Source organism: Enoplosus armatus, chromosome 3 (assembly GCF_043641665.1).
Source record: "Enoplosus armatus isolate fEnoArm2 chromosome 3, fEnoArm2.hap1, whole genome shotgun sequence".
Lineage (NCBI taxonomy): Eukaryota > Metazoa > Chordata > Actinopteri > Centrarchiformes > Enoplosidae > Enoplosus > Enoplosus armatus.
The window spans coordinates 13,350,612-13,422,111 of record NC_092182.1 but is presented as its reverse complement, the minus strand read 5'-3'; the positions used below and the strand labels follow the sequence as shown (position 1 = coordinate 13,422,111).

The 71,500-nt window shown below is 40.7% G+C and overlaps 6 protein-coding genes across 6 annotated transcripts; 1 reads left to right on the top strand and 5 right to left on the bottom strand.

The window, feature by feature from the left end:
- Positions 1 to 17,118: 17,118 nt before the first annotated feature.
- Positions 17,119 to 24,088, top strand: oxtra (oxytocin receptor a). Its single transcript, XM_070901923.1, has 2 exons — positions 17,119 to 18,046; positions 23,835 to 24,088. The coding sequence occupies exons 1-2, from the start codon at positions 17,119 to 17,121 to the stop codon at positions 24,086 to 24,088; spliced, it is 1,182 nt and encodes a 393-aa protein (XP_070758024.1).
- Positions 24,089 to 27,293: 3,205 nt separating this feature from the next.
- Positions 27,294 to 29,223, bottom strand: cav3 (caveolin 3). Its single transcript, XM_070903247.1, has 2 exons — positions 29,055 to 29,223; positions 27,294 to 27,683 (listed from the first exon to the last, which is right to left on the bottom strand). The coding sequence occupies exons 1-2, from the start codon at positions 29,169 to 29,171 to the stop codon at positions 27,342 to 27,344; spliced, it is 459 nt and encodes a 152-aa protein (XP_070759348.1). The 5' UTR covers positions 29,172 to 29,223; the 3' UTR covers positions 27,294 to 27,341.
- Positions 29,224 to 32,584: 3,361 nt separating this feature from the next.
- LOC139283112 (caveolin-2-like) lies at positions 32,585 to 34,036 on the bottom strand. The gene is made up of 3 exons (XM_070903069.1): positions 33,836 to 34,036; positions 32,945 to 33,132; positions 32,585 to 32,744 (listed from the first exon to the last, which is right to left on the bottom strand). The coding sequence occupies exons 1-3, from the start codon at positions 34,034 to 34,036 to the stop codon at positions 32,585 to 32,587; spliced, it is 549 nt and encodes a 182-aa protein (XP_070759170.1).
- A 4,846-nt stretch (positions 34,037 to 38,882) lies between these two features.
- gpr61l (G protein-coupled receptor 61-like) lies at positions 38,883 to 40,175 on the bottom strand. Its single transcript, XM_070903370.1, has one exon. The coding sequence runs from the start codon at positions 40,173 to 40,175 to the stop codon at positions 38,883 to 38,885; it is 1,293 nt and encodes a 430-aa protein (XP_070759471.1).
- A 2,698-nt stretch (positions 40,176 to 42,873) lies between these two features.
- On the bottom strand, positions 42,874 to 47,359 carry parp3 (poly (ADP-ribose) polymerase family, member 3). Its single transcript, XM_070902417.1, has 11 exons — positions 47,218 to 47,359; positions 46,745 to 46,947; positions 46,507 to 46,632; positions 45,996 to 46,175; positions 45,755 to 45,893; positions 45,105 to 45,328; positions 44,860 to 45,015; positions 44,663 to 44,749; positions 44,404 to 44,581; positions 44,173 to 44,316; positions 42,874 to 43,887 (listed from the first exon to the last, which is right to left on the bottom strand). The coding sequence occupies exons 2-11, from the start codon at positions 46,928 to 46,930 to the stop codon at positions 43,712 to 43,714; spliced, it is 1,596 nt and encodes a 531-aa protein (XP_070758518.1). The 5' UTR covers positions 46,931 to 46,947; positions 47,218 to 47,359; the 3' UTR covers positions 42,874 to 43,711.
- A 2,971-nt stretch (positions 47,360 to 50,330) lies between these two features.
- grm2a (glutamate receptor, metabotropic 2a) lies at positions 50,331 to 68,512 on the bottom strand. Its single transcript, XM_070901924.1, has 5 exons — positions 67,985 to 68,512; positions 57,496 to 58,333; positions 54,888 to 55,951; positions 50,897 to 51,074; positions 50,331 to 50,404 (listed from the first exon to the last, which is right to left on the bottom strand). The coding sequence occupies exons 1-5, from the start codon at positions 68,510 to 68,512 to the stop codon at positions 50,331 to 50,333; spliced, it is 2,682 nt and encodes an 893-aa protein (XP_070758025.1).
- Between the last annotated feature and the right edge of the window lie 2,988 nt (positions 68,513 to 71,500).

The window sequence follows — 71,500 nt, the reverse complement described above, 5'->3', positions numbered from 1 at the left end:
GGGGCAGTTTCTTGTCCGACTTCCTGCTCTGTGATATGACAAGGAGCCTCTGAACTGAGAGACTCAGTGTGAATAGAAAAGAGCCGGCAGGTACACAGTTTGTAATACAATGCAGGAAACCCTTCAGTAACTAAACGTCCTGCCTGTATGAAGCAATGAATACTAACAAGATTAATTATAGGAGGACAGTTGTTTGTTAAAGCGATTAAATCTGATCACTGGGGAGGGAAAAATCCTGAAAACCTCTATCATTTATTTTTGTTTGTACGCAGCTCTCTGTTCGTGTAATCCTGTTCTTACTAAAGACCCCAGGGTCCATCCTGCCACTCATTCCTCTGTCCTCAGTAAATTTCACCCTGTGACATGAAGATCTGCACAACCTTCTCCATCTGCAAGCCAAGAAACATCGTTTCTTTTTTATTCACAGCTGTTACAATTCAATTTATCCATTTGTGTCAGTTGAAACTTTGCCAAAGAACAGAGTCCTGAGCCCTGAAGGGCTGTTTGACAGATTTTGTCAGTTTCTGAAAATGGAATATGTTTTCAAACAGAAAGTTGGGAAGGTTTCATGAATGCAGACTGTAAAAAGGCTAAAAATAATTCCATTCGGGAGCAGGACGCTCAGAAAATAATGATTTTCAATCCTGCTATCTGCTCTCCACACCGGATAGTATCTCGACCTCGGTAGGACTAATTAGGACCCCACATTACACCACATCCCTGGTGGCAATTCCAAACCCAGTCTGCAAGTCAAACATATACACAAAACAGTGTGGCCACTTTGCACCTCACACTGATTTTTTAGGGGAATTCCTCTGTAATAGCAACACTGTCGAGTTAATTGCGCTGTCTGCAGAGATGCAGTGCATCTTTTGGTGTCACAAATGGTTGATTTCTGTCTCAGATATTATCCCGAGATCACTTGAGTTCCTTTCTATCCATCACTCAGATTATTTTACTAAATTGAAAAGATGCACTCTCCCTTTTAGAATTCATGCGTAGTCGGACTGGTCATCTGGAGCACTGGGAGTTTTCCTGGTGGGCCACTTGACAATTGGGGCTGATACAATACAAAATATAGGCTATTATTTTTAAATAACCTTAGTCCCTGCTTAAATAAAAATTTAAATAGTGGAGTGGAGCAAGATGGATAAACGAAAAGATTAAAAATGTAAAGGTGGTGCTGAGAAGCTGAGAGAGAAAAGGCTGAGGTCTCTTGAGGATGATGCAGCCATATGTTTTAAAATAACAAGTTATTCATACCTTACCTGTCAATCATCTCAGCCTAATAAGGCCAAAGGCACTGGCAACAGAGAGGAAAGAGAGCAGCCCTATGAGCCCAGCAACACCAGTTCAACTGTTCGTCAAGGTTTTGCAACTGAAGCGGTGAGACAGAGGACAATAGGGATACGATAAGCATGGTTTGGGTTTGGCTGGCTGTTTAGCTATATCAGGTGCCTTTTGCTGAAACATGTTCAACTTTTCCCACAGTCGATGCACTCATGTCACTTTTCGTGAACTGACCAATCACAGCCTGGATGGGGCGGGACATTAAAAAAAGGTTGCGGTGTATCGGATGAATATCACGTCATATTTCAAAACTCAAATATGCTTTGAAAGCTTGGAATCTAATAAAAAAAGGTTTTGAAGGCTTGCAGAATGTTTTGATAGGCTGAAAAAAAATCCCTGCAAACATTTATTTTGTATTTGAGTTTTTCTTCTTCACAACTGCAGCACTATTTTTACAGTGTTCCTCTCTTCTTCTTTGTCACTGTTCTCTCTGTGTATTCACTTTGTTTTTCAGGTTTGAAACCTTGAAAAAATGGTGATCTGAAAACTGGTGCGCACATGTTTTGGAAAAACGTTTTGAAACGTTGAAACTGAGTTTCGAAAAGGCAAATCTTGATCTTGAAACCTTTGCACTCAGTTTACAACACTGACTTGAGATCTGTCCACAATGTTGTCTTGCAGCTCTGGCCCGAAACTCCAAAACAGACAATCTGAAAAAAAAAAGCCAGGATCCTGGAGGCGGGGGCTTTTGCCCTTAACCTATTGTGTGCTCTCTGCTGAAGTACAGTCCAATCACAAGCTGTATTTACCAGGTTAGGTGGGATTGACAAACTGCTCTGCCAATGACTGACCTGCACACAGCAGCGCCTGTGGTAGGCATGGACGTTGAATAAAATCTGCAGTAGATAACCAATTAACTTAGTTATCTAGCTAATGTATCTTAACAAAGCTACTTTAACTTCAAAAACCATCCATACCTGCCACAGGCACCGCACTGCACTTTCTTTCAGCCTATCAAAACATTGTGCAAGCCTTCAAAACTTAGTTTCAATCTTATTTTATTAGATTTAAAGCTTTCAAACACTGAGTTCCAAGCTTCTTCTTTTTTCAGTTTCGAAATATGACTTGATATTCATCCCATGGGCGAGCTACAGCAAACTTTCTAAATGTTAAACTCATTGTTATGCATGAATAGTTATGATCATTGACAAAGATTTAATGAGGGAACAACACCTACAAAAATGATGAATGTTGGTTGTGTATTTCTTAAACTGCTGTTTGTCCAATTGGAACTCATATTATACTAGTGGTTTAAAGTATATATTAAGTTATATGAATAAACTAACATTATATAATTAATATATCAATATTATACCGATATTGTACTATTATATTAACATTATACTTTTTATTTGATATCATAATATTATACTAATATACTCATTTATACTAATGACTCATCCAGGTTGAGGATATCTGCAGTGGACAGATGTAGACTGAGCCAGAGGACAGTGACCTGCTTATAGATGGCATACTCACCACTCTTTTCACTAACACACTTCTTCCTGTATTATTTCTGTTACTGGTCTGATGCATCCAGAGATTCTTGCCACCTTGCTGCCAGTGCCATTGTGCCAATATGTGCTCCTTCTGGCCGGCAACATGTTCCCCTTGTTCTATTTAACACCTATTCTACTAAAGTTATTGTCATAAATAGTCAGTGATCTTGTTCACATAAAGTGCGCCGTGGGTAGTGTCAGTCAAAAAGTCCAGGGCCATTTTTCATTCCTAGTCCGTCCCTGGATTTACATGCAGAGGCGCGCATGCTAGTGATCATTGTTTAAATGCTTAGGATGGATGTTATCAGCCCTCCTTTGCACAGTCTAACAGGCCCGGCACCACTGAGATGCAGTAATGGACTAGCTTAGAAATGAGCCCTCCTCATCCATTACAGCTGGCTAGGGTGGAGCATCATGACCTTACTGTCTTCAGGAAAATGAATGACCAGTTATGACTTAAAGGTCCTTGTAATCATATGAGGAAGTAACATATCTGTTTTTATTTCTTTTATTATTCTTGTCTTGTTTGGAATATATAGTGGACAACCTACAGAAAGCTCCAATGTCACTTTGGCTTCTGTTGTTTTTTCTTGTTGTTGTTGTTTTTTTTGTCTTGTTTATCTACATTTGGGCAAGAATGAGTTGATAAGTAGCAACAGATGTCAGAATTTCACACGTCATTGATGTTGAGTTGTATTTTGTGATTCCATACTTGATGAATAGCATCAATAATTGATGTGGCACCAGGTTCAAGTTGTTCTCATTGAGTCATTTCTTTACACAACGGTGGGATTTCAATGTAATTGTCATATTGCATGAAAGTACACATATATTGAACTAAATACGCGATGTAATTCAGGTTCATTAAGTGATGACTTTGTTAACTTGAATTCCCCCTTTCACTTTACTGTGTGCTTTTCAGGCCATCAGAGCTTTCTGCATTTCTTTCAAATGTGTTGAGCCATTTAAACATTCATCTTGGATCAGTTTTGTAGAAGTACGTTTTGATAGAATGTCAAAACATGTTTGAGTATTACTTTTCAGTGCACAAACTTGAGGGAGAAATATTTTCCACTTATTATATTGGCAGCAGACTTCAGTTTCTTGTCGTCACTTTGAGGAATGACTTCAGAACTGAACAAAAGCTGTTTATGTAAAAAAAAGTTATGTGAATACTCTGCTATTATTCTCTATTGTTCTCTATTTGAACATCACCTAGCCGGATGATGTTTTTCCATTTATATCCCTGATGATGTGTATCACTTGTATGTCTTGCCAGGATTATACATTTTTCAACATATCTGAAGGCTGCATTTCAGAGACATTATTACAGTTTTCCTGGAATTAATTATCATGCAATTCAATAATGTGTAATCTTATTTGAGGCATACTTCAGTGACTTGATTTAACTTACAAGCAACAAATCAGATAAAAAATCAAGATGTTTTATGAAATCATTAGGAAGAAATCTACTTTGTGGTTTCCCACAGGGCTTCTTCACTAACATAATTAGCTGAAAAATATGGAGACCATCTGATGATAGCAGTTGAGATCACACCTCTGCAATAAACCAGGCCCAAAATGCATTAAGGTTAAGATGGGAAAACACTGCTCCAATCAAACTCTGTCAGAACTTTTCCTCATATGACCACTAATGCTGATAAATACAGTGAGTTGCACTGCTCTAAATGACAGTGATTGAAATCTCTGTCTTGATCAATGTGTTCATTGCCATCTGTGATGTCTTCCTTTCGACTGTGTCTAAATTAGTTGGACTCATTGGCAATAATTTTAATCAGTCCAGTGATGCATGTTCATTTCAGCAGCGGGTGACATCGAACATTGTTTGTAATGATACTTAGCATGGATAAGACCGGAAATTATCAAACAAATAAAATCAAACCCGGTTACAGCTCTGTGTTCCACGGGGCTGGCAGAAGCAGGAGACATCCATCAGTCAGCATGAGAAAACCAAGCAGTGCTGCTTTGGAGCTTGACATACTTGATTCAACAGAGACCTTGAAGAGGTTGAATACTGTATGATGCTTGTTTCCCATTCAGTGAGGGATTTGGCAGCAAGTTTATTCAAAATGAAAGTCACAACGTTTGGGCAATGGTGTTTTCTTGCTGAGTAGAGAATAGCTGATGCATTGCTCATCACCTGACGACCTGGACGTCCTGGACACCAATGGGGCTTCTATCACCATCTGGACATGGTGCTAGAAGCTCCATTATTATCATCATTATTAATTAGGCCAAACATCTGGCACCATGCCCAAATGTCAACTCCTTGAAGGGCCTCAAGATACTTTAACAGGAACAGGAACAGGTACATAACATCAACCAGTGCTACTTACCACAGAATGTATAAGCAAAGCTAGTTTGCAACACCAGTTAGGGTTAGGGTTAGGGACTTCATGGGACACGCATATACAAATACACACAGCTCAGCAGGCAAACACAAAACAAAACAACACTTTCATCTGGCTTTTTAATCCAAGGTGTTTCTGGCATGGTTGATTGTGCCAAGTGCTTTAATGCATTCACACTTTCTTTGATCCATTGCTTGAGAAGCTACAAAGCAGAGAAACAATTCTACAAGCGCCAAGGTTAAAACATAGAAGAGGATGTGAACTGAAGTACTGATGTACTGAATCCGCTCCCGAGCATCTTGTTCTTTGTGCTAATGGTTATAAGGGATTTGAACACAAGTTTCTCATGACAGCTATTTGTGTGAGAAATAGCAGGAAGTGGAGATATCAATCAGAATATTGAGAGACTAACTGACTTTGCTCTGAATGGATATATATTCCCCATCAAAGTATCCACCAACTAACCTTGACAGTCACGCACCATCAAATCAATTAATTGTCTCCTTGTAAACAGCAAGTGGCATCAATCACTAAATTCAAGGTCGAAAGTGGATCACCACTTTTGTGATGTCAAAGTCCTTGAGACTGAGTGTCTAAGAGTTCAACATAGACCTGATCAGGAAGTGGATGCAGAAACAGCTAAAGCTGTGCCTGACTACTAGATGGAAAGCCCACAGAGTTGCAAGGACTTCAGTAAGACTGAAGAGAGAAGCTCAACAATTGACAGTACACTAAACACCTCCCCTGTCCAATCATAGCTTAGCAACCGTAACTAGGCATGACAGGCATGTCAAGCTTTGGATTTCTCCACATGTTAAAGGCTGCAGTAAGAGCGGTAAATCTGCCCCTGTTATTACGAGCATACGTCCTGAGTGAGAACGGATGGCTTCATGGACAGTCACTAATACGGGCAGGGTTTGGCAAAAGGTTGATTGCTGCTGAGTGCACAAATGGCCATAAATTATCAAAAGAGTGAAGAATGTCCATTTGAACGTGCAAGAGCAAGCTGAGCGGTGGATTCAGCTCTGAAGTAGTTCTCAGAAGAAGCCACTCAAGTAAAGACGTAATTGACATTTACATCCGTCTATTAATAAACCAACAAATAGTACAGATCCAGGTTTCCTTTTCTCTTTGTTGCAGATAAAAAAGAATACATTCCCAAATCATTTCACCAAGATCGGGAATACAACTGATGAAGTTTAACATTTCAAAATGATCCTAAGCAACATTTTAGTTATTCTCCTGCAAATTAATGAATTAACCACATACATAATTTGAGAGAGAGAGAGCTCACAGGTTTTTGGTTTGGAGGTATGAAGATTTTGGTGTGGTGTGTTTTGGTTCTTAAAGACGGCCATGTTATTGAGCATACACACTGAATTATGACAATATATTTTTCTAAAAAACAACTATCAGCCTGTTATGCCTCATTAGTGGACTGGCTTTTCTACTGATATTTGAGTTGGAATTGGTTTGAGCCCATTTATGCTTTATATTTTCTCATCTACATTAGAAGATAATGTGGTGAAAATGGTGAGAAATTCATCACAGACACAAAGGACCCTTGGCTATTTGCACTAAATGGAAAACTTGACTCTAATGCAGAGTGAGCATAATCCTCAGTCTTCCTCTTAATGGGGTGATAGAGGACTGACTAATAAGCTAAGTTTCACTTGCTAAGAGGATTATGTTTTGTTTCAACTAAATAGGATTATTGACTCCATATTCTTTGGTGTTGGGTTGGACCATGAGCAGAAATTCACTTTCATGATTGTCACCCCCTGTCTTACAATAACTTCATTATGCTCAGACGACTGTTGAAGCATGGAGTTGGAAACCTGGATGAATAGTTGGGGCAGAAACAAACTCTTTGTAGGACAGTTACATAACCATCAACATAAATCCAATACAAGTAAAACCCTCTTATTTCCTGCTAACTCTCAAGTCAATAGACCACTGGATTTGAGGAGTTGAGAAGTATTTGTGAATGCACTTCATTTTATTGTGACCTCTTTGAATAGGGTAATACGGTACACAGTATGTACTGGACTATAATCCTCCTGGTCTCTTATCTGGCATGTTTCAACAGTTTGAGACTGCTGTCAGATATCAATTTAAAAAAAGTTTGAGAAAGGTAAGATGTCCATATATAGCTGTGTAAACCAAATGTATAGTTAGAGCTACACTAATCATATTGTTCATATCAACAATGGATAAAATGTGCAGGCAGACGAAGTTATCGACTAGCTGCTGGACAAAGTGAAGTATTTAGCAGCTAAACAGACAGATATTTTTCTCAGGAGTTGATGGAAACCAAACCTTTATAGGTGATAAAATGTCGTGTTCAGAGCTTGTTCCACCGCCCCAAAGTGGCCAAAATCAATTAATGCTGCTTTAATAGTTGCAGTATTTACTTCTGAAAATGATTATCAAATGATTCTACTATAACAAAGTCGGGGGGCTATGATATGTAGCTATGAAAGAGTTTATATTCATGTTAATTGTTTTTGACATTCACAATTATTCTTGACTGATTATTTTTTATTTCATCTTTATTTCATCATATGATTTTATCCAGTTTATTTTATTAAATATAGCACATACGTCAGCAGACATACAGCTTGCAGCAATAATGGACAACAAACCCCACACCACACCATACAATTTCTGACATACAAAAACATATAAAATCTCACCTCACTATGTTCAACGGTGATGTGTACTGCAAAGGAAAATAATTTGGGATGACATTGTTTTGTTTCTGAGCCGACAGACTTTTCTGCACACTTTTACTGCAGACAGTAAAAGATATGTCTTACATGGAAGGGAGTAGTTCTTTGCAAAACAACAGTGCTATTTGTGTGTGGGTGTTTAAGCTGCAGAGACCTGACTCATTTCATAGAATTGTTGTTGTAGCAGTACAGTCTGTACCAATACATACCTGTAGGTACAAAGAAACAAGATGTGAAGTTAGGGAATAAGGGGGTGACAACCTGGGAACTTAATAGATGATTAAGTTTAAGTTTAAAAGTGTTTTTAATTACCGGTTTTTATAACACGAACAATTACACTGTAAATTGGGAAGAATTACGCTGTACATTGCGGGCTGTAATCTGAAGCATTACAGAAAATGATTAGAGAAATTGCAAGTTAAACATCCAAAGGGTCCCTGTGGTGAGAACACACGAGCTAACAGAGCACAGACCCCAGCTGACCCTGTCAACTTGTAACCAGGACGAGGTTGAAGATTTCCCTCGGGGCAGTGTGGTTTTATGGTGCTGTATGTAACTTACTTGTTGCATGTGTGTTGTCATATGGATTTACTTGCTTTGATGCTTTGTTATACATTTACCACTGTATTTCTGTATTGATTTTGGTGTTCAAACCGTAATGAAAATGTTCAGGAGAGGTGGGTGTAAATTATTATTCAAGGTACGAATGAGCTTGAACCTTTCAGATTCACCATTGTTGGAGAAAGTAGCACAAACACTTCACTTAAAGACTTTAAAAATGCGCAGGCACATTCTTCAGACGTGCGCACGCCGAGTTTACTGATGGTAACTTTCTAATGGGTTTTTAAAATCACTGTGACTTAGTGGCTGGCGGTGGAATTAATCTGACACGAATTACATATGAAATGAGAGCCACAGGCATACTGCTGGACAGATATAAGAGCCAAGCCATACATATATTTTTCAGGTGTATGTAATGGTACCATAGATTCAAAAACCCCGGAGCTCACCTCCCACAGCAACACACACACACAGGATAACCAACAGTCCAGTGGCCAGCAGCTAACTGGTGTATTTGGAGGTAATGATCTGAGAGAGGGGAGCTACTGGTATTTCAAAGAGCTCTGACTATCCTCCCTCACGTACAGCTCTGTGCCGTGTCTGCTTGTCTTGATAAAAAATTTCAGTCCAATAAGCGAGTATCCCTTATCATTCTGTGTCTGAGGTAGTATGATAACTTTAAAAGCAACACTTGCTTTAATCCATGCTCACACACCTTGTTCAGTTTTCAAGCACATCACAGTGGTCCATTTCTAAGGCTTTTTAATGTAGTACAGATGACAGTTTTTTCAAGTCCTGCACACAAAAAATTAGCTTTCAACCATATATTCATACGTTATCATAGAACCCAAGTCATCATGTTACTTTCTGCCATTATCAATATACAGCAAGTGATTCAGGAATTTAGCATAAATAGAACATGTGTTAGAGCGTTAATAGCCAATAAGCTTCTTTCTCACCCACTCCTATTTGGTGCTTTTTTTTAATGTGAATTCAATGTCTCTGCTAACATTCGGTGTTACCCCCTTTCTTTTGTGGAATATGTTCCATTCACCCAAAAGCCTTTTTCTCCTCTTTCTCCACCTTTTCCCCCATAAATTTAGATGACTGTGTTAAGACTATGATGCAAATTGAAATTATGGTCAGATTTGTACCTGCTACAGTGTGTCACATGATTACAGCAACAGTGCCACGATAACAAGCTTACTGGGGGGAACATTTTGCTTTCTTCTAAATAAATATTTTTTTCATGTCTAAAGCTCATGCAGTAATATTTGTTAGGAGCAGTTTCACATCTGTGTCCGGTATTCATTTTGTTCGCTTAGTGCATGCTGGCTGCTTCGGCACACAGTATATGTGCAGTAAAAGCTGGTTTTGCTTTATCACAAAAGCACCATGGTGCACTGAAACATGAGCAAGGAAACAATTTTTGAGGCATGCATGTTTACTGGTGGCGTAGCAGGTGCATGTGTGGGGTCACAGTGTATGAGAGGCGTAAGTCTGACTGTGTTCCTTGCTCCACAAGAGACTATAAACAATGCCACATTGAGGCTCTGATATATTGTCAGTGTGCTCACCTCTCTACCTGATCTAACTGATGTTCTTGGCTGTGGTGCTTATTCTGCTGTTTTAAATTTCCAAACAAACCGTCCTTCTTTCTCTCTCTCTCTCTCTGCTCTTATGTCCTTGAATTTCTATTTGTTTCAATTCACAAATGGTTGTGTTCTGTTAATTGATGTGTCTTTTATGATCCTTCTTTGCTGCACTGGATTGATATAGCACCAAATGCTTGGCCACGTAGGGGGAAACGTATAAAATGTGTAGTGTGAGGTTTGATTATCACATGATTTGATTGAAAACATCTAATAAAATCAATACAAAATTATCAAATCATGTAAAAAATAAATGCAGAATAAGATTCAGAATGATAAAACAACAGCTGTAAACATCCAGAGCGAATAAGTATACATTAATCTGGACTGTGGGATAGGATTGTTGAAGTCATAGTCCAGAATTAAGTGTATGAGGCTGAGAGTACAGTCTTACAGTCGTGCTAGCGGCTCTGTGAGGCTGTACACAGCTGTGCTTCAAGCTAAATGTTTACACATCTTAGTTTAGGGTGTGAGCATGTTAACATTTGCTAATTAACACAAAGTACAGCTGAGGCTGATGGAGAATGCCATTAGTTTTTGGTATTGGTTATAAACCAAAGTGTTGGACAAATGAAAATGTTGATCTGATGATGGTATTGGATGAAAAGTCAGTGGATCACCAAAGTGATTTCCCCCCCGGGGATCAATAAAGTATTTAGACAAGATGTTACACTAAAAGTAGAAAGTGTCAACTTGCTGGTGGCGCTAAAGTCAAAGTCAAAGTCGGTAGGATACGCAATCTGGGAACCTTGAATGTTTATGCAAAATTTCATCTCAATCCATCCGGTAATTGTTGAGATATTTCAGTCTGGACCAAAGTGGTGGGCGGACTGACAGGCCTACATTGTCATCCCTAGAGCCACACTGCTGGCATGTCCAAATATACTTAGGTAACATTAGACAACTCATCTTGGTAGTTGTGGTAAAAAAGTAGCACTTCTATCTCTACAATTTGTTGATTTATCTAGTCACTACTATGCATTTGATGTTGTGTTCATATAATGGGAAGGAAAGTATGAAGGATGAAGTGCTATTCATACTAACGACAGCCCTGATTTATCACAGCAATAAAAGCAACAGGAAGACAAATATAGTTTACTGGTCATAAAGTATGATAAGCCTAATGTCCCTGCTTTCATAAACTAAGGCATTGTGAATGTGGAAAATCAAATTATGTCTATCTGGCTTCACCGCAGTAATGAAAAGTGATTCACAATAACACATCTCTACTCACTGTGTTCTACCAAGTTTCCAGTCTTCACCCCTTTGTGGCACGAGTCATCTGTAGCCATCCATCTATTATGAGGTTGTTGTTGTTTTTTCTCAGCAAACAGACCAAATCTGATTTATGGGTTGCTGCACAGCCTCAAACAATGTGTTTTCTGTCCTACAAACATGAAGCGGGCATTAGGTAAGGGGTTATTGTTGAGTTGTTTGCTTTATGTCCATTCAAGATCCACTGCCACTTCCTGTAAATGCCCTTCAGAGTGGGCAAACCCAAATATAAGCAACCTCTCCAGACGCACCACAGGAGGCCTTATCCTGTTATTGTTTTGGAAGCAGATGTCTTAGATCCTGACTTTTAAAAAAAGCCCAAAGGCAGAAACGCAGGAAGCTCCTGTAATGAAGCAGGGCGTTCTCTGAGAAGTGAGGCCCACCTGAAGAACCCTGCATGCGATATTGTCTAACACGTTTGCAACCCCATGCTTGAGTGAGATATGTCTCGAGCTGGTGCGATGTATGACTTAACTTCACTTGTTTACACTCAATCTTACAGGCGTCTGAAACATGTGCCTGTAAATCACCGACACCCTCTCCTCCATGAAGCTAATGGCTCACCGTAGCAGCGTCCCTCTGCACCCTACCCTGTGTTGGTCTACTTTTTACACGCACCTCATGACACAAGATCACGCAGAGGGAAATGGTGGGCTGAGAACCTCATGTACTGAGTGATTACATAAGCAGCAGGAGCCAAAAGTATTAGCGTGCAGATCCTTTGTATCTTACTTCATCAGGGGCTTGGGCCTGAACCTTGTCTCTAATTAGATCTGTCAACTCAAAGCCCAGTATCTGTGGGAATGGCACAGAGAACTGCTGAGCAACTGGAATCAGTCGGGGGGTTGGTGGGATAGATATGCTGCACAGGTTTCCATGGCTGGAGCAGTACGGGAAAAATATTAATTTATTTCTATAATACTGGATGTGATCACCAGCACAGCACAGTTTACTGTCTGTCCAATGTCCACAACCATCAGTTCATTTAACAGTTCATTTAGTTTCTACAGCAGCTGCCCCAGTGCCATATCAGCTGTATGACTGGGCAATAAACATCTGTCGACACACAATAACCTAAAAAACTCTCTCTAAAACTTGGACGTATGCCGAGTAGATATTAGTTGCCAGCAAGAGGAGGTCTTCCATCATGTCTTTTGTATTTTAGAATAAGATCAGATAAGACTTTATTGATCCCGGAGGGGAAATTCACATCTTACAGCAGCACAGGGGCAGGCCAAGAGGTTATAAAACAGATAAAGAGCTATCTAAATGAAATAAATAAAGAATAAAATAAGAAATGAAGAAATGAGAGACATTTTAAAAAGCTATATTATAACTATATAACTATATAAGCGAATTATGCAAATATTTGTGCAAAAAAAAAGTCGAGTGCCGCAAGTATATAGGTATAGGTATGAATAATAAGCACATTACACATAATAATATAACAATACAGTGTATAATACGAAAATATAAAAGCACAATAATAGCAACATGGTACTAATATAGTATAGTTTTATCGTGATATAAGTAATATAATGCAATGATGGTTTCTAGCCAAATTTCTGCCTTCGTTCAATATTTTGATAGCAGTGACAGAAAGGAAATGTAGAGAGAGAGAACAACAGGCAGCAAAGGTCCTCAGCTGGAATCAAACCAGGGTTACTGTGATCATATGGTGTCCACCTGAGACCACTAGACCATAGCTAACCCTCCAAATTGTTGTTTTTTTTATGTTCACTGGAGTCACTTTAAGTTATAACATTGCATATGTGCAGACTTAATTCACCATCTTCTCCCTCACCACTCTGAGCTGGGCCTGACGTCCTTTAAATCCCTTCAAGATTTTCCTCCGGCGACGTCATTAATATCAGGAGAAGAGCATCATTTTTTCCATCTGTAATCTCACTTGCTTTTACTCTGTTTCCATGATAGTTTATGCTCACCGCAAGGAACCTGGACTTCTCTCAGCCTTGTCATCTTAATTTGCTTGTCTCTGCTGCAAAGAGGAAGCTCTCCTCCATGTCTTCTCTACTTTAGCATTCAGGTCTTCTAGGCTCTCTAATGCCGCAGCTTTCTATCCTTTTAATCCATCAGTAGAAACTTCAAACCAGACCTCATGCTGTTCACCTGGATTCACAAAGCCTCACGTGCACTCATATCCATCAGCAGCACTTCATTTGGACTATGTAACCTTTTTCCTGACCCCATTATAGAATCTATAAACCACACCCTAATCTGACACTATACCTGTGTCCAATTTCAGAAGCTGGATCTTTTGCCCTCAAAAGTTGACAGATTGGTAAATACCCAGATCAGTTTAGGTTTACAGTACAACGTGTGCTATTTCACTTAAACACATGATGGAAAATTGGCAAATTGTTCCAGGTGAATCTTTTCTGTAGGGACCCTGATTAACAACATAACCAGGCTGTCAACAAGAGCAAATGGTTATGTTTGACCTCCATTAACTACATCCTGCTGTAGCTTCTTACTAGTGTACTAGTTTACTAGTGTCGGGCCTCCTGAGCTCCTGAGAACAACCTGGTAAATATGATGAGGTCCCCTGATATTTCCGGACTTTACAAGTTGATGACGAACACCTGAATGTTCCATTAAACAATTTAGCAGCAAGCTGTGGATCCTCAGGGCTGCAAAATAAACACAGGTTGTGCATATTTCTCAGCTGCATTTGGAGAAATCTTTGACATGGGACAGTTATGATATTTAGTCTAGACTTTGGAGGATCCAGCTACTGAAACAGGGACACAGCTTTTTTCTTCCAATAACCCCAAACCTAAGCCTAAATCTGCTCTTACCGTGAAACTTCAGAAGATGCTTTACTGTCACACTTGAGTCACCTGACAGGAAGAAGAGTATCAACAGACTCTAGAACTAACTTTAAAACTTTAACCACTGTACATCTTCCTCTGGCAAAACCCCCTCTTTTCTTTTTCACAATCATAAAACCATGGAAAACACATCGCTTCATTGCACATCTACCACTTCCATGAAATGAGCACTCATCAGTCCACTAATTACTTTCTTCTGAGCTGTAGAAATCGTCTATCTGCACCAAACTTTTCCAATTTTCAGCACTGACTTTGTTACATTGGGACAATTGCACTTGCTCTTTTGTTATTGTTGTTTTCAGACTATATCCAGTTTCATCACTCACATTCTGGCTCATTTCATGTGGCTCACCAAAAACAATGTGGTTAGTGAGGCCATTAAATATTTTCATTCCAAATTCACACGTCACATCATTAGATTTAATGTACCATTATTCTTCTTTTTCCTCTTCCTTTTCAATTTCCAGTCAGCGGCTAAATCATCTTCAGCCTTCGTACTGCTTTGAAATTCCTGTGGATCTGCCATTTTCCAAAACCCAAAGCCACAAAAAAGGGGGAACAAGTCTCTGGCGCAGACAGGACCAGAGGCTTTTTCCCACAGGGTTTGCGACTGAGTGTTGCTGGAAATTTAAAGAGCCACACAGTAGCAGACAAATCCCACTTTTCAGTACTTTTAATTCTGTTTGCATTGGTGTAACTGTGTTTGATAAATCATGTAATCCAGCATTTTCCTGATTTTTAAAGGTGAGTCAGTGTTTAGCAGTAGTCCTTACTAATGGTCATCATCTACCAAGTGTTTGGCTTCACATATTTTATGATCTCTGTAGCACAGGGCAATAAAACAGAATTTAGGAGCAGAATGACAGACGATTGGTATTTTACATGGAGATGAATACAAATTCTCTGTCTCGTCTATTTGTTATACCTGTACTTCCCATCTGTCCAGTTTCGTTCATTCACTGAGGAATTTCTGCATTATGCTTTCTACATTCATGTATCCTGTTTTTTTCATGTTGTTTTTGAGTAATGCACTTCACCATCTCCATCATTAATAAAATAATACTAATCACCATTATCGTTTTAGTCCCCATGTTACAATGCAGCGTTGCACTTGGCAACACAAATGGGAAGAAGGAGGAAGTGTGTGTTGAGAGGAATCACTGGAATGTAGCACATGGACATCGACATAAGCATCACACAACATTGCCAGTAAAACCTCAACTGTATATGTTGTTTTTTCTCATGTGTATGACGGTAACAGGTGATCAGTCTCTCTTGTTGTCCTTATGACCGTCAGCACAGTATAATGTATAAACAGAATCATAACACTCAGATGCTTTCTCTCTTGTGTCAACTGTAAAATAAAATGTTTTTCCTGTCATCCTGAATACATCAACAAGGTTTCCCCAAAGGTTAAAGCAACCGAGTCATGAATCCAGTCTAACATGCCTTTTGATGTGGACGATAAAAAACACGTTGACAGCATCTAGTGTGATTTTCAGTGCAGAGCTTTCTCCGGTCTTAGTGCCTCTCCTGAAAAAGCTTATGGCTGAAATATTGTATGTGCCAGAAAACTCATCCTCCCATTCATAATCTGTAGATTGGAGGGTGTTGCCTTGATGATGTCACACTATTAAGCCCATTAAATCATGGTTTATAAAAAGATGGAAAATGTATCTTTGATCTGCCCTCTTATAGATACAAACTGGGTATTTTCTTGTTCTTTTTGGGTTCTAACATTGACCATGCAAAAAGAAAAAACTAGTTTGCATGTGTTTTCTAATTTAATTGTTTTAACTCTCAGAGGTTTGGGGTGTTATGAGCATTTGTTCTTTAAATAGCTGTTTATTCATCAACCACTTGTTCAAACCAAACTGAAGTTTAAGTCTCCAGCAAAATATCTCATTTGCTCCCCAGATTTGAGCACAATATGAAAATGTCTTATATTGACATGGATGCTTTCTCATCACAGTCTTCACTGTGCAGAGCCACTGCTCTCTCTCCAACACCAGCGTGGACAGCTTTGTAATTCCACACCGAGTCAAACAGTATCGGACAGCAAACATCTCTCAGATGGGCTTGGTTATAAAAAAAAAATAAGATCCCTGATTCACAGCAGATCTGTCGGTTCATGCTCTGAAGAGCTCCGAGCTGCAGAGCAGGACAGGGAGGGTTCTGATGAATGACTCACATCGCCACCTAGTGGTTGTGACCGGTAAGACTATTTACTGTTATTACTGAACCGGGGACAGATATAACAGGGGCTATTGTGCTGTAGTGCTGGCCATTCCGATTCTTACCAGAGATGATGATGGAGCTTTCCTTTTCTGCAGCACTTTTTTCTCGTAATATTTTAATATCCGGAGTTTCATTTTGAGTTTTAAAGTATTGTTTTCCTGCTCGATCATAAACCTACTATTTTTTGGATTTATTCAGACTATGATTTTGGTTTTGGATAATTACCTTTAACCAGTGAGGTGTACTACTCTCGTATTTTAGGCCCTAGGTTTTTCTGTTTTGAAGATTCTTGAGTTTACTTTTCTTTTGGGCGCCCAATTCTACGTCAAATATTTCACATGATTTAGATCAGCGGAAATATTTGTTCTTCTCCTCGTCTTCAGTTTTTAGAAATCATGGGTGATTGAGGTTCAATCCTTGTTTATCACTTCAGAAGCATGTTTTGAGCCTCATCATACCTCACCCTTCCTCGTGTCACCTGTGAGGACGCGAGGAAGACTTTGTCACTTAAAGCCCTTCAGGTGACTGCTTCAGCCATTGCATGACTGCACAACTCTGACGCATCTGCAGAGGACAAGACTGCGGCAATGGAAAGTGTTTCAAATGAAAGTGACTTTTGGCAACTGAACGAATCCTGGCGGAACTCGAGCCTCGCCAACGGGACCGGTTGGTTGAATCAGACGAACCCTCTGAAGCGGAACGAGGAGGTGGCGAAGGTGGAGGTGACTGTGCTCGCACTGGTGCTGTTTCTGGCGCTGACGGGGAACCTGTGCGTCCTGTTGGCCATCCACACCACCAAGCACAGCCAGTCCCGCATGTATTACTTCATGAAGCACCTGAGCGTCGCCGATCTAGTTGTGGCGATATTTCAAGTTCTCCCTCAACTCATCTGGGACATTACATTCCGGTTCTACGGGCCGGACATTCTGTGCAGGTTGGTGAAATACCTCCAGGTCGTTGGGATGTTCGCCTCCACTTACATGTTAGTTTTGATGTCCGTAGACAGGTGTTTGGCCATCTGTCAGCCTCTCCGCTCTTTGCACAGGAGGAAAGACCGCTTCTATGTCATATTTTCCTGGGTGCTGAGCCTGCTCTTCAGTATCCCGCAGATGTTCATTTTCTCCCTGAGAGAGGTGGGCTCGGCCGGATCAGGAGTGTATGACTGCTGGGGCGACTTCGTGAAGCCATGGGGAGCCAAGGCTTATATCACATGGATCAGCCTCACCATATATATCATTCCAGTGGCGATACTGAGCATCTGCTATGGGCTGATAAGTTTCAAAATATGGCAAAACTTTAAACTGAAAACCAGGCGGGAGCAGTGTATAAGCCTGACGCCCAAAACCTCCAAAGGCAACACGCTGGCGCGCGTGAGCAGCGTTAAGCTCATCTCCAAGGCGAAGATAACCACCGTGAAAATGACTTTTGTGATCGTCGTGGCTTATATCGTCTGTTGGACCCCCTTTTTCTCTGTCCAGATGTGGTCCGCGTGGGATCCAGAAGCGCCCCGTGAGGGTAGGTTGAATTTTAAAGTTAAAGCTGATGTACTTAAAGTGTCAATGCATATGAGACATTTTGAAACACACTACTGATCTTTTCCATCATTGTGCACATTTGTCTGGACAGTATTGCCCAGTGCAAATCAATGGACATTTCTAACTGTCCATTCATCGTCGTTCTGGCTGTGCGCACCAGTGCTCTTTACGCACGACAATGCCAGCGCTTATTTATCCAGTTGGAGCAAACTGAGACAAAAAAAGCAATTTTGAGATGTGTTTATTCTGGTTTACTCATTCAGGTGGCTCAGGCACTTGAATTTTATGGCTGACTCATGGAGAACCGGGTTCTGCTGTTTTAGTATCAGGGTAAATAACGCAGCCAAGGTGGGGTGCGGATGACAGAGAGTTTACAGTGGCAGCGCGATCATCGTGCAGGAGGTTTGACACCAGGACAAAACGACAACAAAAAGTATTTCATCTGTCTGCTAAAAACATAAATGCTTGGTATTGCACATGTGACATTTGAATCCATGTGGTATTATAATAATACACCATAATACGCTCATACACAATAATATAATGCACACAAAGTGTGATAAGGCATTTGAAATGCAAAAGCCGCATGCAGGATTTTCCAAGTTTCCTCTGACCCTCCTCAAGCTGCAGAGACAGACTGACGGCTAATCATTAATCAAATTAGTGTGCGCCGCACAGCTTGTATTAGTGCCTGTGGGGCACGTTGGAGTGCGCCGTTGACATTCAACCACAATAGGCCACTAAGCAACCATCTACTGTATGTGTATACTTATCGATCTGCTGGGCCACACCCATATAACAGCAGAAGATTTAATGTGCCAATTTGACTCCACAATGTGTTTACACGTCTGTGCCCCTTCCACTATTTCATTGCATTTAGGTAGAACTAAATGAAAGACACTTAAGTAATAGCCTTGTGAAAAGCCTAGATGTGTTTAATTTGAAAGGGGCTGTAATTTGTTTGTTGTACTGGGAAACTGAAAGGTGAATCTTATTAGAACTATTAATTTGAAGACTTTGTAGAATAATATATCTGCATCTCCTCCGCAATGAAAAGAAACAATTACCCCAAAGATGATACAAAACTTGTTTTCCAAGCTGTGTCCATCCCTAACTTTACTGTTTCTGGTATTTCCTCTGACAAAAAAAAAAGTAAAAAGAGAAACATTTTCAACAAAAACAGACTTAAACAGAAGACACTGTACACTTGCTAAAAACAAGACAATAATGTCAGGCAGTTTCTGGTGGAGTAGAGAGTCAACAGACGTGTTTCAGATCTTGGTTCTTTTCTTTCTTCTGTGGGTTTGTGTGTAAGTTTCCAGATGACTGGCTGTGTGTCGTTGTCATCCTCCTTAAACTGCATTGTTCACACCAGCTATTTACACTTTGGAGCTAAACTGTTGCACAATACACTTAGCTGTCATCCAATTCTTCAACGCTGAGGAGGCATATTGCTCGATGCACTGATGAAATCTCACAACGATATTCAAAGTTACACGAGCCAGAAAAGAGCAACAAAAGTGCTCCAGCCCTTGAATGGAAAAGACAGTGATTAAGTAATTTTCTGCTACTGGATCAGTGCAGGGGGGGAAGGCTGATGGCTGATTTACTCCACGTGAACAGCACTCAGAAAGGCCAGAATTGGCAGTGACACGTGCCAGTGTTTGTGTACAAAAGATAGGCTGGAGTGTCACCTGTGTGTGTGTGTGTGCAGATAAAATGTCCATTAGAGTCACACTCAGCCAAGTGACCACGCAGCTGAGAACAGAAAGCCCTCACTGAAGGAAGAACCTCTACATTGCAAAGATTTGTTGCAAACATTCATGATGTAAACGAACCATAAACAGTTTCACGAAACGTTATGTTAATAGGTGAGCTTTTGTAGTTAATTGTTGTTAATGAAGTCAATATGGAAGAGATACCAAGTTGTAATGTTGTGTTTAGAATTTTAGCTTTGTGCCGACTGAATCACAGAATCACAGTATCTTTAAAACTGTGAGGAGCACATACAGTAAAACTAATTATTAATGTGTAAACATTCTGTATGAGGTAACCTGCAGACGTAACAGCAAATATTTAGATAGCAGCATATCTCAAACACAGATTGTGATATTACATGGGTCATTCCATATAATCACTTTTATTATTTTACCATGGCATATATCCATATCATTAAACAAACAAAACAAGACTAGAGTCATGAAAATTGATTTTCACTAATAATCTCTCCACAGTGCAGAAAAAAAAGTCTATTATTGCAGCATGTGAGTGATTAAAACCATCGTGGAAAATGATGACCATGGTTTCCTCTGAGATTCATCTAATAAAGACATCTTTGTGTTCCATTTTCACCATCAATCAAGCTGACGCTTCAACATTAATGGAGGTTTACTACTTAAAGGTTGCTGTCCATCTTTAAAAGGCCACTATTAGCAGAAACAGGATGTAAAAGCTGCAGTCTATATGCAGACTCATGTAGCGTTTCTCTACCGTGGACCATTACTGAAGTAATCATGTCTTCTGTCAATGAATGATTCAGAAATCCTTTAAGACAGTCAACAACCAAATGCACAAGTTCATATTCTGACATTTTAGTTATTGCTTCTTTGCTTTGTTGTTGAGTGTTAGAGGAGAAGCGAGCCTGGCTCTCTCTCCAGAGATATTTCTAGATTTGTTCAGAATATTTCCAGTAACTTCCTTGAAACTCCACCTGTCTCCTGGGCAAGAAATAGTCCAGTACATAGCCCCTCGTAAAATGGCAAGTTCTCGTTTTTACACTACATTTTGTACTGATTAAACAAACGAAATGTGACGTGTTAATTAGCGAGCTTTAGAGGTGCTCGTATGCAGCTTTCGTCACCTTTGAACAGACCCCGGCTAGCTGTTTCCAGTCTTCATGCTAAGCAAAGCCATCGATTGCTGGCTGTATGCTTCATATTTACCGTACAGATGTGAGAGTGTCATCAATCTTCTTATCTTAATTCTCATCAAGAAAGCGAATATGAGTATGAGTATGAGCTTTAGCCCAAATTGGACCAGTGGTGTAGCACACACACCCTTTTGGTGTATGAATGTCCTCATGAAGCCAATCAGAACAAAAGAAAGAGCCAAATTGCATCATCCCTCAAAGAAAGCCATTGCAATATTAGATTTATTCCATTTTGTGACGTGGATCTACTGTGAAGGAGCCAGGACCTTTCACAGATAGGAAGTTTAGCACCCCATTAGGCCTATCAGTACAATTTTTGGAAATGTCAGAAGACGGTAAAATGCCCCATTCCTCGAAGCTTTGTCAGAGTGACATCAGTGGCGTCTGTGATTTCACATTGAACAGCCAGACAAATTTCATTATGAAGGGGACAAAAACACCTGAGGGTTAAACCCTGAGTCACACACACACACACAATCTCCCCCCAAAAAAATCTGTGAACACAAACATCTGCCCCTGCTGAGCCCGGTGCCCTCAGACGCTGACTCACACTCTGCTTCCTATTGATTTGCACTAAGTGCTTGATGGACACAAAGCCCAGTGTTCAACCTCCAAGTGTTAACTTTTTCTTAATAAAGGTCAGTTCCTTTATAGTGTCTTTACAAGCAGGGAGAAAAGAAAGGCAGTGTCATATACAGAAAGACCCCTCAAAGCAATTTTGCTTATGAATATAATTTCATGTAAAATTAAATTACTTCGGATGCTTGTTTACCTCCAGGGAGCAAGAATCAGCATTAAGAGTTCTCATTAATTAATTGCTGCTCTGTATCAGCTCTGACAGCCAGACAGATGTACCACCCAGGGGAGGATTATTCTGCCTTTTCATCTGCTGTGTCATTTATCCTTCTCTTGTGAGCTAATTCAGTAAAGACTTTTTTCGCAATAGTTCCCCTGATTATTCAAATTAGATCCAGGCTCTGCTGTCATCCACCCTGATAAGAATGCTTGATAACCACCAGTTGGTCTTTTGCACTTTAATGAAGTGTATTCTTCCATCCATGTCAGCAGCAGTATAGTCTAGAGCGAGTTGATGCATGGTTGATGCAAGGTTTGTTGTACAACTGTGTCATATCAGCTGGTAAATTAAAGGTCCCATATTGTAGAAAGTGAGATCTCCGTGTCTTTTTTGATTATAAAGCAGGTCTAGGTGTTATATAAATACTGTGAAAGTATCAAAACGCTCAGTCCACAGAGAAATGCACACAATCCGTATTCAGAAACTGTGCCGTTAAACCAGCCGCCAGGACTTCCGTAAGGTTGTGATGTCACAACAATACAGTCATCGCACTCAGCTACGCCCCCAGCAGGTCATCTGCTCAGGCACAGCACAGCCACCAAGTACAGGTACACTCATCCACCCGCTCAGTCAGTCTGAGTTATTCGACCGCTCTGCTCAGGTCTACTCTTCAAGTCTTTGGAGATTGTTCAGTTTGTCTAAAACGGCTTGTTTCAGGCAGAGGGTGAACTGAGGGGCTGCATAAAGGGCCAGTATAAGATAATTAAGGACTTTTTTGAACTGTGAATCATGCAAAGTGAAGTCCCAGAATAGAAATATAGAGCTGAAATTAGCATAATATGGGACTTTTAACTATTTTTTTGCTTGCCTTTTTGTAGAACATTATATAAATTTTTTCAGCATTTGCTAAATTTTTCTGCCATTTTCATAAGTACATCTAAAAGATTACAACACAGCACTCACTCTAAAAGTAGATTATAAAACCCATGAACCGGTAGAAGGGTAATTGAATGATCTACACTCAGTTAAATTGATGTTTTAGTCTCATGAATCAAACCCTTAATGGCTGATGATCAATTCTTATTAATCATGCGTGTGACTTTCGTGCCCTTCCAGAGACCATTTACGCTGAACAATTTTCGTTAGAGCTCAGCGACTGTCATTAGAGACAACATGAGAATAGCAGGGAGCGCAGACAGGCTGAGAAAAAGATTAGCAATCAGCTAGAAGAGGTTAAATACAGGATACAAGCCAATTACATGAATCCGAAACTCATTTACCAAATGTCAGTCGGATGGCGGAGTTGGCGTAGTGTAAATGTCATGTAACGTGCCGCTGCAGGTTACTTGTGTGAGGAATATTTCCACCGCTTCTGTTCTATCCTTGAAAGTGTTCTTCGCAGGAATTTGCTTTGTTTTAGAAAATCAGTACTTTCTTGCTTGTTTGAAGGTCACTATTTTAAATATTTTTTGTCTTTTTCTCACTCTTGCGCTGCAAGTATTATGAAACTCTCTCTGCTTCCTCTAGGATCTCTGATTTCAAGGCCTGAAAATCCCTCTAATTATAATCATACAGTTCTAACTGTATGATTCAACCTTGTAATTGAACTAATTCTACATTGGCAGAAAGACTATACGAGTCTACTGCCATACTAGCTGCTCTGTGAGGCTGTACTGCTAACTAGCATGCTGAGCTAACGTCAGCAATGACAATGCTAACATGCTGGTACTTAAAACAGGTCAACATGTCAACTATCTTACTATCTGTACCAAAAATCACTGCAATTCATCTAATAGTCTGAGATATTTCAGTCTGGATCAAAGTGGGGGGGACGACTGATGCACAAACATATACATAAATTATGTTTATCCTTTTTGTCACTGCACCTTATAAGAGTGGCAGTAGATAAACATTCAGCCGGCCACTAATACCTTTATTTATTTGAATCAAAACTTTCACACAGAAAACTAAGCTGCTGGTTCACTTTTGTAATCACAGCACAGTAACTCTCCTCTCTCTCTCTCTCTCTCTCTCTCTCTGCAGCCATGCCCTTCATCATCTCCATGCTGCTGGCCAGCCTCAACAGCTGCTGCAACCCCTGGATCTACATGTGCTTCGCCGGACATCTGTTCCAGGATCTTAGGCAGAACTTTCTGTGCTGTTCCGCTCACTACCTCAAGTCATCCCAGTGCCGCTGTGAGCGTGACTTTGACTCCAGTCACAAGAGCAACTCCTCAACCTTTGTCATCAAGAGCACGAGCAGTCAGAGGAGCATCACACAGACTTCCACCACATAAGCAGCCGCCCTCCTGTCCCTTTCTCCGGCTGCCCACCCTGCCTTTCAGCACAAGCCCATAAAACATCCAGCAGTTCAGCTCCTTCAGATACCTCTCGCCCTGACGCTTGCTGTTCAAGCCCAGAAGGGAAACAACAACAAGTCTTAATTATTCTATTTACAGAACTTTACAGTGTTAAGTGGAAAAGGAATTGTGAAATAGAAAAATGTACAGAATATTATTAAGGGTGTGATATTTTGTGTTAAGAGATAATCATGGACCAAGCTGAACAATCACCTGAATCTTTCAGTTTTTTTGTTTTTACCTTTTTCTTGTTTTATATGTACAGTATATATACATATATATATATATATGTATATATACATATTTGCAGTGCAGAGAAAGTAAAAGCAAAGAGAATATTTGAATTGTTTTTTAAGCAACCTTGGCCAACCACATTATTGATTCAGTTGTTGCCACCAGCAAAGCTTACGGATCCTGTTTGTCTGCATTATGATGAAATTGCTCACCTGCTGTAAATATTGTGTACGATGTTGTTCACTTTGTTACATTTGCAATGGATTTGCCTACATGTGAACTGTTACTTGAGATATTGTTAGATGTGAGATGTCATGGCTGTCACTGGTGAAAAAAAGAAGCTTAAAAAATAAATAAAGAACGAAAGCAGCAAAAATTGCACTGACAACTTTATTATTTACTCCTAGCTGATCCTCATTAGAGCTCCCTCTGCCTCCTGAAATGTCCGAACAAATAATTGGCACCGTTGCTGGAAATGTTCTAGAGGGATGTTTGTCCACGCTGAATCAATGGTTCCTGCAAAACTGAGTTCCTGCAACTTTTTGGCAGCACATTGAAACTCTGAACATCCTGTTCACCTCAGCCCCAAAATGCATTATTGAGTTGAGACCTGGAGACTGCAGATCACTAGAGTGAACTAAAGTGACTTGTGTCTCTGGAGGTCTCTCAAGGCAAGAATTGCTGTGTGACATAGTGCATGTACCATAGCATTCTTTGTTGCAAAGCTAATTAAGTCTGAGGCCATTGTGTTGTCATTTTGGTTTATATTCATTGTAAGTGTTTCAAGTATATGAGCCGTCTAGAATGTGAATCATTGGTTATTTTGATTACAGTGCTTCAATTATCATTCACCAATGATGAGGAGAGAACTGGATAAAAACAAAAGCTGTACAATAAAAACAATACAATCCAATATCTCTGCATTGAAAACTACCTTTGTGAAGTTTATAATGTTCAATTTTAGTCGAGACACTGGAAGACGTGTGTTGATTCAGCTTTCAACTCTATTATTCAGCTCATCCTGATATTTTGTCTCTCTCCCACTTTACATTGTATTTACAATATAATGTAACAAAGTGCAACATCACAAACTACAGAGTTATCATTACAAGCTTTGCAGGAGTATTCAACTGCATTGTACTGCTACGGTGTTGCTTTGATATTAATATTGTGTGCATTGCAGGATTAATTAATGAAGTGTCAAAATTACTGCGTCTGTGTACTATATATTTTTTATTTTTATGGCTACTTTAGGGGGAGTTCCCTTGTAGCCTCGATAATGTGACCTTTCATAAGACAATCTTGCGCCATTATATCAGGAAAAGATGCCAATAAGTGTGGAGGGCAGTTTATGTGTATAGAATGTCTGTAATTATACCAGTTTAATTAATCGTTTGCATAAGGCAAACAAGTCACTGAACACATAAATAAAATCATGAGATCTGTATTTGTGGAGAATCTGTTGTATTTTGGTTCCAAACATATTTATGTATTCTACATGTTCACTGTCTCTGTATAGTTTGGCTAATAAATCACCCTTGCTTGTTAATTACACTGGCTAATACAGGTCATTAATCAAAATAATGTTTCAACACAGTTCGGTGTTTCTGCTCATACCAACTCTAACTGTGCATTTTCTAGCACAACAAAGAATTAATCGGCCAGAAAGAAACACACTGAGGTCATGAACAAAGAAGCGTTTGGTGACACTGAATCATCAATAAAGAGATGCATATGATATAAGATACACATCAGCAACCTGTGAAGGGTCCTCCAGGCTGACTGAAGTTATCAAAAATATCACTGAAACACAGTTAAGATGTATGGTGAATCTCACAAATGTGTTTCTTAAGCCTCTCAGAATGATTTAAAATAACACCCATAATGTACTTTCAATCAAATACTAAACCAGTGGTGCAATATACTCGTTGTAAGGACAACTTCATCAATTGCAAAATGTCTTTAAATGACTTTCAGTCCACGTATAATTTGTCTTTCTACACTGCAGGTGAACAACAGCAGCAAAGGTACTTCTGCATAATCAGTAGCCAATCAGTCAATAACACAGTGGAATATTGAGAGGTCTCATTGAGAAGTTTTTACTTTACTCCATCAGTAGTTAGGTCCATACTTGTTTACACACACTTGACCGAAATATGCAAACAAGTAGGTTTAATATTCCACTCATCATGCTTTGATGAAAGGAAGTCGATTATCTGCATGGCTGGTTCCAAACATATTTCTTACATCTGCAAGTCTCCAAAAAGTCTGTAGGGGTCATCAGATAGGAGGGGAACATATCAAAATACATTTTTTGAACACATAAACAAAAGACAAAATGATTATGCAGAGAAAACATTTTCCATTCATTTGTTTTGTTAGAGCTTTTCTAATAAGGGTTACATATTTGATTGTCAAATTCAAATCAATCTCACGTTAAACAATACCAGACACAGCAACATACAGCTTCAATATAACTTTTAAAAATGGCCAAATGTAATACATAATGCATACAGGCAGTATTGTCCACAGGTGCAGCAGTTTTTGGGGAGTTCATTTCATTTGTTGTGAATGAGTAGCTATTGTCTGAGCTTTTTGTGATACAAATAAATGAGGGCAGACAGATCCTCCTCACGGCAGGCGGCCCCTCTTCGTCCTCAGTGAGGAGCACTGAGCCCTCCAGGAGTGCCAGAGCTGTCACGGAACCACGCTGTCTGCTGCAGCTGTCACAGAGCTTCTGGTGGCAAAAGGCACACCAGGCATGTCAGGACTCAGAGCTGAAAGCTTGAGGGTGGGAGGGTGGGGAACAGCATGTTATGAACGGAGGAGGAGGAGGAGGAGGAGTATGAGGAGGAGGAGTATCAAGGAGTAAGCAAGATGGCAGGACTAATCTTCTGGTGTATAAAAAGATACCGCACTTCATCCGATCATATTACAAACATTACTGTGGAAGTTCTTAGACTTCTTTGCGCAGTGCAACGCGCACGCTGCTGAAGATCTTGCCCAGGGCTTCGAAGAAGGGATCACAGAAGGTCTGGATGCAGAGTGAGTAGATGCGGCTGATGCACTGCGACTCAATCAGGCAGCTCTTGATGCAGGGAACCACAGCCCAGATGTGGCAGAAGGAGATGCACGCGAACAGGAAGCCCCAGAGCAGAGCAACAGGGATGCCGAAGACAGCAGACAAGATGCGGTAACACCAGTACTTGGTCACAGTAAAGGTGGTGTAGCTGAGCTTCCACACCCCATCCAGGCTGTGTGTACCGTCAGGCTCTGCAATGACATCCTCAAACTCCACCTAACGGGAAATTTAAAAGAGGCTTTCATTAATACACATCCCTGAGTGCATGCCGCTTTTATCCATCTGCCTCCACCAGCCCTCTGTGGGCTCCAAGTAATATGCACATGCCAATGTTAAGTGTAAAGATTATGCTTGTGCAAGCTGCAGCGTGTTAGGGTCAGATTTATGCAGAGAAACCAATTATCTGTTGCACTTCATAGAATTAATAAAAAAAACTTAATGTAGTGGCATACAGGAAAAGTTATGGAGTGGCTTTTAATACTGTGACCAAATCATTCTGAAAGCTCTATTCCAACACCGAAGTTCACCTCATGAAAAATGCATGACAGCAACTGTACGATGGTCCAATTCGTTTTAAGTTTTCAGTATGTGCCACCTGGTCTTTTGGACACTGCTGCATTCTGAGCTGAGACGTGTTAATTAACTTTTCTGAAATCATGGCAGGCAGATGCACAGCACATCTAAAATCGCGTTCTTTTCTTCCAGACCATCAGATACGATCAGTATGGGAAGTAACAAGTCGCTGTTCGTTTCCCTGCAGAGGTGGCAGCCTGAGATCATCCTCTGAATGAATGGCTGGACATGCACTGTTTTATATTGTCTCTGCAAAGGTCTGGCCTCTTTCAGCTCTTAGATGGATTGCAAAAGACACAACCAGTGTTCTTTAGAAACAACTGATGGATACCCATATGTTCCAAAGCTGGTTAATCTGATTAGTCAGAGGATCAGATGCCCTGACTCATTAGGGATACTGTTTCAATAGATATTACAGATCCACTTTATTTTAATGAAAAGGCTAAGAAAAAACAAGAATTGGAAATGTTAGCAGAAAACGACTGCATGGATTAGAAATGTAAATGCTTATTTATCGCTTACTGTAACTCATAGAGCAGACTATTACTGAGGTCAAACAATTCAGTTTAAAAATACATGATCTTTATCTTGATGAAAGCAGTCATGATGTAAATCATTCCAAACTGAGCCATGCAGACACTAAACATATGCTCTGCTCATAACTCAGGATTTACCATCTTCAGCTTCATGTTTACATGAACTCCTTCCAGTCAAACAAAATATAATCTAAATGTATATTCAGTCCTTATGGAGAATATTTTGTGGTAATAGCTTGGCAACAATGGCAGGATAAACAGTAGTCAACCCCAGTGTATCAGTTTCACATCCTTCTACCCCATTCCCAAAATAAACGTTATGTTCTGCTCTGGCAACAGGAATAGTTCTTGGTCTATTTAAGGATTTTCCAGACAGTATAATAACCTGTTCTCCTGTCTTTGTTCCTACTAACACCTTTATTCATGCCAAGATCTTAATCCTCTCTCTGACAGGGTGCTGTCTCCATGCTGCACAAACCTTCACCACGTCCTCATTGATCTGCTTGGGGTCTCTGTTGATTAGATCAATCTCCTTAGTGTGGCTGTCCTTCACAATCTTCTCCTCGTTGGTGTTGTACTGGTACTGATCCGCCATGGTGGGGCTGCAGGTCCTGGACGGGCCGGAGACGGTGAGAGTAACCCTTCCTGGATCAAACGCCTCAGTTCACTTCTGAACCCCTGTATCACCACTGTGACGCTCCCTCTGACATGCCAGTGGACAGCTGCTGCAGACGTCCTGGTAAAAATGGAGGCCTTACCCCCACCCTGCACAGACACAGGACCCCACACACACACACAGAAAGTGTACACACACACACACACACAATGTAATGCACACAGACAGAAAAGGCATGCCTTAAAGGAGAACCCAGGGTTGTGTCACATTTCACACAGGGTTGTGGGGCTAGCTGGGCAGGGTTTACACAGTGGCACGAACTTCCACCACAGAGTGAGGCAGCAAGCACAAACACACCCTCCTGCTCTGGCTTCAGTTAGAACACAGTGTTTTGTGTCCTAATACTGAACTTCATTTGAACAGAAAGACGTTTTTCATGTGTTCACAGCTAAATTGCAAGACAGAAGAGACAAACAGACAAAACTCAATGTCATCATGAATACAAGGATTGCAGAACTCTGTACCGTTAATGTAGATTCACACTATTACTATTACTGTGTAATATTTGCTATAATTCAAAGGGAGTAATGTGATTTACACTAATATGGCACACAAAAATATGAGTAGTTACAAAGGAACGAGAGAGGAACGAATCAGGAACGTTAATGAGTAGTTCCTGAACAACAAATTGAGGACTATATAGTAGATAATGATGAGTTAACAGACTGGGAGATACTATATTAATGAATCATTAGGTAATGATTAGTTAATAAGTATCTGTGGATCAGAATAGCAACCACTTTCTTCACAGGTCTGATTAGATCTGAACTAGTAGCCGCTCATTCATTACTAATAACTTAACAATTAGTTACTCTGTTTGTGGTACATCATTCTGAGTAGTTACAATATAGTCCTTCGTTACGTCATGATTATCTGATCATTACTTCATTTAAGTTTTGATCAAAACTTCCATAAAGTAGTAATACTGTGCCGCACTCCGATATGAAACTTATCAGAGCGGAGAGATTTGCCTATATTGCATGCTAAATGCTAATGTTTCTTTGCAGATGCAATGCCCCAAAACATATAAAAGAACTGAGTAGACATTAAAGAAAATGGAATTCAGTTATTGGGACTCAATCATGATACATATTCTAATCAACGTGTTTGCTTTCATAACCACACTCATAACAATAAAGCGGTTCAGCCATTTAAATGTTTCACAGTCTTAGTGGTGCCCAACAGAGAGAGTTCACACAAGTTCCTGAGCCTCTTGTTCCAGATATTTCTGATTTCAGCGAGGCCCAATACATAAAATTCAATAGTCTCCCAAAATAAAAATGATTCAGTCTTCCTTAAGCTGTGCAGTTGTTGCTATCAGTCATATCTTTCTATATCAGCATGTTGCATAAACAAACTCCAAAAAGAGGGGAGGAGGTGCCTATGAAAACTGGTGCAAGGACTCAGAGCACCACCCAGTTCTGTTGCTATTTATCTCAGGCAGTGGGGTGCAAGAACAGTTACAGGAAGCGTGACTTTGGCGCATGGATTGGCATTCTTTGCATCAGTTCCCTGGTGGCACAGACAGGGACGAGGAGGGAGGGGTGGAAGGGGATCAGAGTGCATGTGATCGGGAGCCAACCCAATTACAGGAGTATTCTTGGTGTGGCAATGGAGAGAGTAGAGGCCAGTTAGGCATGGAGGCAGAGGGACAGAAATAGCTCCAAAGAGAGTCATGGTGGGCATACCTCTGCCTCTATGGGTGTCAATGCAGTGAGCTGAGATTGCACTGGCTCCTGTCTTCCATTTAATGTAGACAGACACGCAGGGCTCTCAGATTTATATTTAGACTCATATAGAATGTAATGGTGAGAGTGGGTATCAGTAACTCCGGTTGTTTTGCAAATTATCCATCGTGCCTCCTCTGAAATGAACAGTGCTGTTTGTGTTGCTGCTTTTTATTATTTGTTATTCAAAGTAATGTTCTTACATATCTTAATTACTGAGAGGAGTAATTTGTCACAGGATTTTTAATGCACATTTTTCTCAATAAGTCATTGTCTAATCTCCAAAAATCATCAAATTAGTGACTTCCTGGAGTCTCTGCTGATTGCCTAGCAACCTCTCAGTGATGCCAGTATTCAAGAAAGTCCCGCATGTAACCCCCCCCCCCACACACACACACACACACACACATATAAAACCTGTTTTTCCGTGTTTCCAGTCTTTGTGCTAAGCTAAGCTAACTGGCTGCTGGCTGCAAAGCTTCATATGCACAGTACAAACATGTGCGTGGTATTGACCTTCTCGTCTAACTCCCTGAGTAAGCGTATTTCCCAAAATATCAAACTATTCCTTAGTTTGTGTTACACCTTTGTATGATCATTGTCTTTCTTTACTCTTTCTAAAACCAAGGTCATGTGAATACTTCATGAAGAGAAAGCATTGTTTTCTTGTCTTTTAACATTTCGTTGTCATGTCCAGTTGATTTACTTTGATTTTGCGATCTAAAGGTACTGTATGTTTTCATCTTTTTTCATCCATAAGTTAAATAGATTTGATTCAAGACAAAAATAATGTTGTTGATATCTGCAGAAATGTGCTGCACTGTGTGCTTGCTGTTTTGATATGAACTGGATCTGATTTGAATGTGAAGACGCTTTTGCATCTTTGTCATTGCTGTTATTTGGTCTGTGGCTACTGATGATTAACCAGGTGGCATCTTTTGCATCCCTAATATGAAATAAAGTACTCATTAATATGGGAAAACAAATGTTTGAACTGAATTCAACCAAAACATTTTGATTGAGTCAACCATATCTCCATACAGAACAGAACAGTACATTACAATCAAAGAAAGACAAAACATTTATTGAAATTCATGTGATTTCATTCAACTTATTTACAATGTCATTACATCAATGTCAGTATTATTAATGCAATAATTTAGTCTTTCTCAAAGACATACACTTGTTCATTCAGAGACTGTTAGAGTTTACTGTCTCAACTCTATCAGCATCTCTTTTGCTTTATAAGCCAAAATCTCTGGGTTTATATGTAGATCATTTTGCTTTATGCTTTATACTAATTTTCTTGCTATTTTCTGTAATTGTGCATTATGTAGTTTTAGTACCATTTGCCCCACATATTCTAACAACACATTCTTATTTAGGTCCTGGCTTAGAGGTAATTCTGTGTATCATCCATCAACATCATAACAAAAGGGACAACTTGACATATGTGCCAGCAAGCCGAATATCATGATCATGGTGAACCAGAATACAAAACAATTAGGATGCAGATTATAGGTGGAATTAGTATGCAATCTGTTATCCCTTTCATTTTCTCTGTGTCCTCTGCTTTAACCAAACATTTACACACAGTGTGTTTTTCTATCTGTCTTCATCTTTTGCCAGATGGATGGTGATTTGACCACAGCACTTTCCAATACTGGTGAAGACGGGGCTGATGAGAATTTTCAGTATGCTGCCCCACACAGTCTGGACCCAGTGCATGTTGATGAGAAGGAGCTGCACACAGGGCATGATCAACCTGCAGAGATACAGGGAAGTGGACAAGACATGAGCTCATCTCATTCATAATAAATAGAAAGAAAAAGGGTTCCCATAGGGGAAAAAACTGTACCACTACCATTTCAAATTCAACTACCTACTAAATGATCCTTATTTAGGAAAACGTTCATCAGTTCATCCTGGCCTGTAAGCCGACCTCATCTCAGTGTACAGTCCTACCAGATGTGAAGACAGCTGAGCACAGCAAAGAGGAGTCCTGCTGCCAGTGAGACCGGCACTGCCAGAAGGAGGGAGATGAAGCGGTAGCACCACAGTCTGGACACCTCAAACAGGGCGTGACTCCACAGCCACACTTTATCAAAGCTCCGCACAGAGGGAGGCTCTGCAATCACATCCTCAAACGTGACCTCAAGACACACACAGAGAGACACTGATTCAAGGGACAGTTTTTATAATACTGAGAACTGGGGGCATGGACATGTGGCTGTGGAAGCTACATATTACAAAATCTTGACATGCAGGATGAGAATGACGGGTAATGCACACAAATCTACTGCACTGAGCCGTTTTCAAAAGATAACAATGTAATTTTTCATCACTTGTTGCAGTGTAAGATCTTACAGACAAGGGCAAAAATAAAACTGTCTGTATAATCATGTCCACTTGAGGTCAGTATTATGCAGCATATTGATATTTACCACATTTAGTTGGTATTCTCATATCACCTGAGGACCTTCAGAAGTCGCTGGCCTAGATACAGTAATATAATCTATATATATTAACAATAGCTTTACTTAACAAAAAGCTTTGCAGAGTAAGTTTTATTTGTACATGGATTTTTTCTCATCATCATGAATCATCTCTAAAGAGTGAATTTAACACTAAAACCACACACAGATCTCTACTTCAGTTCAGCTTTGTGTTACCAGTGTTACATCTGGTTCGACAGAGACAGGAAGAGTGGTATGCGGCATGTGCAGCGGGTTTATTTATTTTACTGGCCTGTCTCTGTTTCTCTAGAGGGAAACGACATACCTCATCTTGTGGCCTGTGCTGTATGTTCTCTGTAAAGGTTTATGTGTCTTTTATGTGACGGTGCCCATTAGTTACCTTTAGACTCTTGTTGACTCTTTTGGGATCCCTGTCGTGGATCAGAGGCCTTGTGTCACTGTGGGTGGAATTCAGATCTTCAGATTGTACATCCACTGTGACTTCCATCAGTTCCCCCGCTGGTCTCTTGTCTTTTGATCTCTGGTCCTCCATTTCCAATAAGTTGAGCTGTGTCTCGGCTTGGTTGACTGCTGTGGTCATGTCATTGGAAATATGGAGGATGAGCAGGGCGTAGCAGGAGGATTGCTTGCCACTCTCACCTCCGCGGGCTTGTCACTGACACCCAGGTGGAACATAGTGGACAGCTGATTGCCTTGCTCCTGGTTGAGGAATGCCTTTATTGGCTTTTAAAGGCCTGTCATCAGTGACATTTTCCATGTGGCACACTACGTGGAAAGTCTCATTTAGACCTGCATGTGAAATGTCCAATGGCCATTGCTAATAGCACAAAATCAGCCTTCATTTCCTCCTTCAACACTGAAGCAGTAATGGTGATCAGTGGTCGGTATTTTTGGCACATATCTCCTCCTCCTCCCATCATGAAAGCAGAGTTGGCAGTGTCGGTCCATTAACAACAGACTTCTCTGCCAAGAGCTGTCCTCCTAATCGCCCCTCCAAGCTGGACTGTCTCTGCCCTGACTACAGAAACTGACTGTAGTCCCACTTATGTGTTAGTGCCACTACACATGATGCCTGTGTGTGGTCTGTACACACTTTACGACTCATAGAGTATCCAACTACTTTCATGCATTCATTTCATGCAAACAACTCGATGTACCTCTATAGTATATTGGTGTGGTGGTTGCAGTTTATGCTACATGCCAAACTGTCCACATGCACCTAGTGTAAGTAAGTATAAATGTAATGGCATTTATACTTCTGCAGGTTAATACAGCCATGTACTCATGTACTTACCCTGGGGCAAAAACCAGTTGTGGGCTTTTGTCTTAGCAGGTAGTGTGCAGTAGGTTTTTAGAGATTTTTACCTGAAAACAGCTGCCTGCTGCGGCCATTGATGCAGTAAAGTTGCAAGCAGAAAAATCAAACCAATAAGCTGAAACTCTGTGAGTTTGTGTCTGCAAGCTGCCCCCTGCGAGTAGTCATGTGCTGTACTATTAATATAAGAATATTGAATTTTAAGATTAGCTTATAACTCAGGCCTTTTTCGTGCCAGTTGATATTGTGATTTGAAGAGGGGACCTTCAGGCGCCCCTCAGGGCAGTAGCCTGCTTTATATTTTTTTAAACATATAGTCCACTTTCTGTTACATCCCCAGCACTGCCTTCATTAAACTGTTACTGCTGCATCAGCAAGATGGATTTGTGCTTTTGTTACACTGCATTACTTAAGCTTGTCCAAGTTTTATAAAATGTACTGCCCAGTGCTTTCATCACTTATGTGAGAAGTGTATGTTTGGTTAGTTTTCGATACACAAATATTTATTGTCAAATTGCTCCACACACACCCAGCGCTGTCCCTCATTTAGCAGCCACACAATTACACAGTAAACACTCACTTCTAACCCATGAATTACATCTGTCCTACCTTCTTACCAAGTCAAAAAATACGTATCTGACCATCCACACTGCATATTTCGGGTCTGTAGATTACGCTTGTTAACACACTGTTTATTTACACTGATCACAGACATTCCACAGACAGGCAGCAATCTGACTCCAATATCTTGTGTACACTGAGATGTCATTCACATTCTGACAAAAAAAACACAACCAGACACTTGGCAGACAACTCATATTTCACTGTTTGAAAATTCCTAGAAGCCTTCTTGTCACAGATGTCCAAACAAAGAAGAGGGAGGGGATTCACTGGTATGTAGCGCACTCTGTTGGCCATGGTTTGTTTTGCAGTTTAAAAAATAAATAAATCCTCCTTATTTATCACTGATAAAATCAGATAAATCAGCTGCATTTTCACTCACACATGCTCAGTGTTTGCAATAATACCAAAGTACTTGTTTTCCCCAATCACAGCGGTGCTGCAGTAGTAGTGGAGTGGAAGCAGTGGTCTGATTAGCAGATGATTAATGGTGTGTGTGTGGAAACCATGGTGATGAAGAGCCTCCGATAATGTGTTGTGATTGTGTCTGAGGTCTGTAGATCCTCTACTCAACAGATGCTAATTTGGTTACATCCGGCACGTCTCCTGGTTTGAAAAGTATTCATTTTAATCAAAAAATTGTATCATGTTTTGAATGAAAGACACACATCACAGTAAAACAACTTACTGCCAATTTAAAAATCAAGCAATACAAAAAGTGTTCTTTATCCAGATTAGATTGTGTCAATGCATGCTGTCTGACAGGGCTTTTTGAAACAGCAGAAATGTAATGTGCACTGGTTTGTAGTGGTGGTTTGGTGAAATAAAAAAATCCTTTTCCTGGTGACATAATTTCTACTACTCTGACAGCTTAAATTGAACTGATAGTATTGATGGTGAAGCTTTATTTGTCACAGTGGAATGTGCTGTGGTGTTGCATAACATATCGAGATGAAGATGTTTTACAAAAAACATGAGGCAAATTACAGTAAAACCTGAATACTGTGTGCATGCCCACGCATAATTTCTGGTTGCCTTGTACTGTGAATGTCTTCATCCTGAGTCAGAGGAAGTGGACAGCGGGTGTGTTAATTATACAATAAACTTGTCAGTAAGATTATCCTCTACTGACACCTGATTTACAACATAAAATCTCCTTTGCACTTTTCCATTTGATTTTAATCCACTTGTCTCATTCTTGATTACACTTTAACACAAGCAGGCATTTACTGGATACACTCCCAAGACTTCATGATTTTTAGTGCCAACTGCAAGAGACATCAAGGTATGCTACCATGCACAAGTCCTGTCTGTGTTGTCTTTCATCAGTTTATCCCAGATTAGGCCTTTGACATCATTGGACTTTCTTTCCTTTGCAGCTATTTGGCCTGATGACATTGCAATACTTGTGTAATAACGCTCCACACAGTCGGCTCAGAGGGTGACCTTTGCTCCTGCTGTCTTCTGTGATCCATATCGTGAATAAACAACAAGCAGTTCCTAGACATCTGGAATTAAATTTCCAGACTGATAAAGGAGGCACACATCATGAACGTCAGCAAAGGAGCAGGCAAATCCTTTTGTGAAACTAACAGGCGCCATTGAAATGTGATACAAGACAAAAACAAACACACTGACATTTTCTACTAACCCACATGCAACTTGATTTGAAGAGAAATCAAAGTGCCGAGCTCCAACAGTCACACCTGTTCTTCCAGATGTTTGTGGAACAACATGCTCATCATCTGTTTCTCTAATCCGTTTTAATTAAAAATAATGTCTGACAGTAGAGAGAATCCAGAGCTCTGAATGCCGTGAATAGTGATGTGATGTATAGTGACACAAAAGTCCTTCAGACAGGTCACACGGAGAGATATGGTGGTCATCGAGACTGTGTCCTAATTTTTATTCATCGATGTTTAGTTTTACAAATACTGTATCTAGATCCAGTTGATGTTTTGTTCCATCCCTGTTTCTTATGGACACAAGGGTTCATGAAATTCAAATGTCAGCATGTGTAGATTTTTTTTTCCATAATGTTGTCAGCAGCTGTCGCTCGAGATACCGGATAAGTAATGTAAAATTTGCCTTGCTGGTCTCATAATTGAATGACTTGACATTTGAGAGGAGATAGGAGAGAATGAGACAGATATAATGTATGGATAAAAAAAGTCTCACGGCATGTTTGTGTGCAGTGTGTGTTTATGTATCCTCCTGGTAAGAAAGCTAATGCAGTGTTCACCGCAAAGTATTGATTACACAACCACAGTTATGTAAGAGTGGTGTATACTCTGGTTAGTGACAGCCATACAGCAAAATGGTGTTTGCCGTTATTTGCTTTAACCACACTGTTCCTCTTTATTCGTCATGTCTGCTGTTTGTGAAAGACTAATACAAACAGCAGAGGCCATAAAATAGCACTTTGTTACCACTCTCAGAGCATTATCAATGCCCAGTAATGATTTACATTGTAAATTCACTATCTCCGCCTCACTGTACCCATTGTCACTATTATCGCAGGGACTTGTGCTACCTTACCATCAGCCTCTATTCACATGTTAATGAGCCTCTCTTAACTTATAGGCCTCGTGTAATCAGTCTGCATGTGAAAAGCAAGCATGAGCCAGATTTAGTAGACTCCAGTCAGGATTTAAAGCTAAAGCATACATCCAGCCGAACGGTCCCCGTTGCTATGTGAGTCACAGGCTCACTCAATTTCCATGACGACATGGGCAGATGACATTCACCATCTATCAGCATATCTGTTGCACACAGGAACTCTGAGTTATTGTCCCTCAGATTCATGAGAGCTCCTCTGTTAGTGCTCTGAAGGGATCTTTTCGTGATATGTGGGAGTCACACTATGCTGCCGTTTATCAAGTTATTCCTTAGATATGAAGGACCATTTACATCCAATACTTCACAAAGTTCAACAGAGTCAGTCACCAATATAAGATCTCAATATACATATTGTTATTGACATGAAAAAATAATACATGTGGAACCAACTCATATTCATATGGAATGCAAATTGTCCCTAATGAAATACAATACAACATTTAAAGATCCATCCAATTATGACCTTGTTAATGTAGTTACACTCCAGATTTTCACATTTATAAGCATATAAAACGTTTCTACAGACATCATCAAATCAGGCCAATTGTAATGTGAATGGAAAATATGTGCAAGGGAACATTTATTACACTTTCAATATTTCATGTTACAGTACAGCCATAGCACCTTGACTTAAAATGAGAAAGTGATGTGGGACAAAATCCATAGTCATTGAAATTTCTTTGTGGCCAGTATGGACAAAAGGAACAATTTACAGCAACCAATAATCATTCCAATGTACATGTGGGCACGTCAGTATTGTTTTAAGATAGACTTAAAATGTGAACCTGTCCGTTAAGAAAAAAATGTCCCATAGAAAACTGACATGGTCGATACATTAACACTGTAGTCCATAACTCATGTTGGCCAGTGTCTAAGCGTGCTCCTCAGGTATTTGTCCTGGGATCTTTATCCCCTGGTCTGTAGTGTTTTTGGGACAGGAGTTGACACAGCTGGACTGGGTTTCAGCTGTGCTGCTGGTCCTCTGGATGAACTGAAGGAAGTTCTCCTGAAGGGAGCCCTCGTGGCTGGATGCCCCAAACTCCGCCGGCTGGGTCAAGCAGCAGCGTCGAAACTTTACCAGCTCCTCTCTGATCTGCCTGTTCAACAGGCCGTAGAAGAACGGGTTAACGGCAAAGGAGGAGTAGGCCAGCCAGGTGACCGCCTCCTCTAAGTCCCCGGGACTCTGCATGGAGCCAGTCAGGGACATTTGCAGGTGGAAGATGAAGTAGGGCAACCAGCAAACCAAGAACTGGCCGACAATGAATACCAAAGTAATGGCAGCCTTGCCGCCACTGAAGGCCCTCTCTGGGGATAATCTTTGGGGCAGAGTGCGGGTGGTGGTGATCATGGTGGTCTGGCTGTTGATGGAGTCAGAGCGATTCTTAGCAGGGCTCGCATTTGTCCATGTAGGCACAGCAGGGACTTGCTGCAGGGCTGCAGAACGAGCTACCTTGTACACGGCACAGTAAACAGCAAAGATAACCACTGCAGGGACCAGGAAACAGACCACGCTGAAGAGCACAGCAAACACACTTCTGAGACGACTGTGGCTCGCGTGGAGAGAGCAGTGAGCGGCAGCAATAGAGCTCTGATGTCCATAGGCTGGCCATCCAAAGAGCGTGACCAAAGCTAGGAGGACTGACTTAACCCAGATTAGGAGCATGACACCAATAGCGAGGTTGATGGTCATCTTCACTTCATAACGCATGGGGTGTACGATATAGAAGTAACGCTCCACACTGATGGCTGTGATGGTGAGAATGGAAAGACAAATGAGGAAAACGTTGAGGAAGATGTAAACCTGACACTCCAGAACAGTAAACACCACGGTGCCAAAGAAAGGTGAGCTGGATATGATACCCAAAGGCATGAGGAGGATGGCACACAGCAGGTCCACTGCACAAAGGTGACACACAAAAGCGAACCTCTTCAGGTGCGGCGCACGAGCAATGGCCACCATCATGCCAGTGTTGGCCAACAAAGCAATGAGGTTAAGGGTCACCATGCAGAACAGCCCAAAAAGGTCTTTGATCTGTGACTGGGAGCTTGTGACGACGCCCACATCGGCGGGAACCGTAGGATTGGGCTCCCATAGGGCAGTGGTGAGATTTGTCACCGAGTGATTTGGCACAGAGGCTATCATGGGACCAGTCTTGTCGGCCATTATTCATTCTCAACTTCCTCCATTTGTATCTCAGATGTCTTCATATGTGGACGTCCTGTGTTGAGAAGACAGAAATCATGTTATGTATAAACATTTTTAAGGCAGTTCAGACATTTGAATTGCATTTCTCTATCTTTTCCTGTTCGTACAGTATGTAACATAGTTGAATACTGATACAGGACGTGGTTAGGTTATTTAATATCATATGAATTAATTGAAAAATATATTGCAATAAAATTTCTGCTGATTACTGACCTCTAATTGGAATCATGCAAACAGTTGCTTACATATTTTAAGTGTAAACAGACACACTTGTGGGTAAATTGGAAACTGTTTACTGTAAAATATGACAATGACTAGCCTTGTTTAAGTAAAAATCTGTATTAGCCCCCTTGAGGGCCTTTCTGCTCTGTGGTTAAAGATAAGAGTTGTGAGGACAATAAGCAATGACACGCTTCAGTAGTCTGAGCTGTTTGCTTCCAGCGATCTTATTTAAGGTTTTCCAGAGTGCTTTTGCTTTAGGTCCAACTGCAGTCTAATATGTTTGTTTGTTTAACATTTCATCTGTGATTTCTCTTTTTATATACTTTCAAATGTCATTGACTCTCGAATTTTATCTAAGAAATGAAAAGAAAAAAGTAAAAAGTAGTATCAAACTGAGATATACTGGTCTCATGTGCAACCAAAGGACAGCCTTTATGAGTAAACAAAAGCTAACGTGCATGCGAGTGTTAGTTCGATATATGGAAACAATTAATTGTTCTATTATAAATCCATAAATATTGGAGAGATTCAAGTCTGCCCATTCTGTCAGAGTGCCAAGCACTGACAAGTTAAAAGGCAATCAAAGCTTTCACCTGCTTCATCTTTAAAAGCTCTGAACACACTTTGTGCAGTTTCAAGACAAAGATTTTTACCACTTTCGAGCACACTTTTGTCACTGTTCTAGGGAATAAATCGGTTAGAAAGTTCAATCAATTCAAATCAAGTTTTGTTCGGCAAAAATAAGTAGTTTTGAAAAATATCAGTACCTGACATTCATCCTCTCTGCAGTATGCAATGGTGTGCTGATAGTAAATATATATTTTAAAAACATCAATACCTTCATATCTCATTGTTTGGTAAAACATCGATTTTCATCACCAAAAGTAAAAAATACAGCCCTTACTTACCCATGATCCACTCTCTGTCTGTGTGGTTCAGTCAGTTCAGACCAAACAGGTTCACCAGTCTGATTTGACAAAGCTCCTGTTGAAGTCCCACATATGTTTAGATAAGACCAAACCAGAGGAAGCCCCGCTTTGTTTTTATTATTTCTTTTCAAAAAAGTAAAACAGTCAGCCCTCCAACTGAAAATCCACCTTATCAAGTCCAGTTGAGATTTGGTTCTTCTGCAGAGGTCTAGACTTATCACACGTGTATATCTCCAATCAAAGAAGTGCTGATCACTGATTCCATGATGATTGTAGATGGTAAATGATGCTTCCTCTCTCTCCTCCAATAACACTCTCATTCCTGTCCTGTGCTGTGTATGGCAGTGACTGTCACACATTGTATTGTGTGATTGTGTTTTTTTTTTGTTTTTTTTGTTGCTTTCAAATAGACACACACTCCACTGTCCCACTTCCAGAGACCGGTCTTCCCTGGGTCCTAATTTCCACCAGTTTAAGGGGAAACTCATGTTTACCCTGATGCAGCCAGCACTGGATCTTTGCATTAGTAGTATTATTTATTGAACTCAGAGGCAACTGTAGCGTTACTAGAGAATGAAACTGTTCCACTGACAATAAGTAAGGGATTGACTGTTGTAGTCACCAAAATAAAATGCATACTATTTTATTTGTTCTACAGAAGTGATTGTTTTTTTTACACCCCAATTATCTGTATTCCATAGCAGCGGTTCCCTAAAATTTCTGAGCCCAATTAATGAGCCCAAAACGCCATCTTCATATGACTACATCCCAAGTACCCTACCTGAATATTTTGTCCTTATAAAAATGTCTTAGTGCAGAAGTATAAAAGGTAATAGTATACATTTCATCCACCCCAAAGTCTTGAAACAGTATGTTTAACTGTTTTGGGCCATAATTGTAGCAGCCTTCTGGAGCTAATTAGTGTCCAAAAAATGCAAAAAGTGGGAACACTGTTCAGTTTATGCAAGTTTCCCACAATCTTATCAGCAGTTTTTGAATGTTTTTATCTCAATTTTAGAACCAGAGGGTCATGCAAAATTAACTTTTAAGTCCTGTGTATGTCGATTAGATGTTCACATTGTTGTCTTTTAAATATTTCTACGTCTCTCCAGGTAGGCCAGAGACCAGGATTATTATTTGAACTCAAAGTCAGATAAAATGAAGGATATCAAAAACAGGATTATTCGATAATATGCATTTCCAACTTGCTATACAGGATGTAAATCTGAAAATGTTGAATGAATCCTTGCAGTCTGACATTAGATGGATAAGACTATCTATGTTCTCTCACCATCATCAACATCTTTTTCTAGATGTATAACTGCCATACAAACAAATGATTATATTGCTGTTTATCAAATGTCAGCATGCAGCGCACTGAAGATTTCTTACATCAAAACCATTATTGATAAACAATGACTACCAACACACCTAAAACAGCAAGAATACAAAAAGATCCACATTTTTTATAGCTCAGCATCCAAAAGGAAAACCATTGCAATACATCGGGAGGGGCACTTTAATTTATTAACTCATCATTGGTTCAAATAATGTCTTAGTGCAAAAAAGCTCAGGCAATTACATTTGAGAGGGAGTTGCTCATTACTGACACCATGAGGTGGCATTTGTAATGTAGCTAGAAGACCTACTGAGCAATACATTTGCCCAAGCTATTCATAACTTACATGATACATTACTTTTTATTGCAGAAGCACTTTCAGAGTCTTTATCAGCAGCTCAACAAAATATTAGATTTATAACAGTGCTTGAATATATACTTTGGCTTGTAAACGTATCTGTGCATAAGGTGCCTTTTTTACTTCTGCTCTACTCTACAGCATTATTCAAAAAACTGCAAAGGCATGCTGTAAAGTCCTCCTGCATGGTATTTTCTCTCTGAGGGACAGGTTTATATTAGCATTAAATAATGCAATATGTAAAAAGTAAGCAACTCAAACCAGAACTGAGATGACAAATAGAAGACAATGTGCAGCGAGTACTTTGAAAACAAAACTGTGCAAATATCTAGAGACCTTTTAGACATTTATCTCTTTAAATATCTTTCTATCTTTGTATGCAGAAAAGTAAATACCGCATGTCAGTGTGTGTTTTAACAGAAGTGCAGTCTATCCCACTTTAACTGTGTGCAAAATATAAGGCACAGAGAAGTACAAGTCATTTATGCATCATGGGAGGAACATATGCACAATAACTGCAATAGTGAAGACAATAATTACATTATTATAGGAAAACAGCATAGCCAGGCTTTTTTAGAAAGCCCCTTACATAGAAGGAAGGGGGAACTTTCTCTTTCAAAGGAACTTTTCCTTTCCTTGAGTTGAATTAGTACTTCATGTTCAGCTCCAGCAGGTAACGAATGCGACACTGGCTCTCTTTGTAGATGAGATATTCACTGTTGCTGAAGCTGCTATCTGAGAACTGGGCCTGAGCTATGGGCTTACCCTGAGGCACAGCGACCTTCTTGCCTTCCAGGGTGACGAAGACGTCCTTGGAGGGATCTGAAAAACACGGGAGTTAACGACTTTACCAAACAAAAGATTCTGCATGATATCATTTAACACAATATCAATATTGGGGGAAAATGAGAATAGATTTCTTATTGAAATAACTTGATCTTGAACATTAACTGCATGTTTCTTTTTACGCACGTGTCTCACGAGTACTACTGTTGTTACTGTTGTACAACTTTGGACACCAAAGACTCTCTCTCAATATACTGACTGAACCTGAGAGCAAGATACGCTTAATTTTACTGTGTGAATAAAACTGACTGAGTCTCGTACCTGGCTCCACTGATCCTCGTGCCACCACACTATCAAAGCCAGCAGGAGCCTTCTTCAAGGAAGAGTTGTCTCTGGTGATGGTATATTCTTTGCCGAGGGCTACCTCATTCAGAAACATCACTCCAGTATTTTTAGAAGTGCGCACTAAAAATACAACACCATGTTATTGTTATGATTGCAATTAATGTCATTATTATCTTCTTCAATCCCTGTATTTTCATGCAGCCTCACCGTAACCTGCAGACTTGCTGTTTTCAGATGCAAAATAGATACCGCGACCAACGCGGCCTCCTGAATGGGGCATTATCCTCAGGCCACTCTTCAGGATAGCTGCCACCACCGCTATGTTTGTACCATGCCACAGCAGATGGCGGTTCTCCAGACTGTCATTCTCGCTAAACCGCTCTCCCTGTAACGTGCAGCGTATGTGTTAGGTCACAGGACTTCAGTCTTCTGTATCACGTTGATTAAGATTTACTGTTGTTCCTACCTCCATCTCTCGATCGACTTCCCAAACATTGATAATTCTTGGGTTACGATGGGTACATGAAGTCGCTTTCAGGTATTTTTCTATTATCTTTAAATGCAAAAAAAATAAGTTAGTATTGGTGGACAATGGGACAACATGAATGGAAGATGATCTGAGATCAGTCATGACATTTACTGAACCTTATTATCACTTCTGACCTTGAATGTTTCTGTATTCTTTTCCATTACAGTGAGCTCGCATTTGAGAGAATTGTAGTCCTGGTCTAGTGGGTGAGGAACTGTCTCTATCATCTCTTCCTGAGCCTTTTCCGTCTCTGACTTCAGAGTCTGGGCAAGCTCGATGTCAGCCAACACCTTTACAGGGCATGTAAAAGGAGAGTGACTTCAGGACTGAGAAAACATCACAGAACAACAGCTCATTGCAATCTATAAAAAAATCTCACCATGAGCATCTCTTTCTTCTTCTCCACAATCTCTTTGCTGTCGATGGTTGGCGGTCTGTTCCTGCCAAAGTTGTGCGGGATTGTGGTGAAGAACTTTGAAGAGAGGTCTTCCAGACATGATCTTCCCTTTTTTTGGTTCATGGCTCCCTCGATCTCCTCCAACACTTCAAAGCCCTTGGCAATCTGCGACTTACTGAGTTTGCCCAAAGGCATCTTCTTGATGTCTGTACCACATCCACACACACAAAACCACAAGTCCCAAAAAGGCTAGTTATTATATGTTTTCTTTGTTTTTGCTGAGAAAAGGTATCTCACATTGTGTATTTTGCCTATTTTAATGGGCAAATTGTTACTCCAATTTCTCCCAAAGGTTAGAAAACAATCGTCTTGCTAGCAAAGCCCAAGACACTGATCAGATATGATTTGTTGTGTAAATGCAGACTTCACCCTTTGGTCAATAATTTACATGTCACATCCTGCACTCCATTATCTCCAAGTTTCCTACATTTCTAAGCAATACAGAATATTCAGAGCGACAGGCACTCTGGCCCAACAGACATGTTACAGAACAGGTATTTAAGAACAATAAACTTTTGCAGGCTGCATGAACCTGTTTGTATTAAAGAGTTGGTAAACTGAGACACACCCACCGAGGTTCATACATTCCATCGCCTCTTTGAACATGTCGTTGCTGAAAATTAGCTCGATGAGGCTCTTTGTAGCGCTGTTGAGGGTGCAAGGTAGAACATGTTTTGTGACGTTTTCAGTCTTTCCATCGACACTGTCCACCTGCAATATCAAAAAGTACAGCCAGTCTGTCAGCTGATTCCATGAGATGATGCTTCTAAGTTTCATATTTGATGCTCCTTTCTCCAGTGAGATTTACATTACCTTGACCTCAGCATCCTGCTCTCCGTCCACCTCGATCAGAGTGTACTTCCCAGAGTGAGACACAAAATTTAACCGATCGCTCCAGTTGTTCTTTGTCTTGTCCTTAAACTTTTTCTCAAAGTCCTTGACAGCATTCTCAAGCTTATCAAAGCTGTTCAGTTTGCTTTGTCCCACTTCCCCCTGAATTTAGATCAGAGATGAGGTAAGCAGGGGCAATTTGCTTTATATAACAAAATCAAATACACTAACAGGCAAGGCACGAGCTGTCAAAAGTCCAGACATTATCACCACAGTATATTAAACATCACCCCCAATGCTAATGATACCGTTAATTAGGTGAATTAACACAGCCATTAGCAAATAACTGCTATCAACACATTTATCTTTAGATAATGTGTGAGGTAATAATTTGAACTCAAGGATCCACTGAAGACATTTGTTTCATAAATGAGCAAAACAGAATAAAGTAAAGGAGACAGTTTAGTAGGAATCTGCTGCAACACAAACTTACCACTCTCCCCCATCTGTTCCATGAGTAGTACTTGTTGCCTGCTTTAACAACTTGAACGACATAAAACTTATTATTGTTATGTCCAATGTTTGTCTGATTGAGCATGCAGTCATAGTCCTCATGTACCTGGTGGATATAACACAGAACATTAATCAAAATTATTTACTTTCTCTTTAAATATGACTGCATAACATTCAGTAATTTGCACTGATGTAATGTGAATGTGCATTTCTCTTACCTCTGCAGAGCTTGACAGTGAGCAGTGCTCATCCACCTTCCTCTTCCCTTTCACCTGTGGCCCTGCAGCCAGAAGGGCCTCTTTTGCGGAAGTAAAGGCATCCTTGGCCTTTGGTGTCTCAGGCTCCGCTTTCACCTTCTTGCCACCTGCCTTGGCAGCAGAAGCAGCTCGTCTCTTTGGTGCCATGGTCGTGGCTGAAAACCCTGCACAGAAACTTGCCATGTTCGTCATCAGGGCACACGACGCCTGGACAAGCTCAGACATGCCTTCACTGTACAGCTGACCCTCTCTGGCTGTCCATCCAAACAAATGAATGACTTCCCCCATACACGTACTTACAGAGTAATTACCAGTCAGCTACTGTATACTGCCATAACTAATAGCAATTCACCATTATGCAACAGTAGTTTTGGAACAAAGCAGCCAGAGGGCCTCCGCCCTTCCCAGTTTATTCCGAAGAACCGAGAACTCACCTTTGACTTGAAAGAGTCGGCGGGGCTGTGAGAGAGGAGCGCAGGCGGACGGACAGACGGGGTCTCCTCGCTGCTGACGCTGTCACCGGGCTGTGAAGGCTGCGGTCGGACTCTGATTTTCGGGAAGTTTACATTCACTTTACAGTAGGAGGAAGAGGCGGAGCTCAGCTGTTTCCTGTATTTTCCTCTTCTTGCTGCTGCTGCTCTTTGCTGGAGTGAAGTGGCGTGAACTGGAGAGATAGTTAACGGCTAACGGCTATACCGCCACCTAGCTTGTCCCGGTATGTACTGTTCTCCGCCTCCACAAAGCTTCAAAAAAGAAATAATGGGAGCCAGGACAATTAAATGAGCTCATTATTTTGACTCAATAATGCCCCTTCTTTACTGAAGAACATCTGAGGGCACCTTAGCTTTACAGTTGAACATGTATTTGGCATTTCAGAGGAAAATATATGAATGAGTTTTAGAATAACATCATGATTAGCTATAGCTAGCAGTGGCTACATTTAATAAAAATCAACCTGCTATGTGCAGTGGTGAAGGAAGTACTCAGGTTTTTTACTTAAACCTCAGTGTAGAAATACTCAAGTGAACGGCCCTGCATTCAAACTTCTACTTCAGTAAAAAAAAGTATTAGCATCAAAACATAGTTAAAGTACCAAAAGTAAAGGTATTCCTTATGCAAAACGGTCCATTTCAGATGTAATGTAATTGGATTATAATTATTGATTCCCCCCGGGTTTCAATAAAGTTTGATCTTATCTTAAGCTAGAATAATACATTTGATTGATTATATTTTCTGTCATTAATCTGAATCTGCAAAGTAACTATTAACTAAAGTTATCAAAGAAATATAGTGGAGTAAAAAGTACAATATTTGCCTACAATATAAGTGTAGTGGAGTAACAGAAAGTACCTCAAAGTCGTACTTGAGTAAATGTACTTAGTTACTTTCCACCGCTGGTTATGTGTAACATCTCAGACATCGGTAAAGTCATAGTTCACAGAGAATTTATGCTTTGGTATTTTAAAGGATAAGATTACCGGTTTGAAACAACAACACAATATAACAAGCAATTGGCTACAGTCAAGTTTTGTTTAAACAGTTATTTGTCAACTTCAACAACATCCAGTTTTGGGGGGCCCAACAGCACCCTCAAATTCCCTTTAACTGTATGAATGAGTATATTTTTTATGTTCTAAAGGGAAATAATTCCCTGACCTCCCCTCCCTATTTTCTCTTCTTCTTTCTACTTTCATTGTACAATCACTGTTAACTCCAGTGTTAAACTAAGCTCCCTATATGGTACCTCATCTCTAATAATAAACTTAACGTGCAGCTTTTCTCTGCTAAATTCACAAAAACATCGGAGAAGGCAACTCAGAAATGTGAAGTAGAATAATTCACAGCTGGGTTGGGTAATGTGTGTCTTGTGTTTGTGTTTAAAAGTGTATCTTTAGCCGTTAAATTAAAAGGTTGACTAGGTAAAGACTCATTAATGTAACTTGTACATATTAGTAAATGGTGTCATGGGTGGTGTTGTTGGCACCGATTCCCATTGCAGTCTCCTGGATGTTAATTAGATACACAGTGGATTTGTCTGATGAACAACAAATTAGTTTTGCAGGACTGCTGCTAACAACTGTGTCATACACCCAGGTAATACTGTAAAATAAACCTTGTCTTCTCATAATTATGTCTCTAAACGCACATGTTGATACTCTTGTTCTTACATTCACAGCAAGGAGTTGCTGCAGTACATGCTGTACCTGGTTTATATAATAGCAGTAATTTAATGATGGCCACTGAGCAGATCTAATAAGGTAAGACAGTGCTCAGATTATCTGTCCACTTCCTCCATATGCAAATACTCTATTTACAGCAAGCCCCAGGGCTGCTTACATGTTGCAATGTGCGAGATTAGATCAAACAATTTGGACACAAGATGGCAGTGTTAGATCACAGATACTGTATTTGTCTATTCTCCAAAGCATCTGCCTCATGTACACAGGGGTACACACTGCTGTGTGTATTCCTTGGACAGCTTTAGTGGATTTTATCCCATATCAGCAGATGATGATATTTGTGCTGGTAATTTTCATGTAGAGACTGTTTGGTCTTGGCAGATGGTGTAGATTGAAGCTGATGAATATTAGACAGCTCAGATTTCAGAACCAGACTGAGTTCAAATTTAATTTGCACTAACATCATCATGTATTCTAAATAGTCAAAGAGCTTGACTATCTGAATTACACTTTTTCCTCATAAGTCTTAAATTTATGGCTTGTTTTTAAGGCTGTGGCTCAGGAGGTTGAGCAGGACGTCCTTTTGTTGCAGGGTTGATGGTTCGATCTCTGGCTGGTGTCCACATGTTGAAGTGTCCTTGAGCAACCCAAAATTTCTCCAGGCTGGCCAGGCCAGTGCCTCACATGGCAGCTCTGTCACCATCAGAGTGGTAGGAATGGGTGAATGAGAGGCAAAGTAAAGAAGTGTGAAGTGCTTGTCCAATGAGTTTTAAAAGCACTATAAATGCGCAGTTAATTTAGCATATTATAGATATGTAGCTGTTTGCAGCAGTAGGCAGCAACACAAATGACATGAAACAATGTAGTATGACAGCAGATTTGTGCAGTTTACTAAGACTACAAGGTTTATTCCGTTAAAGCATTTTTGCATGTACTATCCTCTGGAATATACATGCCATGATGATGTGCAAAGAAATAGTCAGACCATAAGTCATTTTGGTATTAATAAAAAACACATTTTATTTACATAAATTACAAGAATGCACAAACTGGTTCACCAAAATCTACATTAAAAACGTCTCGTATATGTTACATTTAACAGATTTACTATAATTTACTCCATTGTTGCAAGTAGAATCTTCAATAAAAACAAGGGCTATATGCGACTTTATTGGCATCTCATTTCAAATCGCTACGAGTCAAAGAACAAAATAAAATAATCGGGACATTGTACTCACAGCACTTTGAGGACAACAAAGTCAGGACGATCGTCTGCGTGACCTCTTTAATATCTGAGACACCTGATTGAGGACTAGTGATTATATAACTCTGTTTACAATGCTTGGCAAAAGGAACTCAGCAAATCTTCACAAGGAGGACGTTGTGGAGTCCACCACCTCTCGTCCGTTACACACTGTTGGAACAACATTGGAGGCTGAGGCTGCAAAACATGAAAAAAAAAACTCTTAAATTCTTTTGGATTTCACAAACAACACAGATACAGTATATATCATATCCTACATGATGCTATTATTCAGCTACTTTACTGTAAACAGCCCAGAGGACCACTTGACTCAAATTCAAACACTATGTCCCGCCTGCCTATCCTGTTTCACTTCGAAATATGTCACGATACGTATGTTAGATACTCTCAAAATGGTTAAAATAAAATCTTGGTTCTGTATTTTATGTGGCAGAAATGTCCCAACTGTTGGTTTGATAGAAGAAAAGAACACTTGTTGGTTTGCCTGATCTGAACCATGCATGATTTTTAAAAGAGACAACCAGAAAGGTAGCCTCATATAGTGATAAAGTCGTTATGAATAATATAATAACGTTACATTTTAATAGAGTTATAATGAGTAATGTATTACTGTTTTTGGTAATGAGCTTAGCAATAGCTACAATGATGTTGCTGTATATCAGGTGGTACCTTGAGAGAAACTGGAGCCTGGGCCGGTGGTGACGCTGAAGCGGGTGGTGGCCACCCTGAGAGTGCTGACATTCTTCTGCGGCTGGAACAGGATGATGTGGACCTTGGGAGCGAAGAGGCAGCCCAACACCACCGACCCACTCAGACTGACGGAGATGCACATGGTGGTGGTCTGCACCTGGAGGAGGGAAAGACAGGTGGGAAATTCACTCTCAAAAACAAACCATGGTTAGCTAATAGGTAGTCTGGCTTCAAGCATCGACTGTGTGTTTTACAGATATTATTACTCAGTGATGTGAGTTTACTTTTATGTAACAGAAAAGTGAACTCACATTTCTACATAAATGTTGAGAGAATTCCTTTACCCCATCAAAAGCGCCAATCTTAATTTCACACCAGTGCCAGTAATAATGTTCACGCACAGATCTCAGTGTTAATTTGAGTATTTTCGGTGACATTTTTTGGTATTAAAAAAGTGTTTGTTCATCAATAGAGCTGATGTGGCTCTGAGGGAACTCTACTCGCATACAAGCATTGACTGTACAAGAATATTTGTTTTGATAAGGGGCTCAGAAGAAAGGAAATAATTGCTAAAGACATCTTTTGTAATTCAGAATCAAAGCCAGGTGCAACAGAGGAGGAAGGAGGAAGCTATCAGCTGGGACTGCTAAAGAGAGGTGTTAAGCGATCTGTTTATTTGCTTGTCAATCAACTGCTTAACCCTCGCCCCCCTTTTTCCCCCCTCACCCTGCTCACATCTTGCTATGTGTCATCGGTGTGCTCTGTCATTTCCAATCTCCTCGCAGCTTTCTTTTTGTTTTTTTCCTGGATAACAGGATACAGCCCAGCACCGTGTGCTGTGTGGCAGGTGCATCCCATTTTCACAAGGCACAGCAGGTGTCTGTCATCACCCTGAATGCTAATGTTGGTATTAAAATAATGTGGGCACCAAGTATTGGGCTGTGTGCACACACTGTTCTGCAACAAAGATAACATGACAATAGCAAATAAACGATTAGTTTTGGCAGAGATGGAACTGACACAAAGTATTTTATTTTATCTACAGATCAGTGTTTAATCATCTTACATAAATGTTTATCAATTTCTTATTCTCTTACAATATCTAATTACTAATTGTAATAGTATTCATCAGTTGGTAATAAATAACATGAAGTTAGGAACTAATTGCTACAGATATCAATAGAAAATGATTTAAAATTAATATATTTGATATATATGTTTGCAACATAGTGATCACTGACTGAAGGTCATAGTGTACCATGTAATGTGAAACATCACTGAATTTATATCTGTGTCTTGAGATGTATTGCAGGCTGCCATGTGCAATAAACAGCAACATTAAGATTCATCTCATGCCACCTCTGAAATACAGTACACCCACTGACTCGCTCAGGTAGATGGTAGATTCACAAAAAATCTACCATTACCATTTTTCTTTACTGTATATCTGACCCATATATTTGGATACATGGAATAAGGATAACACACCAAGGCAAAGTGACAGTTTATACATAATAATCGGGGCAATACCGAAGTGCACAGAGGCTAAATGTCCTCTACTTACTTCAGAAATAATTTTGAATAAAACCGGGGACAGTACTCCGCAGGAATGACCTGTTAAGTGGTTTTAATAATTCACAAGATGTTGCTTTGGAAGAGCAGAGGACAAGGAATCTGCCTTTGCAGTAATATATTTCCAGATGTCTTCTGCTGAAGTGTGGAGAACAGGATGTAGAGCATGGCTTCTGCGATTTCTGCTTGTCTCTGTTCTCTGTTGTTTTTTTACTGTGTTTGGCCTTTGGAAGGTGTTATTTTATTTCAGGAATACAAGCACTGCTGCTTCAAATATAAATAATCTGCTGTTTTCAGGTAGCTTTATTCCTCCAGAGAATCTCACAGCGGAGATGAGATTCCTCCTTTTATTGGGCTTCGTGCTGCACATTTATTGAAAAGCTTTATTGGATCAACCAGCCACAAGCTTGGTCTTAGTACCAGGCTGGCATAGACGTTGAATAGACTAGTAATACACTGCTTGAGACGAGCGTGTGATTTGTTGTTCAAGTGGAATGATGCTGTTAATCTCTTCTCTTTTTTACCAACTGTAATTATATATAAAATATGGTTAATGAGCATTTATTGCAACAAAAAAAAAACACTACACCATCAATGGGCTCTAGCGCCAATATTGAGCCACAAATACTGTGGTGTTGAACTAAGTCAAAGGGGCTTAACTGACAGAGATTAAAAATGTTTTAGGAAAGGTTGGTGTGACAGGCAGGGGTTGTAAAGATCACAGGCAATACTTTTCTGTCTTTTAGTACTGCGTGTAGCCTTCAGTGTTTTCATAGAAGTGCTGTGACTTGACAGCAGTGGCTGTTTAATAAGTGGTGTTTGCTGCTGAGATGAGATGGTCAGTACTGGCGTATGAGGAAAGCCCTCTCCCTTAGGGTGCGTAGAACATCTTCAATATTTCATATGATAATCAAATGTGTGTTATTCATGGCTCAGTAGATTGTGTTTAGTTTACTTTAATGTTTCTTGACCGACCGCAATCAAATCTGTATTTGTTATTCAGCTGGAAATTTGCATCAGGCTGTGACAACAATTTGAGAAGTGGTGTAAAACTAGGAGAACACTAGTAATATGTCTCTGCCTGTGAAAAACTAGAGACACTGTGCCAACTCAGTTGCTTCAGTAATTATTCATCGGTCAAAGGGGAGCTTTGCGTCTATCTGATGAGCCCATTCTGGCTGTGAACTGCTCGTGTTGCCTGGAGGGCCTGGAGGAAGGGTGCCTCTGAGCCCTACTGGAGTCCCAGGACAGAGGGCACAGCTGGGACTCAGCATCCCAGTCTTTCACGCTCCACTCCACACAGCTACGCACAGGGACACACAGGGACGTTCAGTTCCCTTTAAGTCCTCATGGTCTTGCCTGCCTTCTCCATGTTTCTACAGTGGCAGCTGTGTCAGGGGATTCCTCTGTCTATTTCTCCCTTCTGCCTCTCTCTCTCTCGCCGTTCACATCCCAGAGGAATAAAACCCCACGACTCACTCTTTTCTCTGAAGTTCTATCAATTCAGTGTACAGTATGTTCCTGTGTCTGCAGATGACCATCAGCATTCATTCAGCACGCAGAAACTGAACACCGTTTATCCCCATTTTGCTTTGTTAACCATATTACACACATGCATACACAGCCATCTATCTATATAATGTTTTATTCCTCATGAGTACTGTATGGAATAAATAGACTGTGTGTCTGACTCAGTGTCAGTGAGTGTGAGTGATGAAATGACTTCCTGCCATAAGCTTTTATTTTAGGGTAGATGTGAAGAAGCTGCTGTGTCTTCCCTCCATTTCACTTGTTAATTTTAACCAAACATTGATATGTTTTTGCCTTTTGTTCTTAGAAAACCTACAAAACTTCTTGTCAAAAAACTAGTTATACCACCACTAGAACTGGGGTTTTGTTGTGGGAACACTAACATATTTGGCAACCTGTTACACTTCTCCATGACTTGAACATACATATTTAATAATTTACTCTTTCTTCATTAATATTTAAACTTCAAAGGTAAAATATGGCTGTAAAAGTTCTTGTCATGGAGAGCACCTGACAATCTTTAGTATGCAGCTAATTATGAAGAATTAAAGCAATGCAGTAATACAGAATACATATTCCTAAGACAGATAACACAGACACAGTTGACTGCTGAATCAATACTAGCTGACATTAGTTTGTGATTTCATGCATATAAAATCCAAATTCAACCCCAGAAGATTATCTGCTAGGATGTATTCTGCTCAGATCAAGAACCTAAAGCCATCTGAGCAAATAATTTAATACAAATCATTACTACAGCATGTATTTAATTTAGGAAAGAATAAAGTAGCATTTCATTGATATTGGAAACATGTGTATTGAATATTTTACAGGACTACATGTGTATGTATAACCTAACTTAACTCACCCTGTAGTCACTGGCAGTAACGTAGAAAATAGGTTGGAAAGCCAGCCAGATGATGCAGGTGGTGTACATGGTGAACCCGATGAACTTGGCCTCATTGAAGTTCTCGGGGCATTTGCGGGTCTTGAAGGCGTAGACCGTGCAGAGGATAATGAGTACGCAGTTGTAGGTGAGGGACATGAGCATGCTGGAGTCCTTGCTGTTACACTTGAGGGTGACCACGTCTCTCCTCTCTGGGCTCACTTCCTTTCTCACCCCCGGGGTCTCCACCAGCAGCCAGACCACCACCACTACCAGCTGGCAGGAGATCAGAGCACCACAGATGGCAACCTGGGAGGCCGGGCTGATAAATCGAGGCCGCTGGGCTCCATCCTTCACCCCGCTGAAGATGCGAGCGATGCGATTGGTCTTGGTTAGGAGGGCTGAGTAGCACACAGCAAAGGAGGTGCCTAGGCCTAGCCGGCGCAGTGTACAAACTGCCGTGGACGGTTTGGCAATGTAGATGAAGGTCATGCTATAACACATCAACACTCCCAGCAGAAGAATGTAGGAGAGCTCACGTCCACTGGCCTTCACCACGGGTGTCTCATTGTGTTTAAGGAAGAGGCCAATAACGAAGAGCGTACACATCATCCCTAGACAGGAAATGGTGACGGGTCCAATGGCCCAAGCATCTTCCCAGCGGATGTACTCCTCAGGCAGGTTGTAACAGCCTGTCAGGTTTGCCAGGGGCCACTGTCCAAAGCTGCAGTCAGCACAGGTGAACTCATCCTGCAAATACTGGTAGGGCTGACAGGGGATACAGATCCAGCAGCACACATCACCAGGCTGCATACTCTTCACCTCGTTCTTCCTGCAGGGGTCACTACACTGGGAGGTTGGCGCAACCTGGCCGGCCCAGGGGATCAGGCTGGTGTTCAGGGTCAGGCTCTGAGCCCAGTAGCCGACCTTACGGTAGACATAGTGTCCACCTTCTTTGTGGTAGTGGAAAATGTTGTAACGGCCAAGGCTGTCCCCGAAGGCATCAAAGCGGACTACATTCTCTGTGTCTGGTGGACGAAATGGCGCTGAAGGGGAAAAGAAAACAAGAGTGTGAGAAAATAACAAGTATAAGGGGGTCATTGAAGCTACAATATAAAAACTGTCAAAGTGAAAGCAAAGCATACATATCAACATTGGTTTATTAAATGTGTGACAGTTGGACTCAGTTGTTTTGGAGCAACAAGACTTTGCACCATGAACTCATATCTTATAGAGCACATTTTTCTAGGACAGGCTCATTTTAAATTCATCTCTTTGCTTTTTTTATGTGTCTCTGCTGACATTTTATTTGTCTGGCAGGATAGACTGAACAGTGACTGTGATGGGACACAGGTGCAAATTGTCAATTTACATGTTGGAAGCCACAGTTTGAGTTCCTGGATTGAACACTGGGATGGGAACAGATGGCACATCATACAAAATAATGCTGAAATAAACCACCATTTTCACATTTTTCATCATCCAGTTTAGATTGACTTTAATAGAAGTAGCAGTGCAAGATTTCTGCATACCTGGTCAGGATATAGTGCACTAAGGGCTGCAACAAATGATTATTTTCATTATTGATTAGTCTGCATAATTTTGTCCGTAAAGTTTGAGAAAATAGTCAAAAATGGCCCTTATTATTTCATGATTTGGCGATCGACTAATTGATTAATCAATTTAATATTTAAGCTCTAATAATATTTGTATAATTTAATCATAAAACATGTAATCATTTCCCAAGTGTGAAAAGTATATTAAACAACCATTATGTAATATATTATAGAATATTAGAAGTCCTGCTCCTTATGTAGCACTTAGATTCATTAAATTTACAAGTAATCTATAATAGATTAGATGTAAATTTAATCTCATCTTCATGACCGATTTAATGATTTTAAAATGTATAGTTAGTGGTCCACCTGTTTCTGAGTTTGTCTCCTTTGGGTGTTGTGATGCCTGCAGGGACTGACTAATTCAAGGCCTTTGGGTATTTCCTTTTTTTTTTTCAAATCATGAAGAGCAGAAAAGCACAGCTGGATAAGAGCCCCCCGGTCCACCTCTATCTCCCATCAATGAAAATGTCAGAATTTCCATAAATCGAAGGATAGAAAGAAAACACAGCTCAGTTTTGAAAGTGAGAGCATTTGATTTGTTGGTGTCTGTCATTTGTGATGTGTGGATGTGTTGGTGCAAACACTGTCACATGTTTTGTGTTGCAGCTTCGCGTAAGCGTGACAAGCAGAAAATAAGTAATGTTTAGTGTGATCAGTATCTGCAGTGTTCAGACTGAAGAACTCTCTCTCTATTCACACTGAAGTTGAGAGATGCGTGTGAAAAAAGGGAGCCTCCTTACTCTTGCACTAATTCAACATTTTATATGAATTGGTACAATGAATCTAAATTGATATAACCTAATTTGCCAGCATACACTATGTGTAGAGTGCACTTGGGCAAATGAAATATTTTATTGAGTTTGTTTGGCGTTTCATACAGATGACAGAGTAATGAGAAAAAGGAAGCTGCTTTACAGCATGAGAATTCATATCTGTTAAGCAACAATGTAATAATATTAGATTTTACTCACCCTCAAACTTGGCCTTGAGAATGTAGTCCCTGTAAAACTTTCTGCCGTTGCCAGGTTTAAGAGCCTCACACACCTTGGTGGAGTTGGGGCATAAGGCCTGCCTCATGTTATGTAAGGCAGTAGCCATTGCATAGACAGCATTCACTACAAACATGATCTTGGATTCTGGCTGAAATGGAGCCTCGCGGAGGGAGTGCTTCCCACAGCCCAGATCATGGAGGCTGCATTGGAACTGGTTTTCCCAAAACTCTCTGAACCAGGGATTCCTGGTGTTGTTGTACGGGTGCAGGGCAGTGAAGTAGTCGTTAAACTGGGGGATCGGATAGGAAGCCAGTTCAATGGTGAATGCTCCGTCTGCCACAGCCTCGCTGCCTCTCACCACACTCTCCTGCGCTCCCCAGCCATCACTGGCCACCCAGGTGAAGGTGACGTTCATGCGGTTGGCTGCCACCAGCAGCTCGCGGGCGTCTTCGCTGCGCGTGAACAGGATGACCACCTTGGCGTTGGACTTCTGCTGCAGGGAGCGGATCACGTTCTCATAACTCCAGCGGCTCATGGAGCGGCTCACCTTGGCTGAAGTTGCAATGCAGATCTGGCGGGCACGAGCTTCCTGCTGGAAGGCATCAATGCCAGTCTCGCCATAGTCACCTTCTGATGCCACCGTCGATACGTACGTCCAGTTGAAATAACGCAGGATCTCTGCCATGGCCTTAGCCTGGTAGAAGTCAGGGGGCACGGTGCGGGCAAAGTAGTCATAGCGGGTCTTGTCACTGAGCTTGGCACTGGTGGAAGCATAGCTGATCTGAGGGATTTGGAAGAGTCGCAACAGGTTGGCCACCTGGAAGAAGTGAAAGACACCAGAATGATTATGTTAATTACTTGAATCAGTCTTCAGACTATATCACTAAACCTTCATTAAGGGTACTGTAAGTATTAATATGCTTACTATTCTGATATATTAGTTGGAAAGCTGGTCATTAGCTTATTACAGTACACACAGAAAACATACACCTGCCAACTGTGGGAATTGTTTTAATTGCTCATTAAATAAATTAATGAAATTGGCTACACTACATGTTTTTCCCCTGCAGATGCAATTAGTCTCACCCCATTCAGTCTCTCATTTCTTCACTGGATCCCTGCTGGGCCTTTCACAACTTAACTCTCCTGCTGACTAAGTGGCAAGATCCTGCATTTAACGATTTTGGGGATTGCCTGTCTACATCATATTTTGTTAACCGAAGAATATGTACACAGGGCCGAGAGGCTACAGGTGTTAGTCACAATGGATAGAATTTACTGTACAACAAAAATGAACAGATTTTCAGAAAGTTCTTGCTCTGCTTTGGAGAGAAGAGAGAGGCAAACAGGAAGAGACAGCGAGGGGTTGAGGGCAGGGATTGGGAAGTGAAAGGGAGTCAAAGTATCAAAGAATGTTGAAACTTTGCGTTTTCTGTGTAATAGGTTTTGTCAGTGTCGTGACACTGCGCGCAGTGTGCAGAAGCAGCGACTGACTAGCTTTTGCTTCAGGCACTTCTGTGGAAGCCTAAGGGGAGCCGGTCTGATCAGTCAAAAGAATGCCAACCTAAATCTGCTTGACTTTAAAGCTGGCTCTCACACCAGCACACTCACGGCACAACATCTTGAATGCCAATGAATCATTCCTGAGAAAGTCAGAGAGGAAATTCACATTCAAATGTATCCTCTCTGAGCTTAATTTATCACTCCTATATTGTATAAGTATTACAGATATGATATGAATCGGCCAATTCCATCTTTTACCCAAATAATTGTCATGTTGTTATAACTATGGATGGCAAATGATGCCGTTGTTGTTAGAGAAGAGTGAACAAGTAGCCTTTTCATTTGTTTTAAGCCAGATCAACCTTTCCAGGACAATACTATAATGCCCACCATCTTGGATATATAAGTCTTGAAAATTGGCCAGCAGTTTCTCCAAATGATTGCATTTTTGGCTGTAGTATTACTTTGATATCTCATTGAAAATTGGATGAAATACTTTTGGAACATTGCTGATTGTCATGTGATGCTTTATATGCCGTACTTTGGGAAACAGGTTTTTGGGGATATAATAAAGGAAAATTAAGACTTGAATGCGTTATGGGGAGGACAAAACAAAACTTTTTCTCTGAAGTGAATATTGTAAATCAAAATAAAAGGCACACATACCAAACCAAATAAAACACATTTTATGTATATAGACAGATATAGATAGAGTTCCTTCCTGCAGCCAGTATGCAAATTGCAGGTGTGTATTGTTCATAAAAAATACTACATTACTTGATTTGGAAGGAGAGCAATCTAACAGCCAACATATTTCAAACATAGACCAAATGCAACAGTAGAGACGAACAGACAGGTCAAGTCAAACAGGATTAACAGACACTTTGCTGATTAGTATGTATCCCCACTGAAAAAGAGGACAGCTCACTGAGACATTACAATAAATCTAGTGTGATGTGCCTCAATGGATTTTAATCATGGGATCTTTGTTATTCTGCAGAATCAGAGAGATAAATATTAAATGAGCCAATGGCAGTGATTTCCAGAGCACTAGATTTATTGGAATTAATGAGAGAACGTTTCACAGAAAAATGAAATGCAACAGCATAATCACGAGCGACTGGACTGCATTTTTTTTTTTACCCCCACCCAAACAATGTCATACAGAGGCAATGTTGAACAGGTTTACCAGTTCCACATTAGAGCTATTTCTGTCTCGTCTGTGGTGTAGCGAATGAAAAAACGAAATGGAAAATCTAGATTGTTGAAACACATGAGTGAGCATTTCATATCAGTTCAAAGGTTGGTTTCCCCTGAGAGTTTCAGGTCAGCTGGAGAAACCCTGATTATGCAGACAGGCTAATAATCATATTTCTACATAAAATCGTCTCTCTGCTTAAACCGCCCTGACAAGCCTTTCTCAACATGTGGTGAAACAGCTGGCAGCAGTGTGCTTGCTCTCTTAGGAACAAATCAGAGGATGATCCAAAGTGGCAACTATCTGATTAATCATTTTCACATCACTCAATTCTTTATTAAAAACTGCAAAATACAATTCCCGTTGTGATTATTTCTCATGAGGCTCTTCTCCACAATTTCCTCATATTTGCATATGAATACTTTTCATAACAAAAGGTGTGCAATTTGTTTAATATTGAGGCCAGTCTACTTCTTGGATTTAGTTGTGTGAACCTTGAGTGAACCGACCTAGTCTTTGCTTTCAGCCCCCACAATTATATCACATAACAAAGCCTTCAGCTTTATTTCCAGTCCACAAGAGGGGTTCAGCATGTTGGTGCCCCAGGAGTTCTCTCCATACATGAAAATGATCACTTGCTAGTAGACACCATAATGCTATATATTTCTGCTGACTGAAAATGTTTCAAATCCAAACCCTAAATCCAAATATAATAGCTTCCCTGATGTTTGACTGGACTGCAGAGTTCAGCCATTAAAATATCTCTCAGGCTCCTTCAACATGTGTTCAGAAAATAAAAAGCAGTAGGAGCGCTGCCTTGATAGGAAGAATTTCAAATTGTAAACCAGAAATACCTTTCCATGTTAACAATAACTTAGTCTGCAGGTGGTATAGATAATTTAAAGCCTCATATATTTGCTCGAGGATGATTAGTCAGATAGATGCTGACTGAACAGTGAGTGGTTTTAAATAAATTAACAACTTCATGGAACTGCTGTGATAGACAGTTTTGTTCACTTTAAGTAGCGTGGACACATTCTGGTTCCCGTTGGTATGTTTTAACACAAAGGCAGTCGGAAAGGCTGAGAGGGCTCCTGTAGGGAAGATACAGGAGGTTCTGGTGGGATTTGAATCCAGGCCAGTAACAATACATGTGTGATTCTTAAGATGGGGGTCTTAACCATCTCTGAGCATTAACTCTTTCTAGACAAAGAAGGCACAGAACACATGCAGGTGCATTAACATACCGGCAGATGTACGTGTAGGTTTAGGTACGAATGGACCAGTCAATTTAAACCTTTACGCTCCTCCTTGAAATTAATTTAATGCTCAATCAGCTAGTCAAAAAAGCTAGAAATTGTATTTCATAGACGGAATACTTAACCTGCAATATAAACACATTGCATCTGCATTGGGTTCTTGTGTTAATGTGTTAATTTTCTCTGCACAGGTACAGAAGTAAAAAAAAAGAAAACCTTATTCATCCATTCTGCTGAAATTTGGCTATGCTTGCGGTAGTGAATGAGCTCTGTGCCAGTTGAGTAATCCACTTACATGTGGCTTATGGAGGTTATAAAGCACAGTGCCAGACGTGTCGCCAATACAATGGGCTTATTGGAAATCATTATATAGATGTTCATATGGCTTATATGAAAAGCCAAGACCCTTCCACCTGCCAAAGCCTGTGACTGACACGTTGTGAGTGTAGAGACCATTGGTAAACATCAGGAGGCAGATGAGGAGCATCATGGAGGTATGGATTCCATGAATGTTCATCTTTTCGACCACTCAACTGTACCAGGTTCAAAGAGTCCTGCAGCTTAAGATACTAGAGGACAGGGAGAGCTCGAGGTATTAGTCGCATGACATCAGAAAAGCTGAGCCAAAAGAGGGAGAGATGTGCAATGCATTAAGGGCATCTAGGGCAAGTTTATATCCTGCAGACATTGTTGTTCTGTACATTGCTGTTTGGAGGGCGTTGTGTCTTCCTGCTTACAGCTGCAGGTTTTAAGGAGGCTGTGTTTCCTGAAGATGAAGTATCCTTCATGCAACAATTGTACAGTAAATTAATGTAATCACACAAATGTAAGAGGAAAACAGTATTAATTTATAATTTAGTATCTTTAGTAAAGTTAGTTATTTCACCTGCTGATTAGTTACTATAAAAGGTACTAAAAAATGACATGTATGCTGTAGTTTAATCATTCCACTGTTCAAAAGCAACCTCTAACATCTGTTAATTGGGTAAGATAAGGTTTGGTGACAGTTGCACCATACTGATTTATGTATTAGAACTCTTCTTTTTCTTAGTTGTAGTATTTTTATGATATTCTTTGTGTTTTTAATGTTATAGTACTAAAAGGAAATGGTCAGCCTTTTTTGGCCTTTCTGATTTTGATATAGAGTTTACGCATAAGGGGATTCTGAACGTACTCCCAAAATCTCGTTCCACCCTGTAGGAAAAGTTGTTTGCACATAAAGCACATCTGATTTTTGATTCTTTCACAAGACTAAAAAAGGTTTTAGCCACACGGTATGGCTTCCAGTCTCACACTTTCAGCATCCTGCATCAGATAGCACCTTATTTAATTAAGGAAATTAAGAAGTGGCCTGGTGTGGCTTTGCACTGCAGAGTCTGTTCCTGAGCAGATTACTGTGAAAGTGGTTTCCTCCCAAGCAACGAGAGCATACAGGACCTGGTAGCTGCATTTGACACTGAGACACCGATTAACAGGATTGTTCTTTTCAGCTGTCGTATACTGTTTCCATAGAGATACCCCTAAGGCACCAGCGAACACCATGAGCTAGAATAATTCAGGTTGCCCATGTGAAATGTCAAATTACAGTTGTATAACACAGCATAACAGCTATTTATACATGATAAAAACTTGATGAAAGTCCATAGATTTGTATATCTCAAGAAAATGACCCACATAGTGTTTTAGTTCATAAAAGTGTTACCCTTAAATTAAATAGAAACGCAGATTTATTTATTTTTTAAATATGTGTTGATGCTTCGGAGCTGCGGTACATCTCCAGCACATTTCACGTACTGCACTCATTTTGATTTGCATCCACTTCACACACTGTTCTGTTGGATGAGCGCCATTAAGGAGAAAGAAATAAAGAAAGACGTAAGGAATGTGAGGAGAGACACACAGTCAAATAACAGCGCTAGAGATATACAGGAACACAGAAATAAAGAGACTGAGAGTGTCCTGGTCCAGGAAATATCAGGCCTACTTTGTAGAGATGTCATGATTTTTTCTACATGAAAAGCCCATCTGCTCTTCCCAGAAGACTGTCTCAGTGTGCTTCTACAGCAATAACACTGTATTCCCAGAGCAGCAGTCCTTAGCTCCACTCAGTATCACACATATACGGCACACTGCAGCGCTCTGAAACACACACATGAGGAGCGGACATTCATGCACATTCAACGCACGCATATAGTGTACAGTGAGAGCACGCACTGGATCATTATTAGTTTATTTCCTATGATTTAGTTGCTTGGCAACAGCTTTAACAGGATGGAAATATGAACTGTTAGATACCTAGAGCAAGGATGTTTTTTGATCAGGTCCTGCCCCCTCATCCTGCTGGATAATATGAATCTCCTTTATGCTGCAGTAGTCTTTCAAAGCCCCCAGAGTCATGCAGCCATTCAGACTGCACCACACGTTAAGCAATGGCGGCACTTCCATTCATTTACAATGACAGTAACTCAGCTTTTGACGCGTACTCGCTTCCATTCATTTCATTTCTTTCCTCTGTGACTCGGTGCGTTGTCATCTACGATTGGTTCTGTTCTGTCAAACATCACAGACATGCTCAGTGCGATCCAGCAGGAAACCTGGTAAATTTTAGGTCAACTAAAAATCCACATGCACGAGAAACCAAATTGGGGTTTAGCCGACTTTACGCCATCCTGTCATTCATATATGAAATCAGGGGACATTCATTGAGTTTGTGACTGCACAAATAGTGGGTTCTGCCAAGCCACTGAATAATCCAATCACATGTGAATTATTTATGATTTTGGGAGCACGTTCTTTACTTTTAGCCCTGAATAATGCATTTTCACTGCATGGCTTTACTGATACGTTTCATCATTATTGTTCTCTCTGGCATGAATTCTGTCATGTGTGTATCCCATGTTTAAATCCTTTGTATGATGCATGTTTATGCTCCAGAGATTGGCACCGTCTACCTGCAGATGAAGACAATCCTATAAATAGGGTTGTTTGTGGATGATAAAAAATGGAATCCTTGAGCTCGCTGAAAGCTCATAAATTTACCTTATTATTCCGCTCACACAGTTCAGTCTGCAAATGTCAAGCAGTGTGCTCATATCAGGATCTATATCTTTAAATTCCAGCATGCATCCTTGTGAGTGTGTCTTCTCCTGTCTCATTAATCAGTAACATCTCACACAGTGCCGCTAAAGTATTCCAAGTTAATTCACAAAGTTACCATTACACAATGAGAGTTTTCATTCAGATACCCTGGAACGAGTCAGGTTTTCGACAGCGATTTCTGTGCGCTGCTCTGAAAGATCAGATCAGGTAATGTTTCATTGTTTGCAGAAATTTCCTGAAATCTGTGTTTCATGCCTCAGAAAAGTTCAGTGAGTATTTGACATTCCAGAGGTGTTGTTCCTCTAATGCGCCCTGGTGATTATGATGTTTTTCCTGGGGGATGCTCTCTTTACCAGTGAGTCATATTTAACAGCACAGACTGCTGTCGGGGTAACAAAAGTGACGTCCCTTCCATGTTTTAATCAGAAGCCAGCCCCGAGGCTAGATGTTCCTGGACTGTAATTGTGGAATATAATACATGTCTGATTAATCCACGACTTTAGGATACGGAGGAGCAATGAGACTCTATAAAGCAGCTATATCCAGAACAATTCACACACTGGATGCAGACTGACAGTGTTTTGGAGGTTGTTCATGATTAAAGCATTTTTTGCTTTCAGCAGGCAACGACACGACTGAATATCTTGTATTGTAGGTAAACATTTATCTTGTCAGTGCCGCAGCTCTTCACACATGAATGAAGATGCTGAATGTGCTGAACATGTCACCACAAGGTCATTACTAACCTTGCACTGATAGACTGCTGTTTAAGATAGACCACAGGAAGATTCATTCAAACTGTCCAGATGGCATCACAGACTTCCCTGTGACTGTTTAAGATACAGGCTTTTGATTCTGAAATGCTTTGACGGCATATGATGCCATGTGACTCAAACCCCCCTCCCATGATCATATCTGCCTGTCACTGTCTCAGTGTTTCTGTGAAACATGATCTCTCTCATTCGATCCCTCCTGCCAAATCACCAGACCGGCAGCATCCACAGATGGGGAAGACAGGACCTAGCCTGCAAGAGCGTCATAGAAATTCGCCTCCACACTTAACTCAATCTGTGCCCATGTAACGCCAGCATGGCTAGGCCTGCAGCCAGATCCGCCCCCATATCTGCGATTGTCACACCACAACACCAGCAGCACGGCAACGCGCTCCTTCATTGTGACAGATTTAGACGGCACTCGGCGTTCTCACCACCTGTCAGTTCACCATGTTCCACCATGTCGCCATGGCGATAAGGGTCTTTCGACTAATATTGTTAGTTGTCCTGTAACTGCCTTGCCCTCGAGGTGAAATACACACGTCTGCCGTTCACACAGCCAGGCCGGTTCACTCAAAGGTCTGACTGGCGATAGATTATGCGCAAACCAGGCAGCTACAAAGGGCCGAAGCATTATGTGGAGATGGTATCTGCAGAGCAACAACCAGCGGCAGCACAGAAATGCCACACAGTCACATGCCCCAAATGCATATCTTTGCAAAATAACATTGCCCCTGAAAATACAGCAGCACATGTAAGCAGATACACCTCATCTTGTTTTCAAAGGGCACATCTCACACAGCAAATCTTTAAAACATCAGGTGGATTAAATAAGTTGCAAGTGTTATCTTTTGTACAGTCCGTAACTATCTGATCACAATTGTTTTGAAAAAGCTAGCAAGTGATTAAAAAAATAAGGTATTAACAGTTCCCAAGACTGTGAGTGTAGTTGTCTGACACGATTAGATGCTCCCCGACCAGCCAAGAGAAAGAGCAAGAGCTAGCACACCTCATAGATGAACTGCATTACAATACAGAGGGTTATTCATGGTGAGAAACTGTGTCCTGTGGTGCACTCCCACTGATGAGAAAGACTCAGTGAGAAGCTAGGGCAGACCTCAGACCTCAGGCTTGTAATAGTACATCCATAAATTACCACAAGACAGGGGCACTCTCTGAGGAGCCCCAGATGCAGCATTTCACTAAAATTACAGCTCGTTTATCAAATCCTTTATTTCCAAACTGTCCTATTCACCAGGAATCCCAATATAGGTGCTCCGAATTCTCCTCTTACATCATTTCCCAGGAGCTCTCTACCCGTATAATGTATGCACTGTGTGTTTGGCATTATGTTGTGTCAGCAGGGAGACCAAAACATTTGTTTTGGAACTACAGAAAACAGAGATGTTTGCAGAGAGTTCCAGTACGATCGGGGAATATTAAACCTAACATACTTTTAATAGCAGCATTTACTCATTCAAGTAAAAGCAGATATATAATTTATTTTTAACACACTCCTCTAAACTTGTCAACAAAATACAGACAGGGTTTTTCATGCGTCCCACTTGTATGACAGCAGATAGACACTGAAGCAGCTATTCACTGTGATTAATTTATTGTTGGCATATCAGTGCTGACATGTCCACTGTTGTCTACAAATCATGACTAAAATGTATGGAAGGATGCCACCACCAGCCTATTGTGCTGAAGTACCCACTTGGGAAAGCCACTGGCAGGGGTTCCTACAGTATCTATGGTTTATCATCAATGATCTGAAGCCACTTATTATTTCTGGATCGGCAGAAGTGTGTTCCTCTCTCCTAACAAGCAGATATCTGGAACATGAAGCTGCACGTCTCGAGTGAGGTGAACCATGCTCTTCAGCCGAGACAGCAGACACAGTCCTCTGGCTGACTGAGCCAGGATGACGAGTTCAAGTTAATGCATCAAGGCATGTGTATTTGTGGATATTTACAAATCTCGGTTCCACGTGACACACTATCTCCTCTCACAATAACTTGAAATTACTCTGATGTGGCAGCCATATTACAAGCTGAAGACTCTGAGACCCAATTAGCAGAGCTTTCATCGCGTCAGCTTGAGCGAGCCGAACGGAGCGCGGCTGCTGAGAGTAATCATTCCGTCACTACTCATCCTGTCAGCCCGTCCCGAGCGCAACATCTGTAGCACGTCTGCCTTCTGACAGGACCGGCGGCTGAAGTGTGAATTACCGGGAAAGAGAAAGAGATCCTCTAAATTAGATCAGCGAAGCATACGGGGATGCAGGTAAACAGATCCTCCTTGCGGAACCAATACTCATTAAATCCCTGTGTTAACATCTCGCAAGGGGTAATTGCACATGGTACTTAAGTCTAAATGGACAGTTAAATATGACCATCCATCACGCTCTTGCTCTTGCTTGCACTCCCTCCTCTCTCTGTCTCTCTCCTTCAAGCCCACAGTATTGTTAGTTAAACACACCTTCTATGATTGCTCTGTCTGACAAAATTAATGTAGCTTTTGACCAATTCATTTCATGGCATAAAACAAAGATGATCTTCAACAGCAAATTGAAAATCAATTACTCTCAGATACACTTTCACTCACTCAGCTGGTGTGTTTTCATTGGATCCTACCTGAATGGAGACATCACTGTAGGAGCCTCCTATGACCCCAGAGATAGCCAGAGGGACGTCATCGTGGATGGCGTAGGAGCCATCGGGGCACGTGTACTCGCTGTCGTCCACTTTGGTGAGGGAGGCCCTGACAAACTCCAGAGACTGCTCCAAAGCGTAGGTGTCCTTAGAGCAAGTGTCCAGTATATGAGCTCCCAGTCTGATCCCAGGCAGGATGTGCTCATCCTTGTTGATTTCATCTAGCGCCAGCAGCATGGCCTCCAGTCTCTGGATCCCTCTCTGAGCATTGATCTTCCCACAGTCCTCTGCCCCCTCACCCTTCTGGTGCACGGGGAACAGGCCGCCAATCATCAAATCTCCGTCCAGCGTGATCTCCCTCTTGGAGTCAGTGTTATAACCTACCACAGGCAAACCCTGGGGAGCCTGGGCAAAGAGAGACACACATAAGCACAGCAGGCTGAGGTGGGACAGCCAGAGGGGTCGGGGCACAGGGCGCACCCCCAACACCGGGGATTTCCCCAATGACATATCCCTGGGCAAAACAAGGTCACCGCCCTGCCTGTGGTTTCTGGTCGGCGTCCGGTCAGCTTTTGATGGCGGCGGCTCTGAAGAGAAGAACAGTAAGGCGCTGCAGCACCAGATCTCAAAGCACCAGTGTTTTCATTCGGACAGAGGGCATTTACAGCATCAGTGCCATCCTCCTCGTCCCTCTCTTCTTCAGAGTTTTTGTAGATTACAGCCTGCAGATCAAACAGAGAGAAATTCAGTCACAGCCTTTTAGCTGGAGGACAATGATCCCTTTGTCTCACACACATTGTGTCTGCCAGGGACTGACTCATCCCATGGAAATATTTAATATGGGAAGTTTGAATATCATCTGCTCAAGACAATAAATATTTGTATCCTTTGTTCATTATTAGTAGCCACCACACGTGCTACTACGCAACGGGAGTAAATCAACAAGATGACAAGACAATTCTTTCATTTGGTATTTGGAATATTTAAGAGCAACAACCATTCGAAATGTTTCTGTTATGCAGAGGGAACATTGAAGAGATGTTTTAGTAATCAACTAATAAAATGTCGGCAGAAGCTTGAAGACAGAGTTCACCGTCAGAGCAGAGTTCACTGAGGACAACACAAACATCCTCCAAATGGTTTTCTCGTGTTTTCAAGCAGCACACGGTCAAACCCTCATTGTGAGAGGCTTCATTTAGTGTGTGTTAGAGTGTGTGTGTGTTTTATTTTGAAACTCCTCTGCTCCTGTTTCATTGTCTGTCTGATCTCCCGTTACTTCCCTTTCAAGGCAGATGATTGTACAACTCTTTTAAAATCACATGTGCACATGCTCCTGTACACCGAACGTCTGCAGAGAAACCAAATCACGTCCCCAAGGGAACGTTTTGTCGAATCACATTAACGACTCACAGCAAAATCCACACGTGAATACAAGGAGATCAAGTATTGAGATTTAGTTCAAGCACACAAATTCATTCAAACAGATTGAATTAGTGTGATTTTATCCAGAGCTACATAAACATATTCTGCCATCTTTAATGTGGTACATTATTTATTTTCTTTTTCTTTTTTTTTTAAAGATATTTTTTGGCCATTTTTTCGCCTTTATTGGACAGAGTGAGGTGAAGAGGCAGACAGGAAATGGGGGAGAGAGAGGGGCATGACATGCAACAAAGGTCGCAGGTGAAGTTGCAGTTATATGGCATGTGCTGTAACAACTCAGCTACCAAGGCGCTCCATTATTTATTTTCAATACAAAACACGAAGCAACTCCAAAATAATGTAAGCGTTTCTCGCTTCCCAGCTAAAGAAAACATGTCAGCTACAAAATGGATTCCTTGGAGCTAAAAGAAAGAAAAAATAAACGCAACTTCTGTGCTACAAAGTTACTCCAGAATACAGCAGGTTGTACTTTGGAGAGTAGTGAATGTATTCTACAGTACTAACAATCTCTTAAAGGAATAGTGTATTTCGCAAAATGTCAAACTATTCCTTTAAGTTTGCCATGAAATAGTAAAATTATAGATCAGTATAGATTATTATATTACATTATAGATCAATTTGTCATAAATCCAGCTGAGCCACATCCAGATTTAATGTGACAGAGGTGAGCAGTTAGAGCTGATGCATTCATGTATGGATTTGCAACAGAAGAGACGCAGGGTTATTGTTCAGTCCTGGTGTCAGTCCCCACAAATCCCAGAGACTTAATTAAGCAGAGTGTTGAGTGTGGGAGAAGTCTATCGGAGTGAATTATTGAGCTACAATGATCTGTCTCAGATCCACTGTCTCAAAAAGTCATGTAGGCTGGCAAGCTGTAATTAACTGTATTTATGAGAGATTATGAAACCATCGCAGAGGGATATTAATACTCATATCTCTTTCTTTCAGTTCAAAAATACTGACTTACCTATTAAAACAACATGTAGCTCTCAACAGGAGTCAGACTGCAGACCACATTCTTTGGGGTTTCTCTCTCTCTCTCTCTCTCTCTCTCTCTCTCTCTCTCGCTCTCTCTCTCTCCCTGTTGTTTCCATGGAAACTTGCCAGTAGATGGAGGGGGTGAAGAGGAAGTGGAATACAGACCAGGACAAGTGGGCCAGTCTGACCATGCATGCTGCGTGGTCAGACTGATCCTGTGGGAGAACTGGGAAGCCTGCACTGTGAACCTGATTGTTCTGCCTTTTAAACACATCCCAAGCAGAACAATAACTGAGCGATGCAAGCCTCTGTTTCAAACCATGTGTTTAGATATTGCTTTAATATCTTATCTTGGTCCTGTAGTGGTTTGATAAAGAATTATCGCCTTAGAGATGCTTCTGGTGACACAAACACTGCAGTCTTTTAATAAGAAATAAGATGTGACATGTTGCATTACATTTGATGAAGCGACGGTGAAACTTAAAAGGTCCTTTTTCTTCCACACAAAATAAGTGTGTGGACATCAGACTTTCCACTTGCTACCGCAGCAGCTTGTCAACAAGTGAAAGTCCACTGCAACAGCCTGCGCATATGGGCCACGTCACGACTACTTCCCTCGCATACAAAGGCACCTGCAGACAAGGAATACAACTATGTACAACAAGAGCATTTTAATGTTTGGGGAGTGTGTTCTGGCTGTACTGTAGCTCTGCAGCGTAGAAACATTGCCGCACAAGTCATAAATGCCCAAATGGTGAAAGAAACTACAAGTCTGGGGTGTGAGCTGACTAAATGTGTTTATTTTGAAAAGAACTATGCAGTGAAACTATGTCGGCAATAACACTGGTAAAGCACTTAAGCACAAGGCCTCAAGAGAGAATGGTGACAAAAGGATTTCTGGCTGACACACTGTCAGTATCCACCCATATCTTGCATTCCCACAGGGGAATCTCACCAGTGGACTCCATTTCTCTCTCTGTCATTGTTCACTAAACTACAGTATTCAACTTATATTGATAGCATACACATTCCTCTTGGAAAATCTATCTCTAAACATTCCTTCGTTGCAAAGTCGAG

Excerpts from the sequence above, each read along its gene's own strand:
- oxtra (XM_070901923.1), top strand. The coding sequence starts at position 17,119 with ATGGAAAGTGTTTCAAATGAAAGTGACTTTTGGCAACTGAACGAATCC. Across the intron at positions 18,047-23,834 it reads TCCAGAAGCGCCCCGTGAGG|CCATGCCCTTCATCATCTCC; the intron begins GTAGGTTGAATT and ends CTCTCTCTGCAG.
- cav3 (XM_070903247.1), bottom strand. The coding sequence starts at position 29,171 with ATGGCGGATCAGTACCAGTACAACACCAACGAGGAGAAGATTGTGAAG. Across the intron at positions 27,684-29,054 it reads TCAATGAGGACGTGGTGAAG|GTGGAGTTTGAGGATGTCAT; the intron begins GTTTGTGCAGCA and ends ATTTCCCGTTAG.
- LOC139283112 (XM_070903069.1), bottom strand. The coding sequence starts at position 34,036 with ATGACCACAGCAGTCAACCAAGCCGAGACACAGCTCAACTTATTGGAA. Across the intron at positions 33,133-33,835 it reads GAGTCAACAAGAGTCTAAAG|GTCACGTTTGAGGATGTGAT; the intron begins GTAACTAATGGG and ends GTGTGTCTTGAG. Across the intron at positions 32,745-32,944 it reads CTCAGCTGTCTTCACATCTG|GTTGATCATGCCCTGTGTGC; the intron begins GTAGGACTGTAC and ends GTATCTCTGCAG.
- gpr61l (XM_070903370.1), bottom strand. The coding sequence starts at position 40,175 with ATGGCCGACAAGACTGGTCCCATGATAGCCTCTGTGCCAAATCACTCG.
- parp3 (XM_070902417.1), bottom strand. The coding sequence starts at position 46,930 with ATGGCACCAAAGAGACGAGCTGCTTCTGCTGCCAAGGCAGGTGGCAAG. Across the intron at positions 45,329-45,754 it reads GATGGAATGTATGAACCTCG|ACATCAAGAAGATGCCTTTG; the intron begins GTGGGTGTGTCT and ends GATGTGGTACAG. Across the intron at positions 44,317-44,403 it reads CAGCAAGTCTGCAGGTTACG|TGCGCACTTCTAAAAATACT; the intron begins GTGAGGCTGCAT and ends TTGTATTTTTAG.
- grm2a (XM_070901924.1), bottom strand. The coding sequence starts at position 68,512 with ATGTCATTGGGGAAATCCCCGGTGTTGGGGGTGCGCCCTGTGCCCCGA. Across the intron at positions 51,075-54,887 it reads TTACTGCCAGTGACTACAGG|GTGCAGACCACCACCATGTG; the intron begins GTGAGTTAAGTT and ends TCCCTCCTCCAG. Across the intron at positions 50,405-50,896 it reads AGGCTCCAGTTTCTCTCAAG|CCTCAGCCTCCAATGTTGTT; the intron begins GTACCACCTGAT and ends CATGTTTTGCAG.